General features: G+C 41.1%; 1 protein-coding gene across 3 annotated transcripts; it reads left to right on the top strand.

The window, feature by feature from the left end:
- Positions 1-1,669: 1,669 nt before the first annotated feature.
- vstm2b (V-set and transmembrane domain containing 2B) lies at positions 1,670-42,729 on the top strand. Of its 3 annotated transcripts, none has more exons than XM_084923694.1 (6): positions 1,670-2,201; positions 2,547-2,725; positions 3,244-3,273; positions 3,689-4,109; positions 14,256-14,303; positions 14,400-30,803. In XM_084923694.1, the coding sequence occupies exons 1-6, from the start codon at positions 2,129-2,131 to the stop codon at positions 14,876-14,878; spliced, it is 1,230 nt and encodes a 409-aa protein (XP_084779820.1). In that variant the 5' UTR covers positions 1,670-2,128; the 3' UTR covers positions 14,879-30,803. The 3 variants fall into 3 exon arrangements, with proteins under 3 accessions (XP_084779820.1, XP_084779811.1, XP_084779827.1); XM_084923685.1 differs by having other exon boundaries at positions 1,671-2,201; positions 3,674-4,109; positions 14,400-30,802; XM_084923701.1 differs by lacking the exons at positions 14,256-14,303; positions 14,400-30,803 and adding an exon at positions 41,979-42,729 and having other exon boundaries at positions 1,678-2,201; positions 3,674-4,109.
- The last annotated feature ends 18,219 nt before the right edge of the window (positions 42,730-60,948 follow it).

Genomic DNA, 60,948 nt, shown 5'->3' with positions numbered 1-60,948 from the left:
GGAGAGAGACTGCTTTACTTTGGTATGTTTTAATGTAATTTAAGATAAGATAACTCTTTATTGTCATTGCACAGTCATATGTACTACAATAGTACAACGAAAGTGGAAACTGTTCCATGTTGGCACTATGCACAACTAAACACAACTGAGCACAACACAGTAACAACACAACACAGTAACAACACAACACAGTAACTTAAAGTGCAAGAAAGGTATGAGCAAAAAAAGAATGACTTAATAAATAAATAAAAGAATGAGTGAATGTGTATTGCACATTATTATTGTTGTTGTTGTTGTTGTTATTGCCCCCTCAAAAAGTCCAGGGAGGTAGCCAATCAGGTTAGTTGTTAGCACTGATATTGAATATTGATGAGACTGGCATAACAACTGTGCAAACCCCAGACAGAGTGATTGCAAATGTGGCACTAAACAAGTCGGGGCAATGACATCAGCAGACAGAGGTTCACTGGTCACCCTTGTATGTGCAGTTAATGCCATTGGCAACACAACTCCTCCAATGTTTGTGTTCCCATGCATACGTTATGCAGACCACTTTGTCAGAGATGGGCCAGTAGGAAGTATTGGTAATGGAAATATATTAGGATGGATGCAAGAAACAGAGTTCCTCATCTTTCTGAAGCACTTTGCAAACCACACCAAGGTCAGCCATCTGATGGTGATTAAAAACTTGACACAAACACATACAATTCAGTTAATGAAGCTGGTGCACAACTACATTTTTTTCAGCTTCATTATTATGTTCAAATCTTAGTGCAAGAGTTGTAGGTTACAATGCCCACTGAGCCAATGAGGCGAGACTGAATGAAGGCCAACCAAAATGAATGAAATACTCAGTTGGTGAAAAGTTGTTGTTGTTTTTGTTAGAAAAATCCATATTTCTGCACTCTGTCACACACACACACACACACACACACACACACACACACACACACACACACACACACACACACACACACACACACACACACACAAATGTTTATCAGTGCATTTAAGTGTTGAATGAAAAAGATTACATATTAAGGTTTTGTCAGCACCCTTATTTCATTGTGTTGCATTATGTTACAACGTACCCAGACTATGTGGTTAATTGTAAAATTTCACTCTTTGTGTTTGAGACCATGCCATGCAATTAGTAAATAAAATAAAAAATAGCTCTACTATTTAATAACAGAGACATGCAGATATTTTGGATTGCAGTGTGTTACAACTATCCCCCACTTGAGCAGGGATGGAAAAATACACCCAAAAACTTGATGCTCACCTTGGATCATGATCGAGAAATCACAGAGAGACTGTTTGAAAAAATATCTGCAGGCTGAGCTATTTTATGTCATCATTTGCACAAGTTTAAAATTACTTTTGAATAGGTTCCTTTACAACTATACAACAAATCATAGCTTTGAACATGAAAAGTAAAGCATTTTTTTCATTATCATTTTACATAAATAGATTTTTTTTAATTCACCGGCTTTGAAAAGTTGCATTTTCATTCATTTCCATTAACACCGTGTCGTCCAATTAATATGACTCAGCTCAGCTTTCACAGTAATTCAGCAAGTGTGTGAGTTCAATGCATAAAATAAAATTGGTATTTATTTGGAGCCCTGAAGCAGTGGGAAGACAAGACTGGCGGTGTGTGTGTGTCTTTGCAGCGTGCACAGCAGCGGGAGGGCTGCAGGTCGGTGACAGCAGACAGAGGAGGCGCAGCGACGAAGCTCTGCACTTTTCAGCAGTGATCGCTGTTGGTCTCTGGCTGCCTCAGCTGCAGTGCTTCCGATCTTTAACACACGCACAAGACCGTTAGTGAGGATGGAGCCTTTCTTCTTTCAGGGAAGCGCTGTACCAAGGTAGAGGAAGTCCCTGATCAGGAAGTTAGTTTTCTCAGATGGTAGTCAGCTCTCTGAGGGATCCACTATTTGTAATAATAGTTTAATTATGCCCGAGCTCAGCTTTGGGTCCTACGTGTTGCTGCTGCTGCCGCCGCTGCTGCGTCTGAATCGGGGTTCTTCTGTGCCTGTATTTGGAGTTATCTGAGCAGGCCGGTAACATCGCGTCCAGGTCAAATGACCGTCCAACGCTCGTGAACGTGATAAGAATTTACTGTGACATGGAAAAAACGGGACTCGACGGGATCCTTTATTATTTCCTTATCAACTCAGCCTGTATGATTTGTGCCAATGGTAAGTGAAGTGACATGAAGGAAATGCACATCGGAGATAGATTGGCATTAAAAAGCTCCTTCAGCTAAGCGCCACTTGTGTGAAACATGCCCTGCTAATGCTGATACTAAGCCCGTGCAGCTTATCCTTCTCTAATAACATGAATAGATAAATAAAATGCTTTCAATTAAATAAAGCCAGGGGAGATTTTTGGATACCTCAGTAGAAACGTGTCAGTCTATGAAAGGGATATGATTTAAATAGGGGCAGATGAAAGACCAATCTGCAGAGGAGGGCATTACTCATTTAAAAACTTGCAAAACTGCCGTCTCGCCTTTTTCTCTCTTCTACCCTTACACACCAAAGCCACATTTACTGAAGTCCCTAAAGATGTGAGTGTGGGGGAAGGAGATGATGTTGAGATGCCCTGCGCCTTTAAAGCTGTCAGCTCAGCACCCATGTCTTTGGAGATCCAGTGGTGGTACCTGAAGAAAGATATGTCTGAAGATGAGCTGCAGATCACTGCTCCGACTAACAGAGCCAAGGTACTTATAGCCCTCACGCATATGTGTGTGTCTCTGTCTCTACCCTGCATCATCTGCACTACAATTTATTTTAACATCCTTTAAGCATTAACACTTACTATATTTGTGAATACTGCTAAAGCATTTCTCCACATTTCAGTAGCCATAAGCAGCACTTGTTGAACCATTTTAAAAGTGAACTGAAAATCCACACATCACTCAGACTTTGGGCACTTGGTGATTGTCAACATTATCTGATACCTCTTAGGTCTGGTGTTTCAAGCCACCATCATGAGCGCATATGGAAATTCATTTCCCCTTCAGCCCATTACAACATGTAGCAGGGGGGAAAGAAAGCAGAAGAAAACACACACAAGGGACAATGAGAGAGGCTATCAACGGTGTCTTTGAGACAAACAGCTCTGCTTGTGCCGTTTCCTCTCTCTGAAACAAAATAAAGGAAAACTCGTGTTGTTACCAAAATGTGCAGCTGACATTCGGTGAGATTTTCAAAACTGATAAAAGTATCTCTTTTTTAGGATGTTTCAAGAGAAGCCACAAAAATAAGTGTAAGTACCCGCTTTACTGTCCCGTTGAAAGTGTTTTATTCCCTGGATTTGTTCTATGATATTCACACTTTAGAGAGAGCATGAAATTCTTTCTGGCAAATGAAGATTGATCTGCGGCAGCACAAAAGTGAGGCTCAAAGATTCCTCTTGTGCACATTTAGTTTATGCTAAACAAGCAAATAATATGTTATATAGGAGTTAGTAACATGTGTCCTTATTAGAGATAATGAAGGCTTTATAAATCTTTTGTGTTGATGTGTTGAGCAACTAATGAAGAGTCATATTTTGGTGGTTAGTCATAAAACATGGAACTACAGGTCGATGAATAAAATGCATAATAAAAGCAGATTTTACTGAGGCATTGCCATTTTTTCCCATGATCTCTGTGCCTGACTTTCAGACTGTGCGTGTTCAGGGCAATGCCATCTCTCACAGCCTCAGCCTGTCCAAGGTGAAGAAAGAAGACGAGGGCGTGTATGAGTGCCGTGTTTCTGATCTGTGGGCTGATGAAAGTCAGGAATTTAATGTTCATGCTACACTGCATGTCACACTGGCTGACAGTATGGTGGCTGAAGAGGCTGTGTCACACATTCAGAACCGTGGATCACTGAGGAATACCATCACAGCTTTGGGAGGTGCCTCATCTTGGAGGGCCACCTCTGAGCCTCGCAAAAATTTTGCAGGAGGTCAAATGCCAGGGCTGGGGAAGCACCGGGTGTCTCAAGAGTCTCAGCCTGGTCTCCTGTCTCCCTTCATATCCACCACCTCAGTGGCCAGGTCATCAGCTTCACCCCTGTCAGGAGACGCGGGCATCCTCAGGCAGCAGTATGGGGCTGGTGAGTGAATGCTGGAGGTGGGTGGAGATGAAACAGAGCTACAGTGACCCCCAGGTGTTCTACAATCTGAGATTAAATGGTGCAGTTCATCTCAGACTGAGGCTGCTGGTCTGTTTCGAGCTTCATCTGTCTTAATAAATTAAATAAAAGCAAATGTGCTGTTTACCTCGTAGCTATGTTTATCTACAGGTGCACTTCTATAGTTTAAATGTACAATACTTTTTTACTTTTTGTTCTCATAACCCATTTATATGCCCATGCCAACACCTCTCATGCTTTTCAAATCTATTCTATTCAGACGAGCACATTTTTTGACGTCTCTACGCATGTCTAACACCTATTTTTAGTTAGAAGCTTGGCAGATGGTTAGCAAGGGATGGGAGGGGCGGAGAGTTGTAATCTGCCTCCCTGTAATTCATCTCCCTGCCCCAGTTTTGTTCGATGAAGCGTACTTGTGAATAATTAAAACTCATAGAAGTCTAGGCGCTCTGCTGATGTAGACTGCAGCTCGTCTGAATTGTATGCAGATCTCATGTATTGATTTGAAGTGCCTTTGCGTCGATGTGAATGTACTATGTTGATAAATGATCAGTCTTTAGACAAAACGGTTAGGGTTAGGGTGTGTGCTTGTTCCTTTTAGGAAACTGTAACTCTTCAATATACCGTCATTCAGTGACTTCTCACAACGAAAGGGAGCAGCATCTGGTATATGTGTGTTATATTATTAGAAAGTATTTGAACAAAAAGAGAAAACTACATTTCGTGTGGAATACATGGATGATAGCTGGATCTGGAGAACTTACTCTTTGATTATTTGCAAGAAAATCAGTTAAAGTGACTGTTTAGTGGAATCTTTCCCAAATTCACCTGTTAAAGAAGAAAGTAGCAGAAGCAGATATATGTCAAAATTTTCACATATCTGTTCAGACCCTCCTGTCACTATAAAACACACTGCTCCCAACAAACTGTAATAACTTCAGACATCTGGAAGTTTGTCATCCTTCAGTGCCTGGGTAGCTTGCAGTATGCCCCCAAAAGCAAAAAGCAAACAACGATGATCTAAGAAGTTGTGAGGTCAAGTGTCCACTGTTCATTTATGTAAGCAGCATCTGTTAGCTGTCTTCTAGATTATTACTGAAAGAATCCATAAAAGCTCCCAGCCACAAGCTTCCATTGCTGCTGTGAAAGCTTCTGACTATTTTAGACATTTCAGCTGTGTTATGGAAAAATTTTGGTGAAAACACTTGGCCGCTTTTCCTGGCTCATATCCATTTCTGTGAACAACCAAACATTATAAGTGGATGGTAACAGAGGTATTTATTATACTTCATGAATGTATGTAAATGCATGCTGTTAACACTCCTGCATACATCTGGGTGACTCAGCTTTTTAGTCTTGTTCATTTCCAATCTGTATCTGTTGTCTGGAGTTGACATCACTCAGAGTTGTGATCTGTGTCAGAAAAGGTTCTCCAGAGCTTGTCAGTGAGAGACCAGAGCAAGCAATAGAGCGTGATTACACGAGGGAAGCATTTCTCCTGACCTCAGGATGTGGGGAAGCTTGTTTTATTTGTTTTTTTTGCAATTTTGGCCTTGAAGAGTGCAGAGGCAGGTGAATTAGTGTGAAGCTGGGACATGAGCTTTGGCTTTGAAGCTGAAACTGTGATTCACAATCAGAAGGAAATTATGATTCAGCGGCTTATTGGGAGGGATAGAGGGTTATTGATTGCTATACACGCTTTTTCCTAATATTTTGTTTGGAGCAAACATTTCCATACAGGAGTTACACAATCACATTTGCTTCCTTCACTGTAAAGATTTGTTCTCTCACAACTTCATTTGCTTTCAAAAGCTGGATTTTTTCTGGTGTACTTCTGTTTTATTACTGCACTGTACTGACCTTTTGGTCTTTTTAAAGCAAACTGGCCTTTCTTATAATCAGAATGAATCGAATAGACACATAAAAAATGTTCAAATACTGGGTAGTAAAAATATAATAATAAGATTCAAACAGTCCTACAAAGTCCTATATTGCAAAGTGAACTAGTTATAATTTCTGAATGATATATTGTTGAATTTCCACTTTCTTGAGCTATTCAAAATAAATCATGTAGAATACTTTTTAACATAAAATCCTCAGTTACAAATATAAAGAAAATGCCATTTTATACAACTTTTATGCTGGATTGAGAAAATATGACAAGTTCTACCACAAAAACAAAAATATTAGTAGATAGTCTAATCCAGGGGTTTCCATCTCCAGGCTGCAAGGGCCGGTGTCCCGCAGGTTTTAGATATCAAACTGGGTCAACCTGTTCATTATCAGGCCTCTGGAGAACTTCAAGACATGTTGAGGCGGTCATTTAGCCATTTAAATCAGCTGTGTTGGATCAAGGACCTGTGTTGGGAAGGTTACTTTTAAAATGTATTCCACTACAGATTACACAATACATGCCCCAAAATGTATTCTGTAACGTATTCCCTTATGTTACTCAATGAGAGTAACGTATTCTGAATACTTTGGATTACTTAATATATTATCATGCTTTTTACAACTACATGAATGTTCTATTGCTGTGTGATTTATTACTGTTACTGAAGTAAGTAAGTAAGTAAGTTTATTTATTAAGCGCTTTTCATAGACAGGTAGTCACAAAGCGCTGCACACAGAGATTAAAATAAACAGTACGATAAATAGCAAAATGCACAATATACACAATATATATACTATTACTGAAGAATACTCACCATATCAACACCAACTAGATTTTTAAATCTTGATATAAATGAGTAACAGTAGGTGGACATTAGCTAAGGCTGCACTTTTTGCAGCGATCTTGTATAGAAAACTATTCCACGCGTATATAAAACAGGTCCGCGGCTCTGAACCATAGTAAAGGGACTTCTGGCTAATACGTCGGGTTCATGTTGGACTCGTAGCCGAAAACTAGCTTTACTTTGTTGTCTGGGTTGACTTTGCTAGCGAGAGACAGAGAGAGGCGTTGAAAGGCTGCTGCAACAGAGCTTATTGTTTCAGAGGAAAACACGAACACGGTGTACAGTCGAGTCTTAATAGCTTACTTACAACTGGGCTACACTGCCCATAAGGTTACATTCTTTAGGGCTATGCCTGTAACACTCTGCCTATTGCTTTCATATTAAAAAATTTTTTGAACAATAATTTTTCATTATGCGGGCCGCAAGTAGGGGTGACACAGGCCGCTAGATTCAGACACACACATTAGAGCCTCTTAATGCGTGTTTTGTTTGGGTTTCCAATGGCGTGGAATCATCAAAAATAGAGAGGGCATAGCCTAACATATGAAACAGGAAAAGACCGCTGTGTAATCCACTTATTTCAACAAAGTAACTGTATTCCGAATATCACCTTTTTAAATGGAAACTGTAACGGAATACAGTTATTCATATTTTGTATTTTAGATTTTGGGCCGATCGTGGCTCAAGAGTTGGGAGTTCGCCTTGTAATCGGAAGGTTGCCGGTTTGAGCCCCGACTTGAACAGACTCGGTCTTTGTGTCCTTGCGCAAGACACTTCACCTGTTGCCTACTGGTGGTGGTCAGAGGGCCCGGTGGCGCCAGTGTCCGGCAGCCTCGCCTCTGTCAGTGCGCCCCAGGGCGGCTGTGGCAACAATGTAGCTGCCATCACCAGTGTGTGAATGGGTGGATGACTGAATGTGTAAAGCGCTTTGGGGTCCTTAGGGACTAGTAAAGCGCTATACAAATACAGACCATTTACCATTTTAAATACGTAACGCCGGTACATGTATTCCGTTACTCCCCAACACCGTCAAGGTCACATCTAAAACCTGCAGGACACCAGCCCTTGAGGCCTGGAGTTGGACATCCCTGATCTATTCCAAATAGAATAGGATTCTGTAGTTTGCAGATGTTGCTGTAATTATGACTGAGCAAAATAATTTAGTTAAATATAAGCATACTTTTCATTTTCTAGACTCTGGAAGTTCAGGTTACGTTGTCCAGGACCTCTTAGTTTGCCCAAGTCTAAGACTAGTATGGTGTTGGTGGTAAGGGGAATTTGGAGAAAGAGGACTATGTTACAATCATTAATGCTGTGGTTGATGACAGATGATTCAGTCATTGAAGAAGAAGATAAAAAGCGTTGTAGGATGATGAAATAACAAAGGACCAAGGTGGAGAAGTAATTTGAACTGAGGCAAAGCAAAGGAGCAATATGAGTTAGAGTGTGAACAACTATCTGATCATTGATGTACATCCAAGAAAATGGAGATGAAACAGTAGCTGTGGCAACTGGCCCTTGTTGAAAAATTGAAAAACTGAGAGGTGATTTACACTTTCTTGAGTAAGCTGAGAACAAAAGCTGTAAAGGAAGCTGTCGTGTTAGCTGATGAGTATGTTCGGGCATACTCATACATCCAAGTCTTACATCACCAAGTGCAATGCAAAGTGTTAGATCCATGATTTAAAACACGCTGCCACTGGAGTCTAGAGCAGTGGAAACATGTTCTCTGGAGTGATGACGCACACTTTTCCACCTGGGAATGCCGCTTTGCTCCTCTCAGCAGACCCTACAATTTCCATTCCAAGACGCTCAAAAGGAATGCCGATGACAGGGAGAGGTTGGAGTGCAGCGCTGATGGGGATTTTAACAGATGCTATCTGACACTGTGGGCAACTTTTACAAAATGGAGCCACATCTTTGCTCAGACCAGGCCAGTAAAAATGGTGTTTGATGCAAGCTGTGGTCTTGGGCAGCGCACTCAGAATCTCAGAGTGGGTATTGACTTGCTGATCCTGAACCTTAATGAACCCAACTAACAAAACCTCAAACAAACATAAGACAAATTGACCTGCTGAAATGACACATGAACTTAAATACTGGCTTAGGTACACCATATGACACACAAGGGGAAGACAAATGGCTGCCATATAATCTACTAACACAAAATGATTAAACAAACTCCAAACACCCCCCAGGCACTGAAGCATTTGGTTTAGTCCAATGAGGCTTTCAGCAGTACTTCAGATCAATTAGCCCTCTGCCACACCTTTTACCAATCAGGGAGGAGAAGCCAAACCCCCAGGTTACTCAAACAAAGAAAGATGAATTAATATAACATAAAACAGAATTTTGACCATTGTTTCATGTGGCCTCTTCCAATGCCACGTGACATGTGTGCACTCCCTATGAACATTGTAACGTGTGATGAAAAAAATAAATTTAACCAAGAAATTATATTGGCTAATAAGTAAAACATATTTAAAGCAGTGACTGTTCAGTAAACTAAAGCGAAGCAAACTATTGGTGAGGTGTGACCGTTGGGCTGTATGTGTGGTCCAACTTGTGGACTATGGGCATGTCGGGGAAGTGGACCCCAGAGTCAGTATCCTCCTCCTGATAGTCGCCCTCTACTGGCTCCTGCTGGAGGGCAGGGGCTGGGAGGGGTTGCAGGAGGATGGGCCTGGCCTCACGCAGATAGGGGAGTGGATGCCATCCGAGGGCCAAGAAACTTCACCATTGCCTGTGAGGCATCCACTATCCCCACTTTGCCCACCTAGGCATGGTGGAAAGAGGAGAGCTGGCAGGGTAGGGAAGCCAGGTGAGTGGAAGTGGCCAGCAGCTCAGGTGCAATGTCAGGGTCCCCAGAACCTGCCAGCATGTGATGGGACAGGTGATGCAGGTAGAGGGATGAAATGAACACCAAATTGTTTAGACAAGCCTGGGTAGACATGGCCCTGTGTAGCCTAGCCAGCAGGGAGGCCGTAACCTTAGTTACAGGGAGTCAATGAGCAGGGAGTTCCTGCTAGGCGTTCTAGCTCTTTCTTGGCGTTCCCAGAAAACAACACACAAATAAACACTGACTGCCCCTGCTTCAACGGATAAGCCATTAGTTTCTACATTACTGCTCGTGAACTTGCAAGACCGTGGGAACAGGGGGATGCCCGCGACGTCAGAGAACTCACTGACCTCAGGCAGCCACTGCGAGGATCCGCTGTCTGTGTGAAATGTGTGACCATGGGCAATATGCCAGGGGAATGGCTGGCTCCAGGATCCCATGTGAGCACGAAGTGTGCAACCCGCAAGACCGCAAGACAAGGCACCAGCAACTAGAATCAGTGCAGCTTAGAGCTTTTTTTTCGGGACATGGAGTAGAAGAAATCCTGGGAGGCTGCTGAGACAGGCTCCCCACCACAAAGGTAAATGGACACACACTGCTACTACACATTGAACTACACACCATGCACACACTGTACATGCATGCACACTGCCAAGTGGAGATCAAACCTCAACATTGAAGTTTACCGAAAGCCCACACACACGGACCAGTACCTCCTTTTTGGCTCCCACCACCCTCTGGAACACAAACTTGAAGTAATCAGGAACCTGCAACACCAGGAAGAAAATGTTCCCTCTCAGCCAGAAGGGAAAACGAAGGAACACACACATGTGAAGTAAGCTCTTAAAATGTGGTTATCTCAATTGGGCTTTCATGAAAATAGCGAAGATGGGTAGGAAAGAAGGTTTCAATCAATTAGGGAGAAACAGAATGACAAATGGAACAACACTGTCATCCCTTATGTAGCAGGTTTATCAGAGGAACACAGCAGAGTCTTCTCCAAGGATCACATCCCAGTGCACTTCAGCCACTCTTAGACAAAAACTGGTTCATCCCAAGGACAAAACTCCCAACCACAAGCTAAACAACGCACTGTATGCTGTGCAGTGTAGTGAGGAGTGCTCAGACCTCTACATAATGCACGGCACAAAATATAAGAGCCACCTCGATGGGACAAGACTCCGCTGTACATGTCTGTCTAAAAGACAAAGGTCACTCTTTCAAGGATGCTGACGTTCACATCTTTTACAGAGAAGACAGATGGTTTGAAAGAGGAATGAAAGAGGCCATCTATGTTCACTGTGAATGATGATCCTTGAACAGAGGTGAATTTTCTGCCACCTATAATGCAGTTTTTCCCTTCCCAGGCACCTTAACCTCCTAGGACCTGGTGTCCACATATGAGATGGGCAGTAACGCGTTACTTGTAACGCGTTACTGTAATCTGATTACTTTTTTCAAGTAACGAGTAAAGTAAGGGATTACTATTGCAAAAACGGTAATTAGATTACCGTTACTTTCCCGTAGGAACGCTGCGTTACTGCGTTACTAAAACTGTGATTTTTTTGCAAGAATGTCTCATGACAGTGACGTAAGCGAGTGCGACGTTCGTGACAACAGCTGTGTGCAGATCAACAGTGCATCATATATCAGTGCGGGAGAGAGTATGAGCGTGCAGCGTTTAAAGCGTGGAAGTACTGACCTTACTTTGAGTTTGATTCCATAAAAAGTGACAAAAACATTAGTGTCCGTGGTGCGTGGGAAGAAAACTTCTTTTTACAGCGAAAAACCCCCTAAACTTCCAAGCAAGCAGCGAGTAGCTACGACGTAATGGGAAATTCACAGAGAAACTCGTGGATTCTTCCACTGACCGCTGCGGCACACCTGCACCAGAGCACACCTCCGCCTACCCCACTCCTGCTTTACAGGTGAAAATAGAGCAACAGGACCGCTAGTCTTTGATGTTATTTACAGGGAGTGCAGAATTATTAGGCAAATGAGTATTTTGTCCACATCATCCTCTGCATGCATGTTGTCTTACTCCAAGCTGTATAGGCTCGAAAGCCTACTACCAATTAAGCATATTAGGTGATGTGCATCTCTGTAATGAGAAGGGGTGTGGTCTAATGACATCAACACCCTATATCAGGTGTGCATAATTATTAGGCAACGTCCTTTCCTTTGGCAAAATGGGTCAAAAGAAGGACTTGACAGGCTCAGAAAAGTCAAAAATACTGAGATATCTTGCAGAGGGATGCAGCAGTCTCAAAATTGCAAAGCTTCTGAAGCGTGATCATCGAACAATCAAGCGTTTCATTCAAAATAGTCAACAGGGTCGCAAGAAGCGTGTGGAAAAACCAAGGCGCAAAATAACTGCCCATGAACTGAGAAAAGTCAAGCGTGCAGCTGCCAAGATGCCACTTGCCACCAGTTTGGCCATATTTCAGAGCTGCAACATCACTGGAGTGCCCAAAAGCACAAGGTGTGCAATACTCAGAGACATGGCCAAGGTAAGAAAGGCTGAAAGACGACCACCACTGAACAAGACACACAAGCTGAAACGTCAAGACTGGGCCAAGAAATATCTCAAGACTGGTTTTTCTAAGGTTTTATGGACTGATGAAATGAGAGTGAGTCTTGATGGGCCAGATGGATGGGCCCGTGGCTGGATTGGTAAAGGGCAGAGAGCTCCAGTCTGACTCAGACGCCAGCAAGGTGGAGGTGGAGTACTGGTTTGGGCTGGTATCATCAAAGATGAGCTTGTGGGGCCTTTTGGGGTTGAGGATGGAGTCAAGCTCAACTCCCAGTCCTACTGCCAGTTTCTGGAAGACACCTTCTTCAAGCAGTGGTACAGGAAGAAGTCTGCATCCTTCAAGAAAAACATGATTTTCATGCAGGACAATGCTCCATCACACGCGTCCAAGTACTCCACAGCGTGGCTGGCAAGAAAGGGTATAAAAGAAGAAAAACTAATGACATGGCCTCCTTGTTCACCTGATCTGAACCCCATTGAGAACCTGTGGTCCATCATCAAATGTGAGATTTACAAGGAGGGAAAACAGTACACCTCTCTGAACAGTGTCTGGGAGGCTGTGGTTGCTGCTGCACGCAATGTTGATGGTGAACAGATCAAAACACTGACAGAATCCATGGATGGCAGGCTTTTGAGTGTCCTTGCAAAGAAAGGTGGCTATATTGGTCGCTGATTTGTTTTTGTTTTGTTTTTGAATGTCAGAAATGTATATTTGTGAATGTGGAGATGTTATATTGGTTTCACTGGTAAAAATAAATAATTGAAATGGGTATATATTTGTTTTTTGTTAAGTTGCCTAATAATTATGCACAGTAATAGTCACCTGCACACACAGATATCCCCCTAAAATAGCTAAAACTAAAAACAAACTAAAAACTACTTCCAAAAACATTCAGCTTTGATATTAATGAGTTTTTTGGGTTCATTGAGAACATGGTTGTTGTTCAATAATAAAATTATTCCTCAAAAATACAACTTGCCTAATAATTCTGCACTCCCTGTATATTCTGCTGTGTTTTACTTGCATCTATTTGAAAGACTGAGTGTAAACACACAAAAAATATATATTTTATGTGCTGGAATGTGCAGAAAATAAGTTTAAATGTTAAACAAATTTCTTCCAGTCAGAGAATGTTGCATATAATTAAATTTTTGCTTGATGCATAAAGTTAAAAGATTAAAACTAATAAAACAAGTTTTAAAAAGAGACTTTTCCATTTGATTACATTTTGTATGATGGATTATGTAGAAAAAGTAGAATTGGGCTGAAAGATCTATCGTTTTATCACCTATTCAGGTTGTAAATCGTGTTTTTAAAAAGTAACTAAGTAACTAAGTAATTAATTACTTTTGAAAATAAGTAATCAGTAAAGTAACGGGATTACTTTTTTGGGGAAGTAATCGGTAATTAGTTACTGATTACTTTTTTCAAGTAACTTGACCAACACTGATCACTACTTAGAAATGGCTGTCTGTTAGCATGGTTATGTTTTTTAAATATCAGTATATTGTGATTTATACTGATTTTTGTGTTAGAAAAGGGCTAACACCTCCCTCCATCAGGGTCATAGGGTACCTGGAGTACAGTGGTTACATTGGTGCTCCTGAAGTAAGCTTACATAAGCCCTGATGAAGGCCATCAGAGTTGGCCTTCCTGAGGTGGAATTTCATGGGATGGAATTCTGGTAGTTCTTATGACATCACAGCTATTGCACAGTTACAGTGCAGGTTTAAATGTTACAACTGAAACATGTTTTTGACTTCAGCAACAAGCAGATACACACACAGCTGAACTAGGACATTTTCATAGAGCAGTTTCTTTGAAAAAAAGGTGAGTTTTGGGGGAACTGCTTTATAAGTGAAACTTACTTTTGATGCTGTAACTTTGACAGCTGATGGTAGATATTTACAGTGAGATTTTTGAGCATGCCCTACAGTACAGATGGGAAATGTACTGCTTAACTTGAATAACTTATGTCTTTGTGGGATCTTTAAAGCTCAGATGATGGAACAAGGAGATGGGGCCCATGCTCAGCCTAATGAGGGTAAGAACTCGATCTGTTATTGTACAAAAGAAACGTAATGCAGTGTTGAAGTTTCTTTTGATTAGCTGTGACTTTGCTAACTGAACTTTCATGTAGAGCAACCACTCTTGGCTGAAGGTGGTAACTGGGGAGATATGGACAACGTCTTTGAAAATGGTGCGGAACATGTTATAATATTTGTACCACATGAAGTTGCGAGACTTTGGGAGCCAGAGCAGCTTAACAACAACAATGATCACATCAATCAGAATAATTTCTTCAACATTCGTTTTGAAATTGATGACAGCAACTCTGATGATGGAAATGACCACAATAACAGAGATACTGAAAATGACCACAATTATTGCAATTATAATTTTGCCGATGATCAAAATGCTGACAGCAGCAACGATGAAGAAGAATGCAATGAAGCTCATCAAGATGAAAATGACCTTGCTGCTGCTGAGGTTGACTATGAAGTCAACCCGGATGAAGGAGAAGCAGCGGAGGATCTGCTTCCTGGAGGATTTAGGAGACAGTTTAGAGAGGAAGACAGTGATGATGAGAAAAGTAATGCAAGCGAACAGTTCCACTAGTGGGATGAATTTGCTGACAGCGCCTCTGAAGAACAAGACTCCCTACTTGAAGGCAATAAAGAAAGCGATGAGGGTGATGAAGATGAGGGTGATGAAGACGAGAGGTGAATCCAAAAGTGACATGCCAACCGTCACTCAGAGTGACTGAATGGAACCTCTTTAATAAAAATGCATCTTCTACTCAGTTGTCTTTTGATTAAATACGAGCACTGCAACACTCTTGTTTTTAAAAAGATATAAAACTGCTTTTGTAAAACCAAATTACTCTTGCAGAATAGACGTACCAAGGTATGGTAGTATTCTGATTCTGATATTTAAACACAATCAATGTGCCATCCTACAAAAACAACTTTACACATAAACTTTAAAAGTGTAACAAGATGCTGAGAAATAGTGCTAAAACATCAGTCCTCAACCACAACATTTACTGTAATCCAGATGCTGATATTTTTTTAGATGTGACATTGACAGGATAGGTTAGAGTGTGATGCAGAGTCCACAGACTACTAAATGTTTAACATGTACAAGGGAAACCAGCAACATGACGAGATACTATGAACATCTCGGGAGCAAAAGGTAAATGGACTGGTACTTATGCAGCACTTTACTACTCTATTTGAGCACTCAAAGCCCTTTTTTTTTTACTACATTCACACTAAAAGGGCGAACTCTGTATGTAGTAATATGCCCAAGGATACTTTGATTACAGGACCCAAGGGGTCAAACCAGCAATCGTCCAAATGGTGGACGACCTCTTCTACTTCCTGATCCACAGTAACCGGGCGGTTACTGGTTATTTTAGTGGAGGTAGAGAGGATGGCATGACATGCAGATGGACAAAGGAAGACTGAGGCAATATATTAACAAGAGGTAACAAGGAAAGCAGAGACAGTATGGGAACTAAACACAGGTGAAAACAATCACGATAAACAGCTACCAAAACAAAACAGGAAGTTAGCCACAGCTAATCAGGAGAGCAAGAAAGAGCTTGACACAAAGGAAGACAGGTATTGGACAGAAGAACGATAGACAAGTATAGAGAGAAAACAGAAGGAACTGAAATAAAACTCCGTTCACTGCAAATTTTGTTTCAGAAACATCTAACTGAAAAACTCTGTCATAGTCAGGCACAGCTAAACCCCAAATGCTTGCAGGTTACCATAGGCAACCACACTAAGTGTTGTTAACCCCTTCCACAAACGCCCTCTTTTATATGTTACACTTTATGTATGATTTTGTGTCATCTCTAGTGCATATTATGTGCGTGTGGTGTCACTTTCCATTTTTCTAACAGTACCCTTGCATACCTCAGTGCTTGTCTTCCTCCCCCTTTTGTGGTGGACCGGGGACTGTGTCAATCCTCCACTTCCAGGCAGTCGTTTGTCTCCCTGGATTCCTTAACCCAATTTGATTCCCCACACTAAAACAGCCGCCTCAGTCCTCTTCTGCTCCTTTCTCTCCCACTTTTCCGTCCAATGGCAGTCAGTTTTCTTCAGCTTTGTCCCGTGTCTCTCTTTGTCCCACTGTCTCTTTCATTGCCATCTTGCTCCAAACATGGCAAATATCAAGCTCAGACAGTCTTCTCAAAGGTCCTTCACACACAGTGAGGTTGCAGCTTGCTGGAAACGCATCTCCATCCATCCAATCTAGATGGAGGATCTTCTCTTTCTGATGCCGTTTGCCCACAGCGCTGCTGGACCTCTCTGCTCAGAACTCTGGTATTGTCTCTTGGACTGCTGTCCACTGTTGATGTTCATGCTCGTGCTTCTGGAACTGCACTCTGTGTCTTCAGGGAGAGATCAGCTTCCTTGGAGCTTGCTTGTTCCGGATGAGGACGGGAAGCTGCAAAACAGTTCAGCCAAAAATTCTGGCTGGGTGTTTCTATTTTGTTTCTAAGGATTTTAACCTATAATTTTCTTCCGACTGCTGCCCGTGGAGAATTGATCCAGGTCCGTTCCCCACCTGTAAACGACAGACTGAGAGACTTTCATTGTTCACTGTGACTCCAGATGTTTCCATCACTCCTAAAGCAACACATCTCTACTTATTTTGTTTTGAACTACACTGACTTTAAGCCCCAAATGTGAAATTTTATTTGGTCTTAACCGCAAACACAAAAATCTTCTTGATGTTGTTATTAATTATTTTCATCCACAGCACTCCAAATTATGTTTTCTTTTTGTGTCCAGCAGGGGAAGAAGGTGACCTCTACTATCACTGCTTCCCCAGTTGGAGACAATTTCTCACTCACACTTCCACACTTTTATTTTCTTTGCTTCCATCACTTTTTCTCTGTTTCCTTTTTTCTTTTTTTACACGCACACAGTCACCTGTTAGCTCACTCTTCCAACCTCATTTTCCTTTCACCCCAACAGCTCTCATGCAGTCAGCAATCAAATCCTCCATTCATCCTTGAGTACTTGATCACCTTTAAATGACACTGTTAATTTTATCCATTTATTTATCATTACCTTAACACTAATCCACTGTTTTAGTTTTCTTTATTTATTTTCAGTTCACTTTCTCCTATTTGATCACTAGGATTTCTTGACTATTATTGTTTCACAGAAAATCAACTGATCTACTTCTCCTCGCTCTTCTGTCATCCAGGAACTCACACACACTCACAGCCTGGGCACTCGGCCACCTTTTCTCTCTCTCACAGACACACAGAGCGGGTGCCCGCCGCTCTCATGCACCTCACAAATTATTCAAACTGCGCCACGGACTCGATACTGCAGTTTCTCTTCCTTTAAAAATATAAAACCAAACTCAACCCCCCAATTGACAACAACTCGTGACACGGCCTCCTGCCGCGATTTCTACACACCACAAACACACTATTTTGTTTAATCCTCATACACTCAGCTTCTGTATTAAATCATTTTCACCGCACACGCAGTTATAATCAATATAAGCAATGTACACAGCCGATTTACACTTTATTTATATAGTCAGGCCTGTATCAACATGACAAAAGACACCAGATGCCAAGACAAGTTATTCAACAGTTCCTTATTCTTGTCCTTATTCTTGTCACTTCTTATTTTATTCCTGTCACGTCTTATCCTTATTCTTCTTCAAAACCTCTGTAGCATTACACCTAACTTTTTGACTAATTTAAAAGCATCTAAGCCCAGGCCCCGCCTTGCTGATCAATGAACCCGCTTCCGGAACGCCGTCGCCGACAGCGGTCAGATTTCTAAGCCCTAATTAATTTAAAACCGCTTCCCGCAGCTGACAGGGAACTCCACGTCCGACGTATAGCATCACACTCACGCTTTTCGCTTCACAGGTCAGTCACGTTGAATGGTCACGGCCGGGTCTCACCCTTCACCCAAACAACGCAGTAAAAAGGTAATCTCCCTTGACTACCTGGCCCTTTTAACGGGAGTCCGAATCCCCGCGGAAGGCTACTCCGGGCTAAAAATAACCACGCATCCGCGGTTATTGGTCGGTGCCAAACGCTGAACAAAACTGCATTCCTCGGAGCCCCAACTCCGGTCCTAGACTAATTTATATACGTTTTAAAAGCATCACTGTGGGCTCCAAGCCCCCCCAGTCTGTTACTTGATGCCCGAACCTCGTCCTGGTACTCAATCTGACCAAATCCCCTAACCTAAAGCTTGCCTGGCTGGCGTCACAGTCAACAAATATAACACATCAATTTAAACACATAACATATTAAGTTAAACACACAACCTATTAACTTAAAATTCACCCCAAAATTAACAGCAATAAATTTTGTCAGTCAAATATTCCCCGAACTTTTATCACTAATTACCCCAAAATCACCACGGACACAGACCAGAAGCTCTACTGAGTGAACATTTAATTTAGCTTAATTTCCAATTCAGCACCTTTGGATATTACTTTAATCAACAGGTGGTGCTTACCTCCTATTTCGGGCCCATCACTCAGTCGACCTGCTGGCTGTCCGTCCGTTTGACACCACTAGACCTCAGCCAAACCCAAGTCCCTCCTCAAACCGGGGTTTCGGCACCAAAACTGTCCCGATTCGCATTTGAGGCGAGAGACAAACGACTGGAGGTCCATAGTGTGTCAACACAAATGATTTTATTAAAACACATATATGTGGTGAAGATGGGCTCTGCCAAACATCAGCCTCGATCTCCCCAGAACAATAGGTGGGGTGTGATATTTATACATATGATGACAAGTAATATGCGTCACCGCAGATGAAAAACAACATGCATGTTCCAGTAACTCCAGGTAGGAGATATTCTAAAAAAGAACAGCTACTTCCTTTGTTTCTCCAGATGCTTCCTGTTATTCCACTATCTGCGCTTCAGAACAGAACATGAGCATACCGTTTACAAGCAAAACAAGTCTACTATCTATGTGTGCAGGCAGACTTATGTCTGTGTCTTGACCTCAGTGCATGACCTCACTCAACAAACAAAGACATTTTATAAGTATACTTCCTGACTCCGTTTGAGTCATCTGTTACCAGGCAAACTCCAATGCAGCAGGCTGCTGACTGCACCCACACACAAATGAAAGATTATTATGTGCTTATGCTAACACCTGAAATACAGACTTTAATGTAACATCAACCGTTTCAATAAATGTGTCAATGAAATGATAATGATAAATCATAAGTGATGCAACAATAATAATAATGATTATGAATAGTAACAGTAAAACAATATTTCATCCCGACAGAACACAGAGGGAACTAAGTAAATAGAACAAATAGAAACAATAATGGAATGAAATTACTATAAGAAATAAGGGGCTCGCAACAACTTGGGAAAGAAATCAAAACAGGAATAATAGTAATAACAAAACTGTAAGGGACCAAGCAGCCAAGGCATAGAGAACATAGGCAAAAAAAAAAAGATGTCTTCAAAAAGGGTTTTCTTTATTTCAACCCTGAAAAAATGACAAAGTTTTATTAGTTTTAATCTTTTAACTTTATGCATCAAGCAAAAATTAAATTATATGCAACATTCTCTGACTGGAAGAAATTTGTTTAACATTTAAACCTATTTTCTGCACATTCCAGCACATAAAATAAAATATTTTTTGTGTTTACACTCAGTCTTTCAAATAGATGCAAGTGAAACACAGCAGAAAATAAATAAAATCAAAGACTCAGCGGGCCTGTTGCTCTATTTTCACCTGTATAGCAGGCGGATGTTTGCCCTGGTGCAGGTGAGCCGCAGCGGTCAGTAGAAGAATCCGTGAGTTTGTCTGTGAATTTCCCATTACGTCGTAGCGTACTGGGTGCTTGCTAGTGATGTGCGATACCACTGATTTCCTTTCCCATCCGATACCAAGTAATATTCAGGGTGGTATCGACGATACTGATCCAATACCGATACTTTGTACAAAAACAGATTTTATTTATTGTATCTCAAATTATAGCGTCATAATGATTACAGGACATCAGATTACTTGTTCTTATCACTTAATAATGCAGAGTTCATCATATAGAAATAAAAAAACTAAAGTTGTGCTATTTGAACACCTTGCCTGCCTGCAGCACTAAAGGACTCCATGGGAGACCCTCACCCTAGCAGCACCTGTCCCTCTCCTCCTCTTCAGTTCGTCTCAACATACGCTCGTCATATTCTGTGATATGATTTACTCTGAGGTGTTTGACAAAGTTAGTGATGTTGCAACAACCATACATGCCAACCCTCCCGATTTTTCCGGGAGAATCCCACCTTTCTCCCGATTGTCCACTCGGACAACAAAATTGAAAAACCATATGGCAGAATTCATAGCGCGGCCCAGCCAATTCCAGTCTCCAACAATGGCGGCAGCTACTTAGTTTTAATATTACTCTTATTTCTCTTTCTGGGTCACAAAAAACTTTTAACATGTTTTCAGGTGAGAATGTAGCTGTGTAAACTTCAAATATCTGAGCCGACACATCGTCTTCAAACCCCCGCGGTCTTTCACCACTCGGGTTAAACATGATATATAAGTCACTTTGATAACTTAAAAATGTTTTTGTTTGGCTTTTTCAGTGTTGTATTTGTTCGTGAGTAAATCAGTTTGGCTGAGATTAAAGTTATTAGATTAGATTAAATTAAATTAAACTTTATTAATCCCTCGGGAGGGTTCCTCCGGGTTTTCACACAGCTGAATAAATGTCAAACAGAAAACTGATTAAACAAAGTGTGAGACGGTCCAGAGTTTACGTCAGTGTCCTGTTATATTTTAGATAGCAAGGAGCAGACAGCAGAGTTTCACTCCACCGAGGGAGCTCGTGACGTGCTACCCGGCTTCCTTTAGACCGCGAAGGCCGGGTCCTCAGGTGGAAGCAGCCTCTGAATTTGGACACCTCCACTGTTTCCGGGCCGGCCAATAATAACGGTGACATTTAACGTATTTTATCCGATAAATAAACACTGTAAAATGTATTTACTCCCCCCCCTAAACAGCCCCTTTGAAGAGCCACCTCCACAGGACAAGACTCAGCAGTCCATCTGCATCTTAAGGATAAAGGACACTCTTTTGAGGATGCCAATGTTCACATTTTGGACAGAGAGGACAGATGGTTTGAAAGAGGAGTGAAAGAAGCATCTATGTCCACTGTGAGCGACCATCTTTGAACAGAGGCGGGGGTTTACGACACCAACTCTCTGCCATCTATAATCCAGTTTTGAGATCCCTTCCCAGACGCCTTAACGCCCACTCACATCCTGGGCCATCTGACCTCAGGAATTCGCATGATAAGGTGGGGCCAGGTTTCACAATGAACACACCCGAAACTCTGGCTGATTGGGACCCACACCCAGTTTCACACCGGCTCAGGCGATTAGAAGATCATCAGGGGGTCCTTTTGTCCCTCTGTGGGGGGATACTCCCACTAGGTTTATATCTGGGACTCTCCACCATTTGACCTTAGAACTGAAGAAGCTTCTCGGATGAGAGGTGAAACATCTTCAAGTAAACTTAAAGAAGTCCAGACACTTTTCTTTGCAAGCTCCTTTGACTACGATGACCTGGATGACTGAGAACCTTCACAGACAGCCCCTTTGAATGTCTCCCTAATTCTGAGGTCTCAAGGTTGGCAAGTATGGCCACAACACCTCACTTTTTTGCCACATGTATCGCAAACCACGTCTCAGCTGTTTGTGGAGGTAAAATACATCCGCACAATTACGCTCAGCCATTGTTGTGAGTGCGCACGCCAAGGGGCTGCGAGACATTTATACAGCCGTATTTCGCACATGACTATGAAATGCGGAAGAGGAAGTAGTTCCTTTGAATGTAGACAATCCGAATGTTATAGTTTCTTTCCACTGTGTTCCTGTTAATGATAAACTACAAATTTACCCTAAATTACTAAAATATCGATATTTTAATGTGAGAATCGATTCTAGAACATAAATTATTGGTATCAGAGGAATCGATATTTCAGGATCGATCCGCACATCACTAGTGCTTGCTCGGAAGTTAAGGGTTTTTTCGCTGTAAAAAGAAGTTTTCTTCCCACGCAGTGAACAGTGGACGCTAATGTTTTTGTCACTTTTTACGGAATCAAACTCAAAGTAAGGTCAGTACTTCCACGCTTTAAACGCTGCACACTCATACTCTCTCCCGTACTCGATAGATTATCCTTTGTTGATCTGCACACAGCTGTTGCCACAAACGTCGCACTCGCTTACGACACTCTCGCAAAAAAATCACGGTTTTAGCAACACAGTAATGCGGGGTGCTTACGGGAAAGTAACAGTAATCTAATTACCTTTTTTGCAATAGTAATCCCTTAATTACTCGTTACTTCAAAAAGTAATCGGATTACAGTAACGCGTTACTTGTACTGCCCATCTCTGTTGTTGACAGACATTAACATTAACATCAGGTTGTTTTTGTTGTAATGATGTATGTTTCGGTGCAAAAACCTGTCTTTGCCAAAATCTCAGTTTTTCTTTGCAAAGTAAAATTTGTTAGTTTAGTAATATTGAAAAATCTTAAAAATAAACACACTGGTTGGTCTAAACAGTGTGAGAATGTTGAATGTTCACAGTTTTGCTTAATCATTTTAGGATCTGGATAATTTCATTATAAAGTTGTTAAACTTATTGCATAATTTCTCTTCTGGAGGAAGAAGAAATATATGCAGAACTAGCTGTTGACTGATTTTCATGATGAGGGTGTGCAGGAGGTGCTATGATGAGGCAACATAATGACATTGGATGAGCCCATTAGAAACATGGGTTTTGCAAGTGATTATATTTTCAGATCAGCATTGCATGAGGCGCATGTGGTTGTTATTCAAGGCCATGAAAAATTTGTAATTAAGATGTATTTGGTACAATTTAATAATCTAACTGTAAAATGTGTGTCTGTATGACACACATTTTACTGTCCTCTGCTTTCCTTAGTGACTCATCATCCAATCTACTTTACTGTAGGAGGCCAAGAAAGTACAGTGTTAAGAACAAAGTCATTTGGCTGAGTGGGTGGCTTACTTTCAATGATGACGTCATGATCCTTCACCATTAGGACCCACTGACAGAGCATTCACAACAGCTGACTGACTGCAGCTTATTCTGTACTCAAACTGTAACTAAATGTATTATTACCCTCCACCTTCTTTTCCCTCAGTGTCAAGTTGTTTTGGATGCTATCTCGGGAACTGGTTCTGCCACTACTTCTTTTAAAAGCACAGTGGTAAATGGAAGCGTGATGAAGGTAGGGGCCCTGATTTCAGTGCACAGTTACACAGTGCTTTACAGTTTGAATAAAACCACACATTAAAGATAAGTAAACATGTTCCAGCATAGAGACACAAAGTCAAATGGGTGAAAGACTGAGAAAAATGGACCTATAAAAACGAGTTTTTAGTAGTCTTTGAAAAACACCACAGATTTAGATGGCTTGATAGGCGGAGACAAGTTGTTACAAAGTTTAGGCACTTCATCCTCAAAAGCTTGATTGCCTCTGGATTTAATACTAAAGAGGGAAACAGTTAAGAGTTAAGAGAGGCTAACTGCTGGAATAAGGTCTCTGCTATATATGCAGGAGCCTGACCATCGAGCTTTATATGATTTTATTAAAATTTTTAAATGGATAAAGAATTTAATTGGGCAGTGAAGAGAAGAACGAAGAGGAGTGATGTATGAGTGCCAGCTAGTTTTTTGATGGGCCATATCTTCGAGATGGAAGAAAGTTAAAGCGTATATACTCAAGATTCAAATTAGAGGTTGGATTTTTGCAGTGTTTCTTAGACGAAAGAAACAAGATTGGATGAACTTTGAGATGTGAAATGCGCATTTCAAATGCTGGTCAAAAAATATACCAACGTTCTTGGCAGATTTGATATTAATGGTGGATGAGCCAATGTAATGACCCCCTCCCCCCCACCCCAAAGAAGCTGTCGGGGTGAAAAAGAAGAAGCTTAGTTTTGCCAGGATTGATTCTGTATTCAGCTGTTGTATTATAGTTAATTCCTCTTATTATACTTAATTATACTCTGTTATTCTGGCAGCTTTTTTTCTGCATTGCCGATAAAAACAAGAGTGTGGATGCTGATTTAGTAATTGGCAAAAATGAATAAAATAAAATGGAGATCATTTATCTGAATTTCAGGAGCAGGCTCACACTTCATGCATCCCCTTTCCATTCTCTGTTGATATATGACCCCCTGCACTATAAGCAGTTTGTTCTCATTTTCATGCCCCAACCTCCCTTGGGCAAACATGGGGATCTGCCCTGTCCGGAAGCCATCTCCAGTCCACTCAGAGACCTTTTCTAAATCGTAGACTCAACTCATTTTCATGCCATTATCTACTAGAAATGCTGTGAGAAATAAATGAGGATGTGGTCTCAGCCAGTGAAGCGTCTTACTATAGACGGGAAGGGTTTGAAAAAGAAAATGTGAGATAATTGCTGTTAGATCCTCCTTCTTCTTTCAGCAGTTCTTAGCGCTCACCACAGCAGATAATATGCCTTCATCTCACCCTGTAACTAGTATTCTCCTCTGTCACACCAACCCTCTGCATGACCCCTTTCATTCATTCATTCATTCATTTCTTTAAGTAGTCTTTAGGAATAGTTCTAGGATGTTTAAAGCTGTTGTTGAATGTGGGCTGACTTTTGTTTTGTTAGTCTGCCTGCCTTTTGATGCCGCTTATTGGTTCTTGCAATTGGGCTACCAGCTGATAGTGACACAGTGTAGAGTGAGCATATGGACATTTATTTTTATTGTACAGAAGGGTGACATAAATGGTAAAGGGGAAAACTGCTTCCAGGACAGAAACAACCACATTATTCTGCTAACACAACTTCAGTTCTTTGCAAGCATTTGTGCAGACAGCATGCTAACGCTAAGCTAGCCAAGATCCCCAAGTGCTCAGCGAATGCCAACCCCAGCAGCCAGACCCTTAATATCAGGTAACAAACAGATGAACAGTCAGGCTGTAGCCTCTCTTTAACATGCTGCATTCCTTTTAAGAAAAGTTTTCGGTGTAATGTCTGTGAAGGTTCTCAGTCATCCAGGTCATCGTAGTGTAAGGAGCTTGGAAACAAAAGCGTCCGGACTTCTTTAAGTTTCCTTGAAGACGTTTCACATCTCATTTGAGAAGCTTCTTCAGTTCTAAGAGCAATTGGTGCAGAGTCCCAGATTTTAAGCCCTATGGGAGTGTCCCCAAGAGAGCCATGGACCCCTTTTGATCCTACCTAATCACACGAGGCAAAGTGTGGAAACGGGTGCAGTCACAAGCAGCCAAGGTTTCGGGTGAACCCATTGTGAAACCTAGCCCCACCCTATCATGCGATTTACTGAGGTCAAATTGTCCATGTTCTGTTTAAAATGTGTAATAATTACTTTTTTGAGTAATGACTCCAACACTGATCTCAAAGAAGAGGGGAAATACCTCAACAAACATGAAACATTTGACACACAGCATGCAATTAATTTGCATTAATGTCATTTCTTTATTGCTGCTTAGAGATTGCGGTGACTCTCAAAACAGAGCCAATGAGAAACCAATGACAATCCATAAGAGAATCAATAAGGAATTGAATCGATAAGTGATATCAATAATGGAGTTTTTGGAATCTCTGTCATGCTAAAAAATGAAGCTGTTGCCAGTAGGAACTTTTATAGATGGTATTGCGTGGTGGATCCAAATCTGACAGTACTTTTCTGAGTTCATAATTCCATCAATAGTGACAAGCTCTCCAACACTGCTGGCTGTCCCAAACCATGACAGAGCCTGCACCATGTTTTGCAGAAAACTGTTATATGTCTCGCCTGACCTCCTTCATACATGGTTTGAATTAAAAATGTGGATAAATCACTCTCTGAGGCCCGTTGCCACTCATTTTTCAAACATTAAACCAAAGAAATGAAAACAAATTATGTATTTTTGTGACAAGCTGCTGTTAACAAAGTGGCTAAAGATACAATTTAAAATTGGTTCTTTGCTAAGTTGTCTGCTTAACACTGGTTCATCCCCTGAAATAGGTAAAATGCTTGAATTATTCATAGGTCAGTGTTAACTGTCTTAGTAAGCAAAAGAAACATTTCTCTGAAAATGGTCAGGTACAAGGACTGGACCGATAATGGGTAAAAAAGAGAAGAAAAAAAAAGCAATTGGCTTTGTTTTATGATTGTTAGAGCATTGAAATGAAATCAGTTAGCGGCACTTGGTGTGTCTTGTCCACTTTTTCTTATGTTCTTGGGGCATAGCAGGACATTGTCATGACTCACATTTGGAGAGTTTTATGTAATCAAGTGTCAAATAATTATGTATTGTGAATAAAAATGCTTAATCACACATTCACAGTGTTTTTCACACTGAATTGCAGCAGCTGCATTAGCAGCAATGATTTCTCTGCAGACAAAGAAATGAATATTGTGCTAATGTCATTGTAGGTGAAAAAAACTTGTATCACTTATACTAAGGACTTGGAGACCTAAAAGATATTAGACTAACCAAAGTGCATTAAGGGGTTGCTGCATGGGGGTATACGGCACAAAGTACAGGAGATATTCTGACACTTTTGTAAATACAGAAAACAAAATATTGTAGTTAAAAGGGAATAAATAAGTTTGGGGTCAAAATACACTTCATCCCACACTACACACACATTGAATACACATGAGTTCACGCAATCCAGCCCTCTTCACTCAGGTGCCCTGATAGTAAACAAGGTCATGGTCTGTCATGCATGTGCGTCCCACACGAGCACAGCTTTTGCGGCCAACGTAAAATCAATAAAACGCTGAATCAGATTTTATTGTTCTCCACAACATCCAGTCAACCCCACCTAAAAACAAAAATAAAACACAATCGAATTGGAGGTATGAGGTTTTCACATCATTTAATAATAACAGCTTCACTTACTGATGCTCTACAGTAAATCTGCACCCGATATCGGTTTCCTCATTGCATAGTAACATGTGTTTGTCATGACATTTGTTGTTTGGGGATCCATTACTATTACTGTGATTTTATTATACAATATATTATATTACACAGAATTGTGTGTCTTGCTGACAGGCACGGGTAAAACAATAACAGAGACAATATCATTTCACAATATCACCACTTTATTACCCATTACCTCCGTGTCAAGTTTTATGCCTGACCCATATATATCTCTCCAAGAGTGGCTCTGCAGTGTCTACGCAATACAGTGACAACATTTATTTCTTTTGTTTTTGCAAATCGCCTGGCTCTATGGATATAGATGTGCATAGAGACAAGTTTGACTAGATATGCCACTATTTTTGGACAGGTAGTTGTTGGAAGAAGTGTAGTAAAAGATCAGAAATGTCCTTGAACATTTTTGTGGCTACATAAACAGGATTTTGTCCAGTAGTTGAAGGTGAAAAGCTGGTTGAGTTTGGTTGTGGATGAAACAAATGTAGTTAAGTTGTGTAATACAAAGCTGTCAGGACCTGATATGTGTATGCTGCTAATAACAAACAACAGATACATGTATCTGGCTCATTGTTTATTCATTATTGTTCCAAGGAAAAGAAAAAGAAAAGGATCTAATCAAAACACTGCAACACAATAGTTCATGGAGAAAGGAGGTCTGCCGCTCTGGATTTTATTCATGAGGCACGCTGGAACCTGTGTGTGTCTGATGCTGCAGATTACCCTCTGACAGGTCTGCAGCCCTGGGAACAGAACAACAACAGGGACTGCACGATATCAACAAAACATGCTTCCAACAAACTGTTACCTACTTACACGGCAATGTCCTGATAGAAGGAAAACTATTACATATCTGTTATTTTACATTCTACTATATCGTTTAAAAACAGTGTTTCAGAAGCCTCTTTTTATTTGTTGCCTGCTAATGATAATACTCTGTGGAAATTTTTAAGAAGTGGTTGTCTCCCAAATGTCATTATTCTGAAAAAATCATTTATCCGCCTGCATTATCTTCTTTGCTTTTGTTTATTCCCCTTATGTCTTTACAAAAACCGAATAATGAAACGAATTTCTGCAACAAGGAGGTGCAGTGTCGTGTTTTAAGTTGTTTCTCATATTTTCAGTTGTTACATTTTTATAACAGTCATTTGCTAAGTCACTCCACCAGCTAATAACCGACAATAATTACTTGAAGTGCCAATAAAGCCAAGGGAGCATCCAACTGGTAGAACTTCAGTATTCAGTTGTGACCTGCTTGTAAACAAGCCCCTGAAGAAGCCCACCTCACCCCACCCCGTTAGAGTGAATGAGCTGGAGTATGGACGGGTGTTCCCCATAATGCTCATGTGCCACCATAACAGCCTTTCCCATACAGTGCAGCAAATGTTGGCATGACAGAGTTGCAAATAATGCAGACCTACAGTACAGTTCTTGGTAATATTTGGTATGACCACATTTATTTTTCAACACAGTTTGAGCTCTCTCATGCAAGCTTTCTTGTCATTTCTTGGAGTAAAAGAGTCTCTAGGCTTCTTGAAGTACATTCAAAGCTCTTCTTTGGATGTTGGCTGCCTTTTGAATTGAATTGAATTGATATACCTTTATTAGTCCCACAAGGGGAAATTTCACAAGGCTGCCGACCTATTGCAGGCAATGGCGGCGCCATCTTACCCTCCGACCATACATACATTACACAAACATCACATGGGGAAGACAGGTCAGAGAGGTATAACAATGGAAAATGCACCACATGAGGAAAGATAAGGAGAAAAAATAACTCCCCCCAGACTGAGCTCCAACAGGGAGATCAGTTTGAGAACAGAAAAAAACACCTCTGCACATGAAAAACTCTTAATACACCAAAGAAACACATGACAAGCAGCAGGGGGGGTAAAGGGTGAGAGACAGCCGAATTAGACAGCACATCCGGGCCTCCAGCCTGTGCGCTGGTCTCCTTGATCCACCGTCAGCATCGGAAGGGAATAAACGTCGAAGGCGTTTGGAAAGGGAGGGGGATGAGTGTGTGCATATCAGAGTATATGTATGTGTGTGTGTGTCCAGAGTTCAGCTGAGACAGTGTCCTTCGCCCTGCCAGGCTAAGTAAACAGTCTTCCAGCCAACCCAGGTGGCCTTGCATGGAATGGGAAGGAACAGACTCAACACAGTCGTTATCAGGGTGTTGTTGTTCAGCTCCAGCCTTGCAGCTGGCGCCAAAGGGGTATCCGCATAAGTGATGGTGCTTTTTACTTTAGTGCGAACAGCTCATATGAATTTCAAAGCAGTTCTACAGTCCAACACTGGTCTCTCAATCTCCCGTTGGAGAGCCGCGAGCTTCGCCATACTTGCGTTCTGTGATGTTGTCATTTCTTGTGCTCAAGGAGCCGATTCTGAGAACTCACGGCAGTGTGCCTCCCCGAGATGTCATCCAGTCTGCACTCAGAGATGTTATTCCGAGCGAGCCCTTCGGAGATGTAATCCAGTCTGCAGTCAGAGATCTTATTCTGAGTATTCACAGCAGCCGTAGCCTCTCCAAGATCTTATTGGTGCTGCACTCAGTGAGCCCATTTTGAGAAGCTCACGCCTCTCCCATCGTTCCAATCCCAGCGGGCAGCCTTGTGGGGGTTTGAACAGCCGGTTCCTCTTTCTTAATTCTTCGATAAGTCAGGGCCAAGCCAGCTCCGATCAGCCAGAACCCTGTTACCATGGTTCCGAATAGGTAGATATCTTCAGCACTCAGGCTCTCCCAAGCCCAAATTTCTCGTTAAGGGGTGTCAATTGCATTTAGGGACCAGTTGATCCAATCCATAATTCCTCTTTTAGGTTTTAGAGAACAGACTGTGAGAGAGTGTTCCAGGGAAAATACAAAAAACACGAGACTAGACAAGGACATAAGAGGCTAAGCAGGGAAGCTAAGGGAGAGGAGGAGGAGAGAAGAAAAGTGCGACCGCCTTCGTCTAGCTCTCTGTTAAGATGATCCCACACTGCTTCAATAATGTTGAGTTCCAGGCTCTGGGGAGGCCAGTCCCCAATAACTGATAATCATCTGTTGAGTTTTTTCTATCCAGGTATGTCTTTGCTGTATTGCCAATGTGTTTGGGATCATTGTAATGCTAAATAATGAAGCCATTGCCAATGTCCAGATGGCATTGCATGGTGGATCAATATCTGACGGCGCTTTCCCTTTCTGTGCTTTGAAAGATCACCAACACTACTGTCTGAAATCCAGCCCCAAACCATTACAAGTGATGGATCAAAAATATTTTTTCATGTCTGTCAAACTGTTTTATGTTTGGCATTTTTCACACATTCAGCCAAAGAAATGGGAATGCGTAATATGCCTTTGTAACAGGCTTCTAATAATGTGCCTATATATACAATTGCCGATTTTTTTTGCTAAATTGACGTTATGTGTAGATATATCACTTTATTCTTGAATGATTCATAGGTCAGAGTTAAGTGGTTCATCAAGTGAACAAAAATAAATTTATAAAATTCCTCTAAAAACAAGCAGAGTCAAGACTCGTGCTTTGCATACCCCCCCCCCCCCCCCCACACACACACACACACAAATCTCAAACTTTAGCTCCACAACTAAGTAGAAAATATGTGAAAGGCATAGTGAGACACAAACATAAGCAATATTGCTCAACTACCTTGTATTCAATGCACCATTTTGAGAAGTCTGCCACTCAAACGAGAAATTCTGAACTTAAAGAGTTGCACATACTTTTTTTCTCTTGCACCCTGTAATTTCAAAGTCTCCAAAGGCAACATGACAGGCCACTCATTCACACTGGTTCTGTTCGGTCTTTCGAATTTTTAATCTAACATGAGGAAATTGATTTGCTATGAATAAGGAGCCAACAACGGCAAACAGCTAAGTAAATACACGCCAGGCAAACCTGATCAAGTCAGAGGCTGCCAAACATTACACCGAAGAACACGTGCCATGTGTTCATGAATGCAGCATGCAGCCACAGATTACATTTTGCCCTCTGCGACCTGGTAACCATGACAACAACACATGCATGGTCATCCGTAGCAGACTAAAAGTCACCCTCCTGCTCAGATGAAGGGAACAAGAAAAGTAGATGGATGAAATACAGTGAGGGGCCAATAATGGATGCGTGCAACAAACTACAGATGCATAAAAACAAGGTTCTGCTGCTGCTGTGCTCTGCTCTTGTGACTGACAGTGTGTAATGAATTGCCATAATCCCTCAGACTGCATGTCACTACATAACTCTATCCTCCCACTCCGGGTTTTTAACTTATAGCTCACTCAGCCTACTTTGTGTGCTAATCGCACTGCCATGCTTTCTTTCACATTTGCATTTGCATAATGACAATGACAGGAGGAATGTGTGCTTGTGTGTGCGAATGTGTTTGGATAATCTAAAGTGTCCCTCTGCTGCCTCTGTTAGGACTGTTATACAGTTTTTCTTGGGTATTCTCATTCAGCGTCATGAGACTAATTCTGCCATTAAGCTGGAGATCCTACAAATGACTCGCTATTCATTAGCGCATCATCTACTAATTTAAAAGGCAATATTTAATAGTCATACACCAAAAACAATGAGATCATCCAGGCACTCAACTACAGGAGCCCTGTGCTCACATTAAAGTGATAAGATCCATCTGCCAGACAATATATCAGAACAAGATTTAAATTAAATAACCAAAAAGGTGTCATGGTCCTGGCAAGCCCCACTCTTCTTTCGCTTTCACTCTTCCTCTAGATTCCCCTTTTCTGTCATTTAGTGTTCGGAGCAGGTTTTCTGGTTCTCAGCTCCATCTCTGGGCAGGGCGGTGCCGGCCCCTCTGACCCAGCTGGCACACAAATCCTTACTCTTCTCATTACTCCTTAGCAGAGATGGGCAGTAACGCGTTACCAGTAACGCGTTACTGTAATCTGATTACTTTTTTCAGGTAACGAGTAAAGTAAGGGATTACTATTGCAAAAACGGTAATTAGATTACCGTTACTTTCCCGTAGGAACGCTGCGTTACTGCGTTACTAAAACCGTGATTTTTTTGCAAGAATGTCTCATGACAGTGACGTTAGCAAGTGCGACGTTCGTGACAACAGCTGTGTGCAGATCAACAGTGCATCATATATCAGTGCGGGAGAGAGTATGAGCGTGCAGCGTTTAAAGCGTGGAAGTACTGACCTTACTTTGAGTTTGATTCCATAAAAAGTGACAAAAACATTAGTGTCCGTGGTGCGTGGGAAGAAAACTTCTTTTTACAGCGAAAAAAAACCCTAAACTTCCAAGCAAGCACCGAGTAGCTACGACGTAATGGGAAACTCACAGAGAAACTCGCGGATTCTTCCACTGACCGCTGCGGCACACCTGCACCAGGGTAAACCTCCGCCTGCCCCACTCCTGCTTTACAGGTGAAAATAGAGCAACAGGACCGCTAGTCTTTGATGTTATTTATTTTCTGCTGTGTTTTACTTGCATCTATTTGAAAGACTGAGTGTAAACACACAAAAAATACATATTTTATGTGCTGGAATGTGCAGAAAATAAGTTTAAATGTTAAACAAATTTCTTCCAGTCAGAGAATGTTGCATATAATTAAATCTTTGCTTGATGCATAAAGTTAAAAGGTTAAAACTAATAAAAGAAGTTTTAAAAAGAGACTTTTCCATTTGATTACATTTTGTATGATGGATTATGCAGAAAAAGTAGAATTGGGCTGAAAGATCTATCGCTTTATCACCTATTCAGGTTGTAAATCGTGTTTTTAAAAAGTAACTAAGTAACTAAGTAATTAATTACTTTTGAAAATAAGTAATCAGTAAAGTAACGGGATTACTTTTGTGGGGGAGTAATCGGTAATTAGTTACTGATTACTTTTTTCAAGTAACTTGACCAACACTGCATATGTGGACATCACATTTTGGGTTGTCTAGATCAAAATACAAAATTTTGCTCTACAAGTGCCTGATATCCACTTACGAGGACATTTTACTACCACTGTTCTATCGAAATTTAAAATGAATGTCCTCATATGTGGATCTCATTTTTCTCAGAAACAAAAATCAGGTATTTCTTTTTTTTTACATTCATCAGGTCCCAATCAGCCCAAATAGCAAAGAGAAATTAAAAATGCATGCCATGACAGAGTTCGGTTCTTAGGAGGTTAATGCCCACTCACATCTTGCATCAGGTGAACTCAATAGTTCACATGATAGGGTGAAGCAAGGTCTCATAGTAGTGTTACCCGAAACCTCTGCTGATAATGACCCACAACCTATTTGCCCGGACATTGAACTGTGGGCCGTTGGCCCTCAGGCCAGACCTGTGGCACTGACTTCCCACGTCATTGTCAGCTGGTGATCAGCTGATCACGGGGCCGGGTTTAAAAGAGAGACGCCACCCACCTGTTCGCCGCTCAGACATCGTTCTCTTCATGTCAGGAGCTCCGAAACTTTGCCGACGTCAGTCTCCGCCTGATTCAGCAACTGTGAGTGTTTTTCCCTTCGACTCTTTTTCTCATCCCGGCTCCGCTCGCTCTCCGTCTGTAACGCCAGTTCCGAAGCCACGCTTCGTGCACTGATCGTTACTAGAATAACTGCGTGCCTGTTCCTACCCACCGCTAGCCTTCGCCGCGTTTGGGTCTAGCCAGCACGCCACACGGGCACGCCGAATTACTGTGTGTAATTCGCCCGATCGTGACAGTCATGAAGACACCAAAGAGATTCATCCTCGAACCAGCTCCGACCTATTGTCAGGCCACATCAGGATCCCCTTCAGTTCACTTACCAGTGCTGTCTCAGAGATGAGGATGTCATCATCTACCTACCCAGTTGTGTCTACGCCTATCTGGAACAGCCAGTGAGCACTGTGAGGGTCATGCTTTTCAACTTTTCCAGTGCATTTAATACCATCAAGCCTCCTGGATGATAAGCTGACAGCGATGCAGGTGGACACAAGAGAGGTCTTGTTTGCTGGATTGTTGATTACCTGACAGGAAGGCCACAATATGTGCATCTTCAACGTTGTGCGATTGACAATGTCATCAGCAACACACGGGCACCACAGACTCTACACTACAGACTTGAGCCACTGCACAGAGACCTGCCATCTTCAGAGGTTTTCTGATGACTCAGCAGTGGTTGGATGCATCAGTGAGGGTGATGGACTCCTTTGTCAAGCAGAATCATCTGTAGCACAACGTGACAAAGACCAAAGAATTGTTTGTGGACTTTAGGAGGAACTGGAAACCTGCGACCACTGTTTCAATCCAGGGGGTCGATGTTGACATTGTGGAGGGCTATAAATACCTCAGAGTAGACATAGACAATAAACTGGACTGGGTTCAAAACACCACTGCGCTGTACAGGAAGGACCAGAAATGTCTCTATTTTCTGAGGTGGCTGAAGTCTTTTAACATCTGTCGGTCAATGCTCAGGACATTCTATGAGTCTGTGTGGTGAATGCCATCCTCTATGCTGTCGCATGCTGGGGCATAAGGTTAAGAGTCACAGATGCAAGCAAACTCACTAGAAATTATCCAAGGTAAGGACAACGGTAGACAATACCTCCCACCCACTGCATTACGTGCTGGCCAGTAAAAGGAGCAGGTTCAGTAAGAGACTGAGATCAACCAAATGCACCACTGAGTAATACAGGAAATCATTCTTGCCTGTGGCTTTCTCTCTGTGTATCTCTCTCTGATTCTGACATATGATCAATTGTGGGTCAACGACCTCCTTAAGGGACAAGGGATGAAATATCCCACTAGGGATTAAATATCTAGGACTCACCACCATTTGGTATTAGAACTGCAGAAGCTCAGATGAGAGGTGAAATGTCTTCAAGAAATTTAAAGAAGCCAAGTTTACTTTTTTTCACAAGCTCCTTAAATCTGTCTTTTTCACTTATTTTTCTGTGTTTCAGATGATTTGTTGAAAATATTTGACGACAGATTAAGGTTAAAAAGAAAATAAAAACTGAAAGATTATCTTTGCTAGTGACAGCCAAAGAGATGCCAGAGGAGGGGGCCACTCAAAAATACAGGCATCTGTCATTTGACTGCAATGTCATCTGACTTAGAGGCAGGAGGGTAATGGAAGGGCAAAGATAATTTGTCAGATGTTTCAAATTGCCTGTCATGTTTTCATCCTCTCCCTTTCATTACATCGTGGCTCAAGAGTTGGGAGTTCGCCTTGTAATCGGAAGGTTGCCGGTTCGAGCCCCGGCTTGGACAGTCTCGGTCGTTGTGTCCTTGGGCGAGACGCTTCACCCGTTGCCTACTGGTGGTGGTCAGAGGGCCCGGTGGCGCCAGTGTCCGGCAGCCTCGCCTCTGTCAGTGCGCCCCAGGGTGGCTGTGGCTACGATGTAGCTGCCATCACCAGTGTGTGGATGTGTGCGTGAATGGGTGGATGACTGGATATGTAAAGCGCTTTGAGGTCCTTAGGGACTAGTAAAAGCGCCATATAAATACAGGCCATTTTACATCATATTAATGTGTTCACTGAGCCCTTGCAGCTGTTGGAGTGTGTAAATTATTTCATGTGGTGATCATATTTATATTATACAAAGATTTTCTCTCTTATAAGTCATTGTCATTACCAAATGGACAACACAGGGTTTGATCTCTGATTATGAGATAACGACAAAGAACAGTGAGAGACAAAGTTAATATATACACAAGAGGGAATCAGGGCAGAGTGGACACACCTGGGGAAAACGGCTGGATGGCCTGATAAGACGGGTGAAGCAAAACTGAGCAGAATTCACACGAGACAAGGACTGTCAAAATAAAACAGGGAACATAAACACAGAGACAGAGACCTTGACTGAAAAAATACAACTAGACACAAGGAAAGGGTAAACAAACAGGGATAAGACCCACAAACAGAGTGACACAGACTTGACACTTGCAAACAGACATGACTACAGGGGCTACATGCTTTTCTCAATGGTGTTTTATTTTTACATTTTTATTGTTTCAAAGTGTAGACCTTCAGACCACAGTAAAACTTTAGAAGCGAGAGACAAAATGGAGGATCATGCAGTCGTTTTCCCTCCAGAACACCTTTCCAGGGGTAGAACTTCAGGAGAATAACGCTAGTCCCAATATCTGAGAATGGTTTTTCTGTCTTATGTCAGATTGCGGATATCTCCCTTAGAGATGTCATGAATAGCATTGTTACCTCCACAATGAAAGATTACACATTAAAAATTGAGATAATTTGGACATTTGACTGGGGCACTTGGGGATGTCCCAAACACCCCCAAGTGTTTGGGATACACCGGTGCAGACCCAGCACATCTGTCAGCTGGTTTGAGAACACCTCGGTGTCCCCCAGAGAACCTAGTAGAGATGGAGATCGTCAGTTTGTGTTTTAATCTGCGGAAATGTAAAAGCCCTCATAAACCAAAACTACATGCTAGTCCAATAAATTTGTCCGTCCACACTATTCACAAACAAATGAGCAATAAATCCTTTAAATCCTGATGTCATGATTTGCAGAGGCAGAGGTGTGTGTGATTTTTATGAGGACCCAAATCCAGACCACAGAGAGACAAAAAACTGAATTAAACTGAAGCCGTGCTGTTTATTTAGGCAGACATATCAAACAGGGGGAACCCCCCCATAAAAAACTAAACTAAGGAACACTTAAACTGGGGGAACAAAGAAATAAACACAAACCCCGTAACACTAGAAAAACCCTCGGAACCTGGAAACTGGGAGGAACACGGGAGGAAACGCAGATGCACTGTCAAAGGCCAGTGGAAAAACAATATATACAGAAAGGAGGCGATCAAGGGAACTGGAAACAGACAGGGAACAGCTGAGACAAATTAAGGAACAGAAGGAAGCAAAAAAAGTACACACTTAACACGCAAGACTGTCAAAATAAAACAAGAAGCACAGAGACACAGACTTGACATAACATCAGGGATAAAACAAGGAGGCAAACAAGAAAACATACAGGGGAGCTGAGAAGAGACACAAGGAGAGCTGCACGGGAACAGGAAAGGGAGGTGAAACACAGAGACCCTACTAGAAAAATTTGCATTGCCTGCAAAAATGCTGTGTGGATGCTGTAATGCTGAAGCTGTCTGCTGAAAATAGCTGAAAAAGATGAAAAGTTGCAAAAACTGTAAAAGCTTTGCAGAAGCATAAGAACTTAACAAAAATGTAATAACTTAGCAGAACTGCAATAACTTAGAAGAAACATAATACTTGGCAGAAATACTATAACATAGCAGAACTTAGCAGAAATATTGTAACTTAGCAGAAACATGATAACTTCTCAGAAAAACAAGAATTTAGGAGAAATGCGATAAGATGACAGAAATACTATATTTAGCCAAAAATACTTAAACATTACAAAAGGAAAAATATTTAGGAAAAATACTACAACATAGCAGAAAAACTGTGATTCAGTAGAAATATCATGATTTAGCAGAAATACTGTGATGTACCACAAATACTTTAATTTAGCAGAAAAACTATCATTTGACACAAAACCTATGATTTAGCACAAATAGTATAACATAGCAAAAATACCATGATTTAGAAGAAATACTATATTTAGAAAAAAAATGAATTTAGTAGAAATACTATGATTTAGCATAAATACTATAATATAGCCGAATTAATATGATTTAGAACAAATACTATGATTTAGCAGAATAGTAATAACTGAAGCAAAAATATTGGAAAAGCAAAATGACCAGCTGAAAAAAGCTGAACATGGTTAAGTTCCCTCAAAACAAAAAACAAAACAAGAAAGAACAGCCAACAGATACACACAATTACAAGTATGGACACATATGGAAACAAAAATGCACAGAGAGAGACACACACACAGGATCTATGCCAGTCAACCAGCATCTCATTATCCTACAATGAGATGTTGCCAAAAAAAGGGACTCTCTCTCTGTCTCAAACACACACACACACACACACACACGCACACACACACACACACACACACACACACACACACACACACACACACACACAGCTGGAAGTGAACAGGGGCTGTTAATAGTGTTGCCTGTATGTCATGGAAATTTTCAGGTCTCTGTGGAAATCCATCAAAAAGACATGACAAGAGAAAAACGTGCTTCATTTCCAGAGTTTGAAATCTGAAGAAATCTCAGCAAGAGACGAATTTCCTACCCTCAAACAAACGTAATTCATGGCCAAACGGTAATGGGGGATAAAAAAATTCTTGAATTGTGAGTGTCAGGAGTGTCTGAAGATATATTGGCACAAGCCTCATGTCTTTACTTCGCTTCGTTAAGGAGATATGGCGATTCAAATATGCGTCTCATTAGAGAATTCCAGCACTGATTTTGAACAAACTCTCCATTGAGTTTCTAAGGAGAGTTTTCAGACTTTGTGTTGCTCTGAGGAGATTTGCCAAAATGCTGTAACTCCCACAACAATGACAATGACATTTTCTGAAAGCCAGCAAAAATACCTATGTTTTGATGTATAATTTGTGGGGGTTGAGTGAAAATTGAGCGAGTAGCAAGAGGTTGTTCGGATATGAAGAGAAAATTCAGAAAGGTCCAGTGGCCACTCTAAGCCAACTGCATAGTAACCATAACAACACATGTATTTTCTGAAAAATCACAATGATGCAACTGAAAACTTAAAGAGGGATAAGATTAAAACGGCAACAGATATGAAAAAGCTGAATGATACATAAATAGCCCAATAATTTGACAACAGTTTAAAGTTTGAATGGTTTTTCTACGTGAAAGTATGAGGAATTAGTTAAGTTTCAAAAACAAGCAAGTTTTAGAAGAATTTTGGAAATTTCCCATTCATTTCAATGGGACAAAAAACTGAATAAAAAGCTTAATATTTTAAAAAGTATAATAGTAAAAAGTACCAAAAGTCATAGCACACATTAGCAGAAATAGCAGAATAGCGAAAAATAAAGAATAAAGAGAAACATGCCAACAGCATCCACACAATTAAAAGTGTAGATCATTTGGTTAAATGATTACTCTGCACAACTTGTCTGTTATGACCTGTGTGGGCTAATCCAATCGGAACAGTACGATGGGGTTACGTTTTGGTATTGGCCATTATGTGTATGGTGTGATAGAGTACACATTAAGGTTTACAGTGGAATAATATCCAGAGTGGTCATTGACTTATACCACCTCACAAGACAGCTCCAAACAGGGTGAGGAAGAAGGAAAGACGGGCGAGAGTCACAAACACAGAAGACATGACACCCACACGGGGGTTAGACAAAACACACAGGAGAAGCCTCAGGGAAACCACAAAACTTAATATATAAGAATATAATACAAGAACTAAACCGAGGATAAACAGGAACTAAATCATCATAATACAAGGAGTACAGTATACAATTAGCTTAGAGTGCTGGGTGAAAAGACCCAGCACCCTGACACCTGAAAGTTAAAGAATTTCTGATCAATTCATCCATGGCAGTGTAGTGTTGAGATAGTAAGCATCACAAATTGTGGGTTCATATCTCTTACTCTCTAGAAGGGGTGGGTTTTTATAATCGATTTATCGATTAAAATCGATCCTGGCTTGGATAACGTGAAATCGATTCATTAAAATCCTGAATCGATTTTTTAATATAAATTTATTTTGCCCGAAATGCCAGAATCTCAGGTTAAACCTGCCGACGGATCAGAATCAGTGAGATGTCGCCTTTCTCACGGTCGGGGCTGAAAGCCGACAGCTCGCTGATTCTGATGTTTCGGCGGCTCCGCGCTTTCTGTTTACGTCCTTTTTGCGCTGATTCTGAAGCTGTTAGTTTATCTCTCTCCAAACAATATTGACCGAACCAGCAGCAAAAGAAGATCCAAACTGCGGTTCACATAAACATCGTCATGGATTCACTCTGACTTTTGCTGTTTTGCTTCCACCAGGATAAAATCACACTTCATGCACAGCTCTCTCTCTCTCTCTCTCTCTGTACTTCAAGAACAGTTTCCCGTCTAAAAATCTGTTTTCTGCATAATTCGCTTGCTTGTTACGCACAAGTCTACCGTTGTTTACAGGCTGTCGGTCGCTGTTATTTTTTCCTTTTACTTACTTCCGAAAAGAAAACCTAATTTCTGCCGTTGAATACTGAACAAATTTAAACTTTCTAAAATTATGCAAAATGCAAAACGCTTAGTGTGTCTCTAATAAAACCGCTGTAACGTCAGAGGTAACGTTTATATGTTGATTAATGGTTTTCTTTTGTTTTTGATGTACTGCAGAATATTTTTATAAAATCCAGGCCAGGAAAATCTCCTTCATGTGTTTCTGTGTTTTATCTTCAGCTACTTTGACACAAAGGCCTCTGCTGTGATGCTCACACTTTGGATAAAGTCTTGCGAGTATCAGCTTCCTTTTTATAGATACAAAAATATGTAAATGTACTGATCTGAATTATAATATTTCTGACTGTCAAAATTTCCCAGATTCAAATCAAATCAAATCAAATCAAATCAAATCAAATCGAATTGAATCGAATTGAATCGAATTGAATCGAATCGTGGATCGAATTAATTTGGGACCTTGTGAATCGGAATTGAATCGATTCTAGAAATCAGTGATGATACCCAGCCCTACTCTCTAGGCTTTTCTGTGTAGAGTTTGCATGTTTGCTCAGTGCTGTTTTTCTTCCACCTACTCTGATATCATCACACAGTCCTAAAACATGCATGTTATTTAACAGGTAACCTAAAATTGGCCACAGTGGTGTTTTGAACTTGTTTCAAGACCTCCCAGAGTATTTTTGTATACACACACACATATATAAACACATATAGAAAGTGCAGAAAGTTTGATTGTTTTTACACCATTGTTGATTATTGGAATATTTTGTGACTGGTGACAATAGTGTAAAACTTATAAAGAGCTGTGTGTAAAGGGCAAAAATGGTTTGTACTATAAAGCACTGTAAGTGATGACAGCAGAAAGGTTCCATATAAATGCCAGAGAATCCTATCATTCATTTTCTTTACGAACCCAGGGTTGCTGAGAATGGCTACATTCAATTTTTAGATTAACTGATAGACTGTTTGATAATTTTTTTTTGTTAAATAAATAGAATCTTTTATTTGTTTATTTGTTCATTTTTATTTGTGTTATTACATTATATGTGGAATAAAAAAAGAGGAAGTGTGTGTGTGTGTGTGTGTGTGTGTTGCGGTAGTGGTGGTGGGGGATAGCACTAGGACCACAAAATTTAAAAGGGCCACAGGCACCCAAGAACCACCCGGCACTCCCAGTAAGGGAGAGGTCCAAGACACCCCGAGCTACCGAGTCAGTCACGCACCCTGAGTGGTGACCCCGTCTCACCCGGGCTCAGCAAGCCCCAGACCCAGGCTGAGCAATGCACGCACACACGCACACACACAAACCATTCACTAACTCACTCACTTTCATCCACCCACTAACGACACACAGAGAGATAAAGACACATATACATGCACTGACCCCCCCTCCCCTGCGGTGTTGGCAAGCAGATGCTGCAAGCTATTCAGATGATCCAGTGATTTCTGTTACTATAGTTAACTGAACCTTCATAGGCCGTCAGCTGCCAAGGTTAATTAACACACTGAGATGAACAACTGTATATTACGATTCCTTTTGACTTCTTTGCATGTTATGAGCTTTGTACGAATCACTGTAGAGGCCAATGGACAAGCAGAAATCTTTGCATTATACAATGCTGTTGTAAATATGGCCACGTCTTTCTGTGTCTTCCAGACTGCAGTGTGATGAGCACCATGGACCGGCTACTGTGCATCACTCTCGTGTTCATGCATAAGCTCCTCCCATTATTGCTGGCCCACTGAAGAGACATCAGGCAAACCTGTGAACCTGCAGCATTCTTACTTTCTATGTCAAACAGAAACCAAGCAGCACTCAATGGTTACCAGAAAGAGGGGGACACTTTTAATCAGTGTATATCTATGGTGTTGCATCACATCTTTGCTAGGAGTAAAAGCAAAGCAACACAGAACGCAGGAGCTTGACACACAAATAAAAGAGATGGACCCCCTCTGTCATGACATGATGGAGATAAAGTCTTGATGGCTGACAGCGGACAGGAGAAAAGAGCATATAAAAATAAAACCAGCATCACTAATGATCCACAGAATCATTCAGCCTGTGTACTCTGTGCTCAAACACTCCTCACTGCCAATTTGACCACACACAGAGGCTAGAGTGTATTTGTCTAACGTGTCATGCCCTCCTTCTTGCACACACACACACACACACATGCCACCACCATCATCATTATCATCTCATAGCTGTGTTGAATAATGTAAACGAAAATTAATATGCTGATATATTTTTAGAGAGATAAGGCTCACTTTACCACTGACACTAATTACCTCTATTGATGTTTATTTTTTTTGACACTTTTCATTTGTATTACATGACATGATTTACTTGTGACAGCAGCTGAAAACAGTTGATTGTTTTCCTAATAAAAGGTACCTCTGCATGTTAATGCTTGTCTTTCTACAGGAGCAGGATACAGACAAAGGTAGTCAGTAATCCTTGCTACTCACAGCTTGTGATATCAGCATTCCTGATCTCGACAGCTCTATTGGACAATTTCTTTAGAAAATATTTCTTAATGATAAATAACCAGATTTAAATAACCAAGTGCAAAAGGACTTCACAAATCCAAGAAGGCATGAAGCCCAGAGAAAACAGGCAACACCACACACACACACACACACACACACACATACACACACACCAATGAAGGGAAGCCAGTATAGGAAAAAATATGCTCTCTCTTTCTAGTCCCTGTCAGTAGTAAAAGTGAGCTTTTAGGACATCTTGATAATAATGAATTACAGTAGCTCAGCCTAGAAGTAATGCATGCATGAAATAGTTTTTCAGCGTCACCCTGAGACAGGATATTTCTAATTTTAGAGATATCGCAGAAATGGAAGAAAACAGTCCTACATATTTGTTTAATATGTGCATTGAAGGACATGTCCTGGTTAAAAATGTATCAAGGTTCCTGGAGGCCAAGGTAATGCCATGCAGAGTAAGAATCTGGTTAGATAGCACATTTGATATTGGAATTTAGTAGCCGAGGTCATCCAGGTCTTTGTGTCTTTAAGACATTCCTGCAGTTTAACTAATTGGTGTGTGTTATCTGGTTTCATGGATAGATAAAGGTAGATATCATGCGCATACCAATGAAAATGTCGCAGTGTTTTATAGTAATACTTCCAAAGGGAAATATATATTATATAAAAATATTGATCCTACCAAAAAAACCCTCTTTAACTCGGTAACTAACATATGCGTGTGTGTGAGGAACACTCAACATCTACATGCACGAATTTGACCCTATCACAGCTACCGTAGGGCAAGAGGGTACACTCTGGACAGATTGGCAGTCTGTCACAGGTCCAAAAGAGACAAATAAGTCATGCCAGTGGGATGGAAAAATTGGCATCTGGGAATAACTCCCAATAGAGCATCAGAATAGTTTTTTGAGAATATGTTCTAAAAATATCAATGTGCCACAGTGTACATAAATTGAGATTATATTCACAGTTTGATCTATGAACAAGGTTGAGTTTACATCATCAACCTGCTATTTAAAAATACTCAAAATACCAAAAGTACTAAAGTAGAGTGATCATTATCGTATGCTGACAAGGGATGCTTGTCAGAGTCAGTAAATTCAAACCACTTTATATAAAAGTGATTTGGTATGCTTTGAGTGATTTAACAAATTTCTAAACAGCAAAAACCCTTGTGGATATCCTAACTAGGGTATTGGGAAATATGGACTTTATGACAGGTCACAGCAATATGCATAAATAAGACCTCAGCAGGCAGCTGCCCAGAGCTTTGCACTAAAGCTCAATTTGCAATGCAGCTCTCAGAACTAATCCCATCTCATGGATGTTGATGCAGGCAAAGAGAATGTGACTAACCTGAATCTTACATAAGCCATGGCATGTCCTGCAAAAACAGGAACACCATGAGGACACATACTCACCTCATTTCACTTGACAATAAAATAAACCACGAGTTAGCAGAGCTTCAGGGCACACAGAAGTAGTGCATACTAAAGTGGGTGGCAAATAGGGAAGGATTAATGCTTCTGAAAATCAAGGACACACTTACCATCACCCCCTCCCCCCCACCCCCCCAGTTTTAAGATAATAAGAAAACTGCTGTATTTAATAAGACAAAGCATTTTATTGACCATCAAAATTAATGTGATCATATATTGTATTATTAATTGACACTAATAAACTACTCACATGCTGTGTTATTAGGTGGATTGCTAATGCCAGTCACAGGAACATATACTGAGCTGATAAGAGTTTATTAACCCCTGACAGAAGAGCTATGACGGTATGACAGACATTCAGAAAATCTTAAGATAATGGCTCCATGTATAGATGTTATTACTGTGAGACAATTGCCCATTCCTTAGCCTGCCTTTTAAAAAAGTACAAAATTGTATATGTACAGACAGGAAAAGGAGAGATACATGCATGGGAAAAGGTGAGATGAGAAGGATACAGAAATAAATCAAGCACCATATGGCAGATGCCCCAGTGAACATCTGGCAGTGAAGTCTGTGGCAAGCTGAAGCTGACATTTCAGACAGGCGCTGTGGTCTTTGCACAGATCCGATTTGATTCCAGGTTAAAGAAGGTCAGAAGGGATAACACAGCGGAAGGCAGGGTATGGCTGGGGCAAAGGCATGAGCACACACATGCACACAGACACACGTCGGGTGTTGCTATCCTAGTGGGGAGATCTGATTGGGATAATGCTTTCCCTAGCCACTTACCCTAACCCTAACCATCAAAAATGAATGCCTAACCCTAACCCTTACCCTAAACCTAACCATAACCTAATCACACTAAAACCACATTTTGGGGACCTGGAATTTGGTCCCCACGAGGACTGTTGGTCCCACCAGTATAGTAAATTTCAGATTTTGGTCCCTACCAAGATAGGAAAAATCAGTATACTACACACACACACACACACACACACACACACACACACACACACCACACACACACACACACACACACACACACACACACACACACACACACACCACACACACACACCACACACACACACACACACACACACACAACATACTTGCACAGAAATACATACAGCAATATCTTGAGCTCTAAAGATCAGTCAACTTTGGCACCAAGTCTCTGTGAGCTATTTATAAAAATTGTTTTAGTGTTAGCTGGACTGAAAGTATAAAGTGAGGTTAGTCCAGCAGTGGCATTTTCATTCGTGTCCATCCTTGGCTTTCCTCCTCCTGCTGCTTTCAGACATGTGACTCATTTGCACTTGTTCTTGCTCCTGACATTGAGCAAGCTTAGATTACACAGCCTTCTTACAACAGATATACAGCCAACAACATCATCAGAAGTAAAGTCTCTACTGTGAAAAGCTTAGCAAGAAAAAAACCCCTAGCCAATGGATATGGGGTGATTAGTGACAGTACCATGAATTGACTGCTTTGTCACATAGTGGTTTTTTGTGATAAATTAAGTGCTTAAGCTACTCGGCTTCCTCTTATTATAGTCCAAAGACATGCAGTTAGTGGGGTTAGATCAATTGATGATTCTAAATTGCCCATTTGTAATTGTGAATAGTTGGCTTGCTCTCTGTGTTAGCCCTGTGTCAGACTGGCAACCTGCATTTGCCCTATGGTAGCTGGTATAGGCTTCAGTCCCCCTGTGACCCTGCCACAATCATCCCATCACTTGCCTGAAGGATTATCGTCCTGTGGCCCTCACTCTGGTAATCATGAAATGCTTCAAGAGACTAGTCCTTCAGCACATCAAGGACTATCTCCCCCAAGACCTCTACCCCTACTAGTCTGCATACTGCGTGAACAAAGCTATGTCCCGATGCTCTTCGTGGATTACAGCTCAGCTTTCAATACAATCATCCCGAACATCCTCATCACCAAACTGGTCAATCTTGGGCTCCTCCTCTCTGCCTGGATAAAGGACCCACACACACGCAAGGCCCCAGACTGTGGAACCTGACCCACATCTCTCTTCCACCCGCAAACCGAGCACTACAGGTGCACCAGTGCAAAGACTGACAGACTCAAGAACAGTTTCGTTCCAAAAGCCATATTCGCCCTGAAGTCACACATTCACTGACAACACAGTTTTGCCCCCCAATCCAAAGACTTCCCTCTATACACAGACTATGCAAACTACCATCACTATTTTCAAATGTTAACTTTACATGCAATTGGGTTATTGCACTGTAAATACATAATCCAATGTAATTATTTTTATATTTGTATACAGCACCACAGAACTCTGCACCTTAACCCTAAATCCTTTTTTTGTTTTTACAGGTCTGCACTTGCTCTGAACCTCATTGTATATGTGTATAGTGGCAATAAAAAGCATTCTATTTTATAAGGATAAGTGGAAGGAAGATGGATGATATTGTAATTCAACTAATTATTTCTTTTTTAAAATAAATATACCAAAAATACACAAATTATAAGAAATTACAGAAGGAAAACAACAACAAAACGTCTGTCCCCCTCATAACTATTTGTTTCCCCCAAAATTTTTACTTGGGTGAGATCTGAAGGATAGACTGATAGCTTCATAAAACCATTCAGCAAGGCCTCATTGTTTTGGAAAAGATGATAGGGAAAGGCAGGTGATTTTTATCCCTAGTTCCTCTAGTCCACATGTTGAAGTGTCCTTGGGCAAGGTACTTAACCAATGGAGTGTGTGTGTCTGTGTGTGACAGATACAAAAAAAAAGCTTAAAGTACATAGAATAAAGAGCTGTATGAAGTTCTCAGTAAGAGTTAAAAGCATTACATAAATATAAATATATAGACAGCAGCAAACAGTATTGCTGAAAATTCCCTCAGTAGGTAGAATGGTCTGCACTTGATGATCATTAACTCCAGCAGAGGTGAACAGTGTTTGCATGGCCAGTGTCACGACACCAGGCATTGCTCATGTAAGCACAGTCCCACTCCGCAAGTCTTACCACCTTTGGTGTGAGTTCTGTCTGCTCAAAAACATGCTAGCTGGTCGAGGTGAATGCCGCTGTCAGGAATGTTATTGTTAAGCCAAGTTTCTACAAAGACGAAGACACAACACTCCCTCATTGACTTCAACAGACAGCTAACAGATCATCTGCAGAGGAATGGTTTATTTGAAGAGTTTCAGTCAGGTTTCAGAGCTCATCACAGCACAGAAACAGCTTTAGTGAAGGTTACAAATGATCTTCTTATGGCCTCTGACAGTGGACTCATCTCTGTGCTTGTCCTGCTAGACCTCAGTGCAGCGTTCGATACTGTCGACCATAATATCCTATTAGAGCGATTAGAACATGCTGTAGGTATTACAGGTACTGCACTGCAGTGGTTTGTATCATATCTATCTAATAGACTCCAATTTGTGCATGTAAATGGAGAGTCCTCTTCACACACTGAGGTTAATTATGGAGTTCCACAGGGTTCAGTGCTAGGACCAATTCTGTTTACATTATACATGCTTCCCTTAGGCAGCATCATTAGAAGACATAGCATACATTTTCACTGCTATGCAGATGACACCCAGCTCTATCTGTCCATGAAGCCAGATAACACACACCAATTAGTTAAACTGTAGGAATGTCTTAAAGACATAAAGACCTGGATGGCCGCTAACTTTCTGCTTCTTAATTCAGATAAAACTGAGGTTATTGTACTCGGCCCTGAAAATCTTAGAAATATGGTATCTAAGCAGATTCATACTCTGGATGGCATTACCTTGGCCTCCAGTAACGCTGTGAGGAACCTTGGAGTCATTTTTGACCAGGACATGTCCTTCAACGCACATATTAAACAAATATGTAAGACTGCTTTCTTCCATTTGCGCAACATCTCTAAAATTAGAAATATCCTGTCTCAGAGTGACGCTGAAAAACTAGTTCATGCATTTATTACTTCCAGGCTGGACGACTGTAATTCATTATTATCAGGAAGTCCTAAAAACTCACTGAAAAGCCTTCAGTTAATCCAAAATGCTGCAGCAAGAGTCCTGACAGGGACTAGAAAGAGAGAGCATATTTCTCCTGTTTTGGCTTCCCTTCATTGGCTTCCTGTTAAGTCCAGAATTGAATTCAAAATCCTGCTCCTCACATACAAGGTCTTAAATAATCAGGCCCCATCTTATCTTAATGACCTTGTAGTACCATATCACCCTATTAGAGCACTTCGCTCTCGCTCTGCAGGCCTACTTGTTGTTCCTAGAGTATTTAAAAGTAGAATGGGAGGCAGAGCCTTCAGTTTTCAGGCCCCTCTTCTGTGGAACCAGCTTCCAGTTTGGATTCGGGAGACAGAAACTATCTCTGCTTTTAAGATTAGGCTTAAAACTTTCCTTTTTGCTAAAGCATATAGTTAGGGCTGGACCAGGTGACCCTGAATCCTCCCTTAGTTATGCTGCAATAGACGTAGGCTGCCGGGGGATTCCCATGATGCATTGAGTTTTTCCTTTCCAGTCACCTTTCTCACTCACTATGTATTAATAGACCTCTCTGCATTGAATCATATCTGTTAAACACACACAATTAAACACACACAGTGCCGTATAAAGTATTCTCCCATGTCTTTTTATTTCAACCCTTTGAGTTTGAATATTCAATTAACCTCTGTCTCTCTTCCACAGCATGTCTTTATCCTGTCTTCCTTCTCTCACCCCAACCGGTCGCAGCAGATGGCCGCCCCTCCCTGAGCCTGGTTCTGCCGAAGGTTTCTTCCTGTTAAAAGGGAGTTTTTCCTTCCCACTGTCGCCAAAGTGCTTGCTCATAGGGGGTCATATGATTGTTGGGTTTTTCTCTGTATCTATGAAGCGCCTTGAGGCGACTTTTGTTGTGATTTGGCGCTATATAAATAAAATTGAATTGAATTGAATTGAAATTGGACCGAAGTAAACATACATGAGCCAGCTTGTTGTCCAGGGAGCGCACATTGGACAGTACGATGGTGGGAATAGCGGGTTTATGTGGATTAGCGGCTTACCCCTCTTTTGTTTCCTGTTACCCCTGAGACATTTCAACTGTGGGTGCAATCTAGTAGCGGGGTCGCTAATGGCTAATGCCTCATGCCTCCAAAGCAGTCCGCAGTTCCTCAGTTTATTTCGTAGCGCTTCCATGTGTGAAAGGTTTGTGGATTTGCTTCTGTTGATTTGGAGCAGGAGCTCACGACTGCATGAGCGTTCTTGTGAAAAACAAGAAAAAGAGCGTAACAAAGATGGGAACGCCATTTTGTCGGGACAGAGAGCAGCCGCTGCGTGTGTCTGTGCCGCCATCTTGATCATGTATGTGTTTTATCCCAGGGTTGGGTTTCTGTTCATCTGGGCATATTGCTTTCAATGGGAGATTTACTTTAATTACTCATCCAAATGACTTCTTCAGTCTCAGCTGACTGCAGGTTTCCCCAACCTTATAAACAGTGCATTTGCATAATGACTGAAACTAGCACCACTGATTAACAATGGCCCTTGAGGTCAGTTTCGTGGTCATTAATATGCAAATTGTCATGAGCATTAATCCGTGGCCATGGGTACCATTTGTAGAGAGTTGGGGAATGGCTGCAATCACAGCCTCACAATTGTAAGACAGCGAAAGATGTACCTCCTCAACTCAGAGATGGTCTTTCCTGTTTCATGTAAATGGCCTCTTTGACACCCCCCTCAACACACCATTCCCCCTGCCCAGGATGTGTACATCCTCATCATCGAAAGAGTAGACACTAGCCTATAGGTGTAAATAGAGTCCTGGCCCAACGAGTTAGCTCCTTTGTGTTGTGTCATCCACTTAGCCAGAGGTTGTTTGGTTTCCTAGATGTCTAAATCACAGACATCCCGCTGGCATTTAACAGAGTACATGAAATTACTCTGTCTGTGTGGTGGGGCCCAATCCTTAGGGTGGACCATTTGTTTCGCAGTGTATTATGGGGTTTGAAAGCCACAGAGACGGGGTGTTTAGAGAGAATTTGTCTCTACTGTTCTGATACTCCTGACACATGGGATCAGTAAAGGCTTTCGTATAGGCAGCACTTGTCCTTCTTCTCTCTTGAATTGGCGAATTCTTCAGGTGCCTTCACATTTACTCAGGACTGTTTTTTGGATATGATGTTCTTCTTCCCTGGCCATCTGTAGGGATGGCATTTGCTCGGTGAGCATTGGTTTATACATCAACTTTTAAATGTCCACTATTACTGATGAAAATCTCAAAGTCTAAGTAGGCTAGCCTGTCATTTTTCATATCCCCCTTGGTGAACTTGATGTGTTTGACCACTGAGTTAATGTGATTAGTGAATAATGATTTGATTTTCATCCAGGTGTCATCCAGATACCTGAACCAATGACTTGGTGGTGTACAATAATACAGAGAAAACCCCAACAATCAGACAACCCCCTATGACTAAAGGACTTAGATGACAAAGGGAAGGAAGAACTCCCTTTTTACAGGAAGACACCTCAGGAGGGGCGGCTATCTGCCACAAGCTTTTGGGGGTTATGGGATAGAGGCAGCACAACAGACATGCTGTGGAAGAGTGCCAGAGATTAATAATCCCTCATAATTAAATCCAGATGATGCATTGACTGTTTCTTCTTCTGTCACCTTTTTCACTCACTATGTGTTTATACACCTCTCTGCATGATCCTATTAGTTATTATTAATCTCTGGATCTGTTCCACAGCACATCTTGGTTCTCTCTTCCTCCCCTCACTCCAACCGGTCTCGGCAGATGGCCCCGCCCCTCCTTGAGCCTAGTTCTGCTGGAGGTTTCTTCCTGTTTAAAGGGAGTTTTTCCTTCCCACTGTTGCCAAAGCTCTTGCATATAGGGGGTTATATGATTGTTCGAGTTTTCTTTGTATGATTATACGGTCTTTACCTTACAATATAAAGCACCTTAAGGCAACTATTGTTGTGATTTCATGCTATATAAATAAAACTGAATTATGCAAAGTAAATATTTATTTTTCTATTCTAAAGATGACTTTTGTTGAGGAAGTAAAGCTTTTGTCATGTTGAGTCACTTTCTAAAGTAAATCACCAGTAAATAATGTTATAGTAGTTTGTCCACATCCATATATGTGGATAAAAAGTTGACACAAAAGATAGTGGACAGTATCACAACAGCTATTGATCTTCTGCTGGAATGCATTACCATAGAGATCTGTATAGAGAAGATGAAAAAAGATGTTATTGTGAGTTTTGTTTATATCCCGTATTGATACATTCGGCACTACAACATTGATTTGTTAAATCCCAAAAGAACATAGAATTACAGAAGATTTCATCAACTGTAAGTACAGTATGGCCCTATACCCAAAAATTGCTAGACCCAGTCAAATTACTTATTTATCTAACAACATAAATAAACATAAATGACCTTCCTGTTTTTATTGTTTACCACTGTAAATATAGGAAACAGAGGAAAACTAGTCATTTAAATTTTAAAGTAGTAGAGCCTCAGCAACTCTCTCTAACTGCCCACACAAGTGCAGGGCACACCGAAGGTAAGAGCTGCTCTCAATATGAGAGACAGACAACCTAACAGTAGGTGGTAGGTTGCTGCATATGGCCAGAACCACAAGCTGTGTTCTGAGGCAAAGCTCTTTAGCAGTATTCAGCTGCAGGATTTTCTGCCCGAGTTTCCTCCCGTAGCCTTTCTCTACCCAAGGTGTAACCCACAAGCACATGCACACGCAGACTGCATAGACAAAAAACTATTGTGGCTGGTATCTACTGTCTCTTCCTAAGCCTAATGGATCTGTGCTTAAATCATCCTAACATTGTGGTAGATTCACTTTTCCTAAATCACTTTGAAAAGAAGATTAAAATGATCAAGCAAAGCAGGCCAGAGTAAAATACAATTACAAGTGTTTGTCAGCTGGTTTATTTTCAAAGCAACTCTTTGTGTCAATTACTGATTATCAGAAAGTGCTCCAGTGACTCTGTTAGTCTACTGAAATCAAGGAGGTATTGATCAGTAACATAATAATTTTCATTTGTTCAGTGCATCTACTGTCCATGAACTTTTAGGATCCCAGGACTTTGAGTTTCATGCCTTTTATTTTTCATTGTAATTCATTTTCTAATGTTTTGTTCACACCTGGTTCTGTTCTGGGTTTTAGTTTATTTTGTATCCCCTGAGTCCCGTATATATTCTTGCCTCACTGATATTCCTGTCTGGTGTAGTCCTGTCTCAGTGTTTTGGCTCACATTGCTCCGTGTCTGGTTAATGGTTATTCCTCAGTGTTCTGGTTCTCCTTAGTTTTCTCATAGTGTTCTCTGGTGGTCCATGTTTCCCTTTGGATTCTGAGTTTTCCTTAATTTGTACTCCAGCTCTATGTATTTAGTATTCACTCCTGAGAGAAATAAAGCTGTTGCTGAATTTAGTTCTGCATTTGGGTCCACAATCTGCCTGCCACATGGTGACACATGACATGCATGCTTCAGCAGTTTAGTCATCCATTAATCTGAGAGTATGTTAAAGTTTTGGATTTATTTCTGAATGCACTGCTCGGTCTCATCGCTGTGAAAGTCACAATGACTATGTTACTATCCCATCTGTGTCATTTATGTTACAAAATTACACCTAGTATAACACAAAAGTGGCACTTTCAAGCCTGCAAGAATGTAAGTAGTCACATGAGGTCATGTGTCTTGCAGCAAATTTGATTGCTGCTGTAGATTAAATTAAATACAATATGGTACCATTATACATATAATTTCTTTTCACACAACTATGCTGAGCCATCTCCACCACTAGATGGCAGCAGATGCTCAACACATCTTCAATAACGCTAAAGAAGCTGATAGGCTTAAAAAAAACCCTGTCCTGCTACCAGCAGACTTTCTCTCCTCTCTGTCTCACTAACACACACACACACACACACACACACACAGTTTACTTTTTAATTTTCTATATATTTAGTCCCACATGAGGTGGGAAGTCCAGAGTCAGGAGATAGGGGCTGTCCCTGATCATAATGTGAGTGGTTTGATCCCTAGCTTCTCCACTATGCATGTCAAAGTATGTTTGGGCAAGATATGCATTCATCGCAGTGTGTGAGAATGTTAGATAAGGTGCTTAGGTATAGAAAAAAGGACTGTATTAATGAAATTTAAAGTAGTAAGCCTTTGGGTATAAAATTAGAGCAGCAGATAGGTAAAGATACAAGATGTCACCACCTAAGAGGTCTCCTATGTGCAAGCACTAGGTGACAGAAAAAAGCCACAGCAAAACCACAGATGGGAAAAAGAACCATGAACACAAAGTACACACTAGAGTTCATGTCAAATAACAACATGAGTGTTATTGGTGGTGTCAAGTCTTCTACAATGTCCAGCCTTCCCATTGATGTTTTAATAATAAACTTCTGTAGACATCTACATCATCTGAGTGTAAAGTTATTTTATTCTTTACAAAAGTGTTTCTTTCAGATCTTAAAACACAGCACAGCTGCACACAAGGATTCTTGTGTAGATGGACCTCATGTTGTAACAATTTATTGTAGGGTCTTTACCTTAAAATATGAAGCACCTTGAGGAAACTGTTGTTGTGATTTGGCGCTATATAAATGAAACTGAATTGATCTGAACTGAACCAAAAGGATTTAACACACTCATTCCACTGTGTGGTCTCCTCCTGGAACTGGTGAAGAGATCAGCAGTTTACCTTTCACTGAGGATCTGCTTACCAACAATGATGATAACAACCGTCATCATCATCGTGTGAATGTAAAAGTTCTTCCCCACTCATCATTTGCATTGCTAACGTCAGTGTGAGCTAAGTCTGATTTCGTGTGAGTTTGTGTGTATGAGAGAGAGAGCGAGAGAGGATGAGTAAGAGGGCTGACTGGCTTGATCTACGGCAGGTTGAGGTGAACATGAGGAGGGTCAGTAATCCAGTGTCTTAGGTTTCCTATTAATTGCTCTTAAAGGAAGTGTTCAGAGGTTCCCACACACACAGAACAATGAAGCCAGTCTGCTTCTGGAATGCTGGTAAAGCAACCTGCCGTCTTTCTATCCATCCATGCATCTGTCTTCCACACTTCTTTACTCTACTTTCACTGTCCCTGTCTTTGTGTTCCTTTCTGGCTCTGCAGGCGCTATTGATGATTAAATAAGCAGGTACAAACGTCGTCACCATTAAACGCAGTGTTTTAGTCGTTCAGCATCTCACCCGGTCAAATCAAAATTCCATGTTTATTGTTTTTGTAACCATGAATTTTGCAGACGCTCAAATATCAAAATAAACCAACGACATGTTTACACTTTATAAGACACAGTATGCAAAGTATAATCAGTGTAGTTTATAAGGCACATTTGTTTGATAGACTCTCTCTTACATGTGTCCAATATTCTGGACCAAAATGTTTACCCATGTTTTTTTTATTGTTCTGAATTAATCCATGAGCTAAAAGCAACAGTATGTTGATTAGATTAGCGTGGAATGACACTGAATCACCTATCTCATCTGTGGTGGTGTAGTCCTTGATCGTACGTCACAGATGTGGGCCTGCCATCATGGTCAGAGATGTCAGTTTGTTTAATTGTTGTTTAATTTTTTCTTGCAGTATTTTTTAACTTGGTTATGAGGTCTATGAGGACAGTACATTACTGATTGTTAATGATGAACTTAGCTCTCCTTGGCTTTAGAAAGTAATTAAATAACATACTTAGCAGAGTAATTTAAAGATTTGAGTACATGTGGATTTTGTCAATTTTATTTATATAGCGCCAAATCACAACAACAGTTGCCTCAAGGCTCTTACACACATGCTCACAGCTTAAATTCAACAATGTAGCCTTTTCTGTTTCCACTCCTACAGCCAACAGTTTCAGCTGACTAACGATCAAAAATGATCCCAACCAACCACCCAGCATTCTGATTTCCACATCACAGTTATGACAGGAATTAATTATGTTGTTTAGGGGCTGGAGGTGTGCACATTGTCATTATATGAGTTACATTTCCTGCGTCTATTGCACAATAAAAGTTGTGTTTGAACTGTGAGGCAGCAAAAGGAGAAATCGGAGCATTTGCATTTACAGTAACTGATAAACAGTGAGGAGCATATCACTGAGACCATACTGCCTGTACTGTGTTATATGCAACCTCTGAATCCTACAAAAAAGGAATAGCAAACTTATATAATTATGAGTTTTCAAAGTGAGCACAAGAAATTACTATACTGCAAAAAATAGACAGTAGGCTATAATAAAAATGGTGATTATAAATGTTTTTGCAATAAAGTAAAATGAAGGCTAATGCAAACATGGTGTGTTTTACATTAAATGGACTGGACTTGCCTTACTAATCAACCATAGCCATTTGTCTTAACAGCACATTGACAGAGCACTTTAATCTCATCACTCATTGATTGGGGCAACTTTGACCTGAAAACACAATAAGATGCAGACCAGCCACTTTTCCTCTGATCATTATTTAGCTTTAGAGACGTCATAGCAATCTTTTTCACTGATACATGAAGCCATTTCCAGACAAAGCTGTAAAAGGCTGCAGTACATGACGTGCTTAGCCGCACATGTGGGACAGGTAGCATCTGCCTTGTTAACACATTGGAGGATTTGCTTGATTAAGAGACAGATTTTTCTTTCTGATTATGGCAGAATAGTAAACAACTGGCAAGTGCAGTCATCTGAAGCAAACAGAATGGAAAAGAGGGGGGCTAGAAGATGGACAGCAATAAGAATAAAGAAGAACGACCAATGAAGACAGAAACAAGAGTTGTTGGGTTGTGTTATGAAATTCGGGCCTTAGATGCCTGTGATCAACTAACCACAGAACCTGCCCTGCACAACCTTGCATTCAGACACAAATGATTGCTTTCCCTTTTCAATTTACTAGCATTTATGTGCTCATAGTATACGTAGTATTTATTGAACTATTCTCAAGTCCTTCCTTCTCTGGCCTGACAGCTAACCTTTGTGTGGTTCTATGGTCAGATGACAGAAATGATATTTACTGTGAGCTTGCCTGTTTCTAGCTTCATCACAACACTCAGTGAGCTTGTTAATAGCTTTTATTGTTTTTGAGTTCAAGACAGCTTTTCAGCTGTCTCCACATCACACCACACACCTTCCCCCTGGAACTGCTGTCAGTTAAGCAGGAAGAGCGTGAACACTTGACATGCTGCAGCTGGCGTACCAGCCTCCCTGGCACTGCCCCTCGAGCCTGCTGCACCACCCGTCCCCTGCAGCTGAGCCAAAGACCACACCTCTGCCACATCTAGCTTTTCTAAAAAATAAATAAAAACTGTTATTATTTAAAAACAACATGTGTTACTTCTGTGGAAAGATTTTTCCTCACTTCCTCCTTCTTTCTTCAGTTGGGCAGGATGTCTGCAGGATTCTCTTATACAACATCCTCATTGCTTTCTTCACTTCACCTCATGGTAACTATGTTTTCTTATAACAGCGGATTCTGTACAGATTGTATAAAACCTTTGTTTTATAATAATTCTGATTCACTAATATAAGCATGATTGTAAGAATAAAATTGGGCCATGGCCATATTTCATGCATCCAACAGTAATTTTGCATGTCCTTCTTTTTCTTCTCTCTCTCTCTCTCTCTCTCTCTCTCTCTCTCTCTCTCTCTCTCTCTCTCCCCCCCCCCCCTTTTTTTTTTGAGGAGTTGACCTGGATATCAACAAGTCATTTTCACTTGGAGAACCTTTCTTTTTTGGACTTATCTCTGTATATGGTAGTGTATTTACATGATATCATATTGGCTTACTGCTGTTACTGCCCAGGAGGGCAGCCTAACTTGCAAGTTAACCTCACAGCAAACCTCAACTGGCTAAAGACTACATACTTTTAGTGACACAAGTCAAAAGTTTTTCATTGGTGTTGAGTTTGTCTGGTTGAAAGGCTGCTGCTCAGACACCCATGGTGCCAAATGGGCAGCTGAACGGGCCAGGCCACCCAGGGTGCTTCACCCTGGTTCGCATACACCCACACACATTTGCACACATACATTCCTCGGCTACAATGGCATGTTGTCTGTGGAGTGTGCCATCTTGCACTGATCCTGGTGCATGCGCATACAAACTCACTTGTTTTTTCCAGATCAAAACAGCACTGGTCTTTGCCCATGTGGCTGATTGTCTTGACACTTTCTCTTCATTTTCTTTTCCTTTGCTTTCACTGACAGTAACAAATAAAAACTGAGCATGTATATTCTATTCTTGATTTACCTTTTCCCCCCATCCTGGCACCAAGCTGAAAGGTTCCTGTTAGAACGGCTTATGTTTTTGTTCAGATATTTTTTCTTGGCCATTTTTAAATGGCAACATTTTGTTTTACAATTTCCAAACAGGTGTTACAAGGCTTCTAGTAGTTTTTCTTCACATTACAGTCTTGGCCATGGAGAATTTTCAGCAGCTGATGGAGGCGGTGCTGGACATTTTGACTACTCAAATGCAAAAGCACCAAAAACAGGCAAAATAAATTCAAAACCCACTTTTAATAGTGGATGTGATATGCTGCTCAAGGCCCATCAAGTTGTATGGGGAGTATCAGTGGACAGTTGTCAGATCTCTCTAGAGATGTTCATTAAGGTTCAACTCTGGGCTCTGGCTAGGCCACTTTGTTATCTTGGCCTCTGCTTAGGGTTGTTGTCCTGTTGGAAAATTAACCTTCACCCCGGCTGGGTTCCTCTGGAGCAGATTATCAACAAGTCTGTCAGTATATTACTGCATTTATCTTTCCATCCACCCTGACTAGTATCCCTGTTCCTGCTGCTGAAAAAAACTCACAGTATGATGCTGCCACCATAATGCTTCACTGCAGGGATGGTGTACATAGTTTTCAATGACGTGAGGACTTACTACCCTGGCGGGCAAAAACATTACTCCATGCTGACGGCTAATAGATAGATGAATAGATGAAGATATGAAGAGAAATGACCAATTTTGAGGGCTTGTGATCCATATTCTGCTCCCACAGCTTTGGAGCAGAATATGGGCCAGAAAAGTTCCAGCAGTATTTTCCACACTATGAGGCACACTTAAAATCCTTTAATTTTCTCAAAAATTGAGAGTGTGCCTTATAATCAACTTAAAAGCAACTTATGTATGAATTCTGGTTGTGCTTACTGACGTTGAACCGATTTTATGTGCTACACGGCACTCAAAAATCTGTCAAAAATGTTTTAGTACAACTTTGCTAAGCTACGAAGCCGCACTGCTTGATAGATGGTCGGAGCATTACGACTACTGTTGTCAGGAGACTTGTGGAGTAATCTGAGTCCAAAACTCCGTCCGCTTCAGTTCCCAAAGTCAAACGGACACTGCAGCATCACTGAGAGTTAAAAACATCTAAATTCCTTTATCTTTAATAAAATGATCAGCGTTGCTGCTTTACCAGCGGTAAAGGGACACAAGCACAACGCATAACCCTGGCTGGGGACAGCCAGCACAAGATAACCCCAGAAAATGTTTATCAAGCACATGAGTCCTGGGTCCCAGGCCCATGACAAAAATAGAGAAGATAACCCCCCTCATAATACATCCCGACCAAACTGGTTTCATAAAAGGTATGCACTTATCAACAAATACATGTAGATTACTTAATTTGATAGACTATTCATGTAAAACAGTATGTCATTACTACCAATCTCACCCCTGTGGGTCTCACTGCCATAGCCCACATCGATCCCCCCGGTAAGATAATGAAATCCCCAGATGGGGCAGCCTGCAGGACGCCATGCACTGATTCCAAGAATGCTAAGGCTGAACTGTAACTTTGCACAAATGTGCAAACCAAACGGCACAGAAAACAACCTTGTCATCCATGGGGAAAACCCCCCAACATATTGTTGTGGTTATACCTACACTGTGGAACAGCCTATCTCTAACAGACTGTTTCCAGAAACAGCTGTCTTTTGAGGTAAGTCCAGTTATATCTAACCAATATGTCTCATATTGCACTAGCACTAAATCAGGCTTCTTCCCCACCAGAGAGATGACATTCCATGTCTCTGAAACCAGTCTTGGCAACCAGGGATCAAACCACCAGGACCTCTGCTCCAACCATTGCCCAATTCACATGACACTGAACTCTGGAATCAGATTTATATATATATATATATATATATATATATTACTTATAGTAGCACTTTCTATTACAGCTCGGTATTAAAGGGGTAATAGTAGGGTAACAAGGGGGAAACAAGAGGGTAATTTCTAAGTTATTACTATGCAATTACCAAAGTAATAACCATGTAATATCCAAGTAATATCAAGGTAGCAACAGTTGTTACAGCTGAGTAATATTACGCTGACATTTATGTAATTGGATAATAAGGGCCCCAAAACTGGGGGTAACAATACTGAGCTGTAATAGAAACTGCTACCGAATTCATTTTTCTTATTTAAGCTTTTTTTTTTAAAGTTAATGTAAATTCATACGTCTCATGAAAATCAAATAATGCAACCCCCCCCCCCCCACCCAAAACCCCCCCAAAAAACAAAAACAGAAACATTAAAAAATGCTTTTCCCAGTCAAGATAGGGACTGTTGGTATCCAGCAGACACAAGTTGCAAATAGTACTGGCTTACTCAGTCATGAGTGGCATAGAGCTGAAAGCTCTTAAAATGGCATGTGTACAATGACATTATTGTAAATTGTCACACTATTAGCTGCACACTAGATGTGGGCATCACTCACAAGGTAAAGTGGGTTGTCTGATAATGTAAAAGGAGGTCAGTCGTAGACCAGGTTTTTATTTGTTTTTTGGCAACAGCTGCTTGCATACAGTTGTTGTGACCCTGGTAGTTATAGCAACATGAGACAAAGATTTGCGCAGTGATTTCTGTAGCGCTCCCCCAAGGACAAACCAGTCATTTTATACACCTCACTTGGAGTTATTTCAGTCAGAATGTCTTTCAGTTACTCCATTCCTACTGTAATATGAGCTGTAATGAACATTATAACCAGTGGGGGCTGCTAGCAGAGCTTTAGACTTGTTTAAACATGACAGAGCAGTGTAAAGGAAAATATCAGGGACATTCTTACAGGTATCTGAGGGGAAATACTTTGCTTATGTATGGATTTAACTGCACTGGCAAATAATACCCCATGTCTAATGTATAGTCTCTGTGGACAACTTCATGAACTTGGAATTTGTCTGATTTTTTTCTAGACCTATATGAGTTCAACTCAAGGTGTCTGAAGATAAAGTGGATAAAGGTCAATTTTATTACACCCTTGCTCACAGTGTTGTGTTAAAGCCACCACTTTTTATCTGTAGTTAAATGTGCTGTCTGGCTGCAGTATTTGTGTGCAGTTGTCCCTTTATGTAGTCTTTTCAGCACACCAAGACACTGTGCATGTGCACCCACACACCCACCCGCCTGCAGTATAGTACAGTAGAGGGGCGACAGAAGGAGATGTGAGGCGATAGCTCCCTTTTTTCAGGGCAGAAAAAGACCCCAATTGTGTCTGAGTGCCCTCCTTTCCCTCGCCTCACCTCGCCTTGCATGCCTCTGGAAGTGCAAAGAAAAGAGAGAAAGAGATTTAGAGAAAGGGAGAGGGAAGGAGGGAAGGCTGGTTCGCTGTGCAGCTGCTCCCGCAGAGGCCTTTGGATTACATCAGAGTGTCTGAGAAGAAAGGAATGAGAGAAGGGAGAGA

Source organism: Perissodus microlepis, chromosome 1 (assembly GCF_051167445.1).
Source record: "Perissodus microlepis isolate ML-2025 ecotype Zambia chromosome 1, ASM5116744v1, whole genome shotgun sequence".
Lineage (NCBI taxonomy): Eukaryota > Metazoa > Chordata > Actinopteri > Cichliformes > Cichlidae > Perissodus > Perissodus microlepis.
Note: the sequence above shows the minus strand (reverse complement) of the source record. Positions and strands in the feature narration are given on the sequence as shown.

Coding starts and splice junctions, on each gene's coding strand:
- vstm2b (XM_084923685.1), top strand. CDS start 2,129: ATGGAAAAAACGGGACTCGACGGGATCCTTTATTATTTCCTTATCAAC. Junction 2,202..2,546: donor CTGTATGATTTGTGCCAATG/GTAAGTGAAGTG, acceptor TACACACCAAAG/CCACATTTACTGAAGTCCCT. Junction 14,304..14,399: donor CCATGCTCAGCCTAATGAGG/GTAAGAACTCGA, acceptor ACTTTCATGTAG/AGCAACCACTCTTGGCTGAA.